Source organism: Delphinapterus leucas, chromosome 10, assembly GCF_059928025.1.
Source record: "Delphinapterus leucas isolate spDelLeu-1000000601 "Yukka" chromosome 10, BTC_Dleu_Yukka2, whole genome shotgun sequence".
Lineage (NCBI taxonomy): Eukaryota > Metazoa > Chordata > Mammalia > Artiodactyla > Monodontidae > Delphinapterus > Delphinapterus leucas.
The window spans coordinates 27,119,438-27,191,253 of record NC_143138.1 but is presented as its reverse complement, the minus strand read 5'-3'; the positions used below and the strand labels follow the sequence as shown (position 1 = coordinate 27,191,253).

Sequence of the window (71,816 nt, the reverse complement as noted above, 5' to 3'; positions counted from 1 at the left end):
AGGCCTGAATAAGGCCGGCAAGTTCCCTTCCTTGTTGACCCACAATGAGAACATGGTGGCCAAAGTTGATGAAGTGAAGTCCACAATCAAGTTCCATGTGAAGAAGGTGCTGTGTCTGGCAGTGGCTGTTGGCCACCTGAAGATGACACGTGATGAGCTTGTGTTCAACATCCACTTAGTTGTCAACTTCCTGGTGTCATTGCTCAAGACAAATTGGCAGAATGTCCGGGCTTTGTACATTAAGAGGACCATGGGCGAGCCCCAGTGCCCGTACTAAGGCACAGCTTAATAAACCATACTCCCACCATTAAAAACAAAAACCAAAAAAAATTATCTTGGTTTCAGGTGTACAATATAATGATTGAATAGTCGTATGTATTGTGAAATGAGCACCACAATAAACCTAGTTAACATCCATCACCATCTACAGTCAAGTGTTTTGAACATGTCTGTGAACTGAACTTAATTTTCCATGTAAACAAGGTTAACAATTTCCTTTCAGAGAGGTGAAAAGAACAGTATTGGAGACTAAACATGTGTTAAACAAAAACTAATCTGGTTTGGGCTTCCCTGGTGGCGCAGTGGTTGAGCGTCCGCCTGGATGCAGGGGACACGGGTTCGTGCCCCGGTCTGGGAAGATCCCACGTGCCGCGGAGCGGCTGGGCCCATGAGCCATGGCCGCTGAGCCTGCGCGTCCAGAGCCTGTGCTCCGCAACCGGAGAGGCCACAACAGTGAGACGCCTGCGTACCGCAAAAAAAAACCAAACTAATCTGGGCTTAGTTAAGGAGAAGCTTCGTTCAAAGGGGTCAGGAAGGGAAGGGGGCCTATTGCGGTAGGGAGAACACCCCAACTGGAAGATCTGTGGGATCTCAATGGTCCAGCAGGAAAGGATTTTTCTTTAATACAGGATGGGGAGTAAACAAGGCTAGAAGGAATCTGGTGTGGGGAAATAAGTGGAGTGGCAGGACAGTTAATCCAGGAATGTCTTTCCTTTGGGTCAGCTGATTCTCAGAAGGGTGGTTAGGGAAGGCTTGCACACTGGCTCAGAATGAGAGTAACTCAGAGTTCAAGGGCTTGGGGGAAGGAGACCAGCTTCACTCTAATTTGATCAAGTCAGGTATTTTGTTCAGATTAGTCAGTGGGTACAAACAGTTCAACCCATCATTTATGAGACAAGGAATGAGAATGTGGAGGGTGTGTGTCTGGCATTGCCAAAGGTCAGCAAGGGGACATCTGGCTCTTATCTAAGTCATATGGGGAAAAATGTTTCTTGGCAGTAAGGCATTTCCCTGCACATAGAAGAGTGGGAGGATTCCTTAACCATTGCTGTTTCCCAAGGACACAGGGCTCCCGCACAGTTTAACATTGTCACGTGAATGAGATCGTTCCCCAAATTGATGCACAAAATAAGCAAAAGACACTGAGACTAGCCTAGAGAACTCCAGTTCATGCTGTGTTAATTTTTAAAACTATGAATGTTCCTGTGATATCAAGGAATATAAATACTGATGACATTAGTATAAAAATGCCCACCTTACCTTCTTTAGAGATAAAATGGGAAAAAGCCACTCCTATTTAAATAGGTAAGAGTCATCTAGATTTAGCATACAATTGTTTATTTAAAAAAAAGAGGACAGAGACGGGGTAAAATCAATATGTGAAGTTGAATGTTGCTTTGGATTGATCAGTGGTTTTAAACAAAATGAATCTTCCAAGTGTGAGGTTTTTTCAAAAAAAAAAAATCCTATGCCTACCTAATTAAGCCATTGGTCCTGTCTTCTTTGGTATTTTAAAGTACTTTTATCCATGCAACCCCCCAAAATGGCTGTTTTGTATGTTTGACAAGTGTATCATTTCTCATTTTTTAAATTCATAATAATTATTGCATAAGAAATGAAATGTATGTTATATGAAAATATTGTAACATTAAATTTCAAATTAACTAGAGTTCTAGAATTAAATATTGTAACCTTAAATTTCAAATTAGCTAGAGTTCTAGAATTAAAAGTAATAATTAAAATGTTATTTATATGATTAAAAACCACTTAGAGGCACTGGCAGAGTAAAGTAGTCATCAAAAAGGATGCCCAATTTAATATCTTATTAAAAGTTCAGCCAGAAAATTCTCTGTGGCAATTCCTTAATAGCTACCACCTTGACAATTTTTAAAAATTGAAGTATAGTTGATTTACAGTGTTGTGTTAGTTTCTGCTGTCCAGCAAAGTGACTCAGTTATACATCTATACATTCTTTTCCTTTTCTTTTCCATATGGTTTATCCCAGGATATTGAATATAGTTCTCTGTGCTATGCAGTAGGACCTTGTTGTTTACTCATTCTATATATACCAGTTTGCATCTGCTAACCCCAAACTCTGAATACATCCCTCTCCTACCCCCCACCCCCTTGGCAACCACCAGTCCATTCTCTCTGACAATTTTACTAACTAATTTTTGGGGAGAAATTTATTTCTGGGTAGGTTTTTTTTTTGTTTGTTTTGTTTTTTTTGCGGTACGCGGGCCTCTCACTGTCGTGGCCTCTCCCGTTGCGGAGCACAGGCTCCGGACGCGCAGGCTCAGCGGCCATGGCTCACGGGCCCAGCCGCTCCCCGGCACGTGGGATCTTCCCGGACCGGAGCACGAACCCGTGTCCCCTGCATCGGCAGGCGGACTCTCAACCACTGCGCCACCAGGGAAGCCCCTATTTCTGGGTATGTTTTATCCTACCTTGTTCTTATCTTTTTATATAAACACATAAATGCCACATAAACAGAAAATGCTGCCTTGAAGTTTGCTAAAATGTGTAACAAACTTCCAGCAATAATAAAAGGGAGTATATAAAACCCCAAACCTCCCAGCCCCTCAGAACATGTCTGTAGGCAGGACTAAACTCTGCAGATCTAATGTACAGAGGCCAGCTAGTCACAAAAGCTCACCTGTACAGACCCACTAAGGATAGGTCTAGGTATACTGTTTCTAATCAAAGGAGCAGATGAACTTTAGTCTTATTTTGGCCATGTAGTAATATTGTGGCCCAGGTTTTAAGTTGACTAAAACAAAGACAAATCTGTCGGAAGACTGTTCTCCGTGAGTCTCCTGTGTTTCTCTCTTTTGCACTGACTACTCTGGTCTGAACTAGCTCTTGGAGGTTGTTTGTATTGTAAACATTCGTGGGAGATAAAATAGTGTCTCCTTCTGGGGCAGGGGATAATCATGCTTCTGTTTACTGCCCTTTATAAAAGATGTGTTCCAGGGGAACACATGTGATCTAGGGGAACAGTTCCATTTTCTTAACTCCTTGCACTTTGTCTTCCTAATCGAAACTTGGTACCGACAGTGATCACCGCAGTGGAAGAAGGGATGAGGGCGGTGGGGATATTTGTGGATGGTGGAGATGTGTACGTGCAGGTGACAGGGAATGAAAATATGATCAAACAGGCAGTGAGATCAAAAAACTGAGGGAACTTCCTGCATATCTTCACACACAGGAGTGGCATAAATACACAAGGTTTGGGATAAAATCATCTATAGAGGCGGGGCTCTGGAAGACGATCTCTGCCCCCAAAACTTTTTTTAAGTTATTTTGAAATGTTTCTTGAATAACTAGTAAACAAACAAGCAATTATAGGGCATGGGTTTATCTGACTACTAAATATTTTAGGAAATATAAGGCACAGCTTTACCTTACTGAATAAACTAGTAACCATAGGGGTTATATTTATTTTCCCTATAACTCATTTCACAAGGAAATACAAAATGGATGAAATATTATGCAAATATAGAAGATAATCCACAAAGATACAGGAAAAGTACAGGGTTATGTCATGATGAATGTTTTTGAGTCATGCACCAATTACCAATTCCCTGAAGAAGAAAAAAGTTACAATAAAAAATAATTTTTCATTCTTATAACAGGAATTAATGTAACCCTTACTGTTCCTCTAAATTTTTGCACCCAGAATTTTCACATTACTCTGTCTTCAGACGTATACTTCCTTTCCAAATATCAGCAATAGCTCCCAAGGCCTTGATAAGCAAGAGAGCGTATTCTACTGCCCTCTGCTGGAAGATGGAGTTATCACCCATCAACTGGAGAGGAAATGGCTGCTCTCTCCATAATCCCTTCAACTACTAGTTATCACCAGACAGCTAATGTATCATCTAATGTAGATGATGGATATGGATATAGATAGACAATAGATGAATAGATTGATGGACCTCTAGATATAGATAGATAGATAGATAGATACTAGATGAATGGTAGATAGATGATGGATAAGAGATGATAGATAGATAGAAATGATAGATAATTGATAGGTGTATAGATAGACTATTATTCAGAGACAAGACTGAGCATATTCTGCCACTATACTAGATCTATTTTCCGATCTAAGTCAAACTTCTATAAACCTGCAAAATAAATCTAGGATAACACTTTTTAAATGGTAAGCACTTGACAAGTAGGGAATGTGGAAGGAGATGCTCCTAACCAATGTACAGATAACTGATAAGCTGAAGATGCTCAGGAGAGGGGAAAGACCTAGGTTAGACACAGGAAAATTGTTGTCAAATCTCCATTTACTTATGTGAAGTCCATGAGAGCACTTAATACAACATTTAATAACTCGCCGCATTGCACTGTGCCTTAGATCACCCACCTTTAAAGTTTTTACTCCAACATTCTGAGCACACTGAGGGTGACAAATAAACTGTGTGTGCTTCTGTGTAAATTTTCTTAAAATATGGATGCTATATTTAATGTCATAGTATTATCGGAAGCATAGATTTAACTCAAAGTTTCCAGAAGGGTTATGTGAAATATAATGGCTTAAAAATTTGATAGGTCTTAGTTTGGGAACATACCGTATCCTCCCTTGACAGGTACTGCTGACACTCCCTTCTGAACGATGCCTCCATCCATGACTCACTGGGGTCGTGTTTGGGCTGGAACGCTGGCTCAAGGATGTTATCCCATCATCAGGCAGAGAACAGACATGGGTTTTAGACTCAAATAAACTTGGAATTTGATCTCGGCTCTAACAAAACATTGAATAACTGTTAGAGCAAACACTTGTGTAGTATGCACCGCGTTTAAGAGCCCCTTCACGTACTTAAGCCCCAGAGTTAGTAAGTCTTGCAGTCTCTTCCCTGAATTATATTATCCTCATTTATAAAATGAGAGTAAAGAGACACAGCTTGCTGGATTTGGGGCAGGATGAGGGAAAATGTATACAGAGTGTGGAGCACAGATCCTCGTATCTAGTAGGTGCTGAAAAAAAATGTTGCTGGTATTTTTGTCCCTTAACGACTTGGTCCTTATGGACTCCCTGACATTTATCCAGTTTCTAACAGCAGTAAATCACTCAATAAAAGCCACTGCAGAGTCTTTCTGCAGAATTCAGGGCTAGAAGAAAACCAAAAAATGACCTTTCCTAGACCCTCCATTTGGAGAGTGGAGACCCAAGAGCATGTGACCAGCTAGGAGAAACTGGAGCCCCTGTAGAGAATCGGAAGAGAGAGAGAAACACCCTTCTTTTTACATGTGCTATTGCTTCCCCAGCTCTTTCCCCCTTATTTATTCGTGACCAGCTTGGTTAGACACAGCCATAAGATGGTTTCCCTTTCTCCGACCTAGCTGAGATGATGTTCGCAACCAGAGCGGCTATGAAGGTGGGGTTTTCCTACTTCCAGCACTCGCATCTTAACTAATGGAGTAATACCATGACTTACCGAGACCTGGACCAGCCCACCCTATTTGAACTTGATATTTATTACAAGAATCTACATGTCCCAAATGCATAGAACAAGTGAAAATCAATCCATTCTCATGAGTCATTATTTAGAAGCAACGTGAGATCCGGGGACCACAGTAGAGATGTATTAGGTTGTCATTCTTGACTCACAGAGTCTCTTGGGCAATGAGGTGTCCTCCCTGTAGGTTCAATGGCTTTAGGAAAGAGGTGTTTTATTTCCTTTCAGCAGGCATGTCTTCAGCCCAGATTACTCCATTAATCATTCCATAATGTCCTCCCCTGTACAGAATGTTTACACTCCTTGGTTGCCTTAACCGGCTGAAGTGGTTCCTCCAAAGGATCAAAATGTTATCCTTCAAATCTTTCCTCATGTGTCTGCAGCTCCAACCTGCATAAGTATGTAACAGATGGGATGGTGCCATGACTACACCTTACTTGTGAGCCACGAAATTACGTGGTTCATTCATAAACCCTCTGGTGAAACAGGCTTTTATGACTCTAAGTTGGAAAATTTGAGGGGATTTCCACTTAACTTCATGTTAGTTTCCATGGTACTAATCAGTACATTCCAACTGCATGTGGTGTCTTTATTTCTTAAAAAATACTCTAAATTACTACCCCTGTAAATACAATACAAATTTATATGGCAGTAAAGTCACATTTAAGAATTCTTCACTTCTCAAAATATATTATCAGTTTCCTTTTTTATAAATGATCTTTTAGTGTCTTAAAAATATGCTTTGTTTTGTAAACACAAAAAATAGCAATTTTACTAACCCGGTTTTTGAAGTCTCATTTTATCAGCTAATTAAGAACGCGAGAGAAATAGGTGCTTCATATATATTTATGCATATTTTTCTTTGTTTTAAACATACCTTGTATTTTTGTTTGCTTCCTGCCATTAAATAGACTGAACTTCTTCCTACACCTTCCTGAATATATGGGAAAATAGCTTTTTTTTTTTTTGAAGTACAAATGTTATATTAGTTTCAGGTGTACAACATAGTGATTTGACATTTATATACACTATGAGATGGTTACCACCGTAAGTCTAGTTACCATAATTTAAAATTATTGCAATATTTCCTATCTTGTACATTATATCCCCATGACTTATTTTATAACTGGAAGTTTGTACCTCTTAATCCCCTTCACCTATTTCACCCTCCCCCCTCCATCTGCTGCTCTCTGGCAACCACCTGTTTTCTCTATGCATCTGTAAGTCTGTTTCTGTTTTGTTTATTTATTTAGTTATTTTAGATTAAAAAAAGTTATTTTAGATTAAAACGGAATCATAAAGTATTTTTCTTTTTCATCTGACTTTTTTCACAACACCCTCTAGGTCCATCCATGTTGTCACAAATGGCAAGATTTCATTCTTTTTATGGCTGAATAATATTCAATTGTGTATACATATATACATACTACATCTTCTTTATTCATTCGTCTGTTGATAAGCACTTAGGTTTCTTCCATAGCTTGGCTATTGTAAATAATGCTATAATGAACATGGGGGGGCATATGTGTTTTCAAATTAGTATTTTTATTTTCTTCATGTAAATACTCAGAAGTGGAATTGCTGGATCATATGATATTTCTATTTTTAATTTTTGGAGGAAACTGTTTTCCATAGTGGCTGCTCCAATTTGCATTCCCACCAGTAGTGCAGGAGGGTCCCCTTTCCTCAACATCCTCACCAACACTTATTTGTCCATATGGTCTTTTTAAATAAAGAGCAAATTATTATCTAGGCTCAAAAGCTCCCATCAGTTAATCAGTAAATGTTTACTGAGGACCTACTGTGTTCCAGACACTCTTCTAGGCACTGGGGATGTATCAACAAATAAAACAAACTGATGTCCCTGCCCTCATGGAGCTTGCATTCTTATTTGTGTTACCTAATGGAAGATCTAGGAAACAAGATTTGAGTTCGAATCTTTATTGTGCAATTTATTCTCCATCGATTTCACTTCTCTTAGCCTTATGGCTTTCCTTCCTATTAAATAATTGTTTTTTAAGATACCTTTCATCCACCTCATTTGAGTGTTTTGAAATTTAAAATAGCAAGGATACAGAAAGCCATGTACACGAAAGAATAGAGGAGGCATTTATGGGATACACTAGGGATAAGCTGTATTGTCTACCCTCAAGGAAGTGTTAATCTTGTGCAAGGAGATGGCTATGCCATGAGATATATAATGATTAATCACTAAACTGCGTGCTGCTGACTTTAACTGCAGTTGGAGAAATCAAGGAGCACTAACTACTGGGGGATGATTCAAGGAGAAGGTAAAACTTGGACTGGTTCCTAAATAATATTGAAATTGGGAAGAGAGTAACAAAAGTCACTAATGGGGATTGGAATGATGTAACAATTATGAAATGTACAGTTATGTAATGATGTACAATTATGAAAATTGCTTGACAAGGACTGAGAGAAACAATAAGCCCTATGAAGGGCGTGGAGAAACATTTTGGAGGCCTTAAAGTCCAGACAGAGAGTTTGATGCAATAGAGTGGAAGTCTCAAGCATGAAGGGGAGACACCAACAGTGCTGTCTTAGGAGGGTCTAAGCTAGATACTGAGTCTGCTGTAAGTTTCCCTCAAAAATAGGCATGTCCTGACATTGTCAGCCTCTCCCAGGGATCAGAAGCCTTCCTTTTCCAGACCTAGTGAACTTCTGAAGTCTTGGAAGAAGAGGAGAAATATATGTACCCCTTGTGCACCAGAAGAAACCTGTCATCACTATACCTCTAGGTCCTCCACCTGCAACTATTTGGGAAGATCCAAAGGTGACACAAAAGTCTTGACTCAGCCTCCCTCTGTAAACCTAAGGAAGCACAAATATTAACATTCTACCTCATTTGCTTTTTATATATCCATTTGAGAACAAACTGCAGGCATAATGCTGCTTCATCCTGGAATATTTCAGTGTGTGTTTCCTAAGTGTAAAGGTATTCTTTCCTTTTTTTTAAAATTAAGTTTTATTGGAGTATTGTTGATTTACAATGTTGTGTTAGTTTCTGCTGTACAGCAAAGCGAATCAGTTATACATATACATATATCTGCTCTTTTTTAGATTCTATTCCCATATAGGTCATTACAGAGTATTGAGAAGAGTTCCCTGTGCTATACAGTAGGTCCTTATTAGTTATCTATTTTATATACAGTAGGCGAAGGTATTCTCTTATATAGCCACAACACAACTTTCAAAGTCAGGAACTTTGTATTGATAGGATACTATTTATAATCTACAACCTTATTTAGATTTTGCTAATTATACCAATAAGGCCTTTTAAAGAAAAAGAGAATATCAAATTATGCACTGCATTCGGTTGTCCTATCTCTTTAATCTCCTTTAATATGGAACAGTTTCTCCATCTTTCTTTTATTATATGAGCAATTATTTTGTCATATATCTCTCAAATTGCATGTGCCCCGTGTTCCCTCCTCATAAGGGAAAAGGAGTAATTTTACAGTAGAGACACGTGGCAGACACCATTGGAGCCAAGCAATCAGCATTAATAGCACCAACCATGGCAGAGGCTGACATCATTTGCCTCCTGATAGGATGCAATGAGAACACATAATTTCTGTGCTATTCCTACCCAAAATTCATAACAGGAATCTAATATTGTTCTTTTATGTCTAGTAATATGCCCAAAACGTTCAAGCAAAATGTCTCTACTTGCATTCTACCCTTGTCTATCTGTCATAATTGCAGAATGAACCATGTGTCATTAGATCACAAGGACTGAGTTCTACCACCTTTTTTTTTTTGTGGTACGCGGGCCTCTCACAGCTGCGGCCTCTCCCGTTGCGGAGCACAGGCTCCGGACGCGCAGGCTCAGCGGCCATGGCTCACGGGCCCAGCCGCTCCGCGGCATGTGGGATCTTCCCGGACCGGGGCACGAACCTGTGTCCCCTGCATCGCCAGGCGGACTCTCAACCACTGCGCCACCAGGGAAGCCTCTACCACCTTATTTACTTCATGAGCAAGAAAAGGGTGAGTGCTACAAAGACAACTCCAAGTATATATTTTTTCACTTGTAATCACATCTGGGTTTCAAGGCTCCCATCATTTCCTCTACCCTTTGTATCTAACCAATTATGTTCTCACTATTTCTCTGTATGTAAATATGTACACCCATAATCTGGAAAGTTGAAGTGAAAATTTAGTTCCTATCCAATGTCCCAGAATTTTGGAAAAAAAAAAAAAGATTGCTTATTATGTTATTTTTTATCTGATTCCTTGAAGCTGGTGTAGACTTTTTCACTTGAATTAAAAGGCCCAAAATATTTTTAAAATATTTGTTAAAGTAAATTTTCTTTCTCTTTTCCCATGAATGGTCCAAGTATAATATTGCTATTATTTGCATAGAAATTGAAAGCTATATTTTTCCCATTGTCTAATAGCAAACTATGCCAAAGTTCAAATTTTCAGAGCCATATGAAGTTTCATTCCTTATGAAACCCAAGCTACATGCTAATGAAAAGAAATATTTTCTTTATCAGCATTTGCTATTTATCTTCCTTCACCATATTTCATTCATTTTATTTATTTCATTTCGTATCAGGGATTAATCTGAAATGTCTGATTTTAATTACAAATCCCCTTTATACAAAACTTTTTAAATATGATTTTTTTTTTTGGCCACGCCATGTGGCATGTGGGATCTTAATTCCCCAATCAGGAATCGAACCTGTGCTCCCTGCAGTGGAAGCGTGGAGTCTTAACCACTGGACTGCCTAAATATGATTTTTAATATAATTTATTCCTAACCTGAGATCTTGTGGATAGGGAATGTCAAAGGCTTATAACAACTTTCTTTTAAAGATTTCAAAAGTAATGATCCAGGGAATAGGCACATGAGAACTGCTGGGAAAAAAATCAAAGAGGTAAAAGCAAACATAAATCAGTAAGTAAAAGTAGAGCCAGATTTGCTTTCCAAAAGAACGGTCTACTCCCTAATGATACAAGTCACTGCATGGGCCCAGGGGTGTCCCTGAACCTTGCCATTCCTCCTGATTTCCTTACATAACAAAAAAGATAACCAGGCCTCTGTTGCATTAGTTCAACTAGAGGTAGCTCCCCCAAAAATATTATAGTAAATTAGGAGACTATAATTTTTAACCAAAACCATTCTTTTTAAACATATTTTTAATAAACCACATAATGAAATTTCACACCTAGGTTTTAGGATTTTGTTACAATGTCTCTAAAATAATTTTAAAGTAATTAAGTAGTGTTATTAAACCAAAGGTGGTATTATTGCTGCTTTTAAAAAATCAACTCATATATATAAGGTTTGAATGAGTTACACCACTGAACAAAAATATTTGACTACATCAGTAAGCCAATTATCCACCATCCTATGCACATTTCTGGTCAACCGGGAAAATAGATTTTTTGTTTTTCTATTTTCCTCCCACTGAGTGAGATTGTTAGCTGGATGAAGAAACAAACTACTGAATGCACTTTGGAGGCATGGACATCCATTTCTGCATCTAAGAGCGCAGTCCCCCTGCTGGAGCCCCACCCAGCTCTGGCTGCCTCTGGCTTACACACAAAGTCTTCATTCAGGTCCCAAATTCAGGAGTGTCGAGTTGAATTAGATTCATCTTGAATCATTTCCTTAGCTTTAGAGCTCCACCTTCAGATATAACCATGGAAAAAGATCAATCAAGGGCACGTTCCAGTATCATTCACAGGATTTCTCAGTTGCCATTGGGAGGGGGTGTCTTTATATTTTCACAATGCCTGGTACCCATTCCTCCTGCGCCTCTCTTTGTGTTTTTCCTTCTCCTCTGCTTCCCTTAAGTTGTTTTTTGTTCATGTTTGTTTGTTTGTTTTGTTTTGTTTTTTGCTTCCCTTAAGTTTTAGGTGCACATCTACATTCTCCTAGAAATTCTTTATGAATACAATCATGTTCTGACTAGTACTAGCTTTCCCTCCTACCTGTTTCCCTGGGTCAGGCATTTACATATATAAGAGGGTTTCAGTCTCGTATGCATTGCTTCTCTAATTAAATACATATTCCCAAAGGACAAAGGAATCCTACTTCTATTTCTTCTCATTTCCAGATCATCCAGTGGCTAGTGCAGTACATGGGATAACACCTATACACTTAGAGCTTTGCCTGACACAGAGAAATGCACAGTTCATTCATGTATTTGATTTTCATTGTTGAGCTCATTCTTCTGTGGTTAAGTTACACTGATACGGAAGTCAGACACATTTGAAAACTGCATTAAATGAAGAGAAACACTCAATTAGTATTTTCATCAGTTACTGTGAGTTATAAAAGCTCATGAACTACAGTCATGGCAAAACTGTAATCTGGTTCTATCAACTGCAGTACTTCATTATTCTTACATTTCTCTCCATAGAAGAAAGAGCAAATATTGTATCCATCATCACAAAGCTTTTAAGAGAGTGTGCCAACGTTAACGTGTGTGTTAGGGGACGTGCTTGTGTCTTTAGATGCTTTTAATCAGTAGACCCGCGGAATTAAAGAGAAAGATGCTTAAAAAGTCATTTGCACGTGAGAGTTAGTAATGAACTACAGAAGCAAATTAGGTGAAGGTGAAAAACTAAGAATTAGAAGGTGGAAGAACTGGGGTTTTGTCCCAGCCCAGCACTTGTGATCTCAGGCGAGGCATTTCATCTTCCTGAGCCCTTAACTTGCTCCTCTGTAAAATGAAGGGCCTGGCATAATGATTCCTTACAGCTCCAATACTGGCCTCCCAAAGTCCTCACACAGAACAGTTAGAACTAACTGTTCAACCCAGGGCTGCTTCCTTAGAGCTGGCTGGATTTAGTTGAATTGAAATTTACATGGAATAATACATATTTTCAATTTATATTAAAAATATAAACTGTATCACTCTAAAACTACACTATAGAATTTTTTTCTTTCAAATCCTGTAGGAAGAAAAAAAAAAAAGAGATTGACAGTACTAAGGCTTCTTTCTTTTATGTGCCCTAGACCTGTTTGAGGATTATGATTTAAAATCTCTTAGAAAATTACAAAGTTATTCCAAAATGTCCCATCTTAATGGTTGGACCAGCAAACCCTAGACTACTGTTTCTCAACCTCAGCACTTTTGACCTTTTGATGATTCTTTGCTGTGGAAGCTGTCCTATGCATTGTTTAATGTTTAGCAGCATTCCTGGTCTCTACTCACTGGATCCCAGTATCACCCCCTACATGCCAAATCGTGACGATTAAAAAATGTTTCCAGACATTTCCAAATGTCTTTGGGGCATTAAGTTCATCTCCACGTTGAGGACCACTTCCTAGACAGAAAGTCAACAGCCCACCAGTGGCTGTATCTGTTTACCTCCCTTTCTGTCCATTTTCTAACTTTCTTTTCCTATTCATCTTTGTTCCCTTTCCTCCATTTGATTTCTTTTTTTCTCTTCCTTTTATTCTTCTCTGTTTCTTTTTTCTGTCTCTACTGCATCTGATTTAACTTTTCCATTGTCCAAACCACTGGCACTAGGAGGTCAGAGAGAAGCTCACTCTGGGCCTTGATGAGCACCCATAGAATTGCTATAAGGCTAAGGGGACAGCGTTGAAGTCAAGGGTGGGCTCAAATCCTTTTTCTGCAACATTTACTCATTCTGTGACAATTTGGCAAAGTTGCTTAATCTCTTTGGGCCTGGTTTCCTCATCTGAAATGCCTTTTTCATAGACCTTGTGAAGATTAAATTAAGTGAGCTAAACTATTTAATGTCCTTAGCTTAGGGCATGAAACATGGGGAGGTCTCAATAGGCAGAAGCTGTTACTTAATAACATTATGTTACTAGAAATGAGGAAGCTATACCTCAGTCACAGTGAAGAGATTTTAAGAATATAAGAGCTCACAATAGAAATTAAAGCATTATCACTATATATATATACCGTATATAGTATATACGGTATATATGTATATACCGTATATAGTATATACTACAGTGTATATATACATATATGTTGATGCAAAAAAAACCCTTTCAGTTAAAAGTTGAATAAGTTCCAGTGATCTAATGTATGGTGTGGTGAAATTATAGTTGCATTATGATTGTATTATATTATTATATTATATTATATTATAGACTTGAAAGTTGCTCTGAGTAGAGCTTTAATGTTCCCACCATAACAACAACAAAATGATAATTACATTAAATGAAGGATGTAACTAACCTTATTGTGGTAAACGTTCCACAATATACATATATGTGTATCGAATTCACATTGTTTGCCTTAAAATTATACATTGTCATATGTCCATTGTATGTTGATAAAGCTGGAAAAAAATCAGTAAAGTTTTAACTTCGAAATAAAAAAAAATTAAAGCATTATTATTGTTAGTTGTCAAAACAGGTACAATCTAATTAGCCGAAGAAAATAAATGTAGAATAAAGGGCCAAGTTAATGATGGTCATCCTTTCAGTCTTTCTGCCGAGTTACATTAAAAAATTGCTAATTCCATCAAAGTGTCTGTAATGTGACCATTTCACAGGAACAACTGCATTTATTCTCGAATGTAAGTCAGTGGTACTAGAAAATATATTAATATAATAATCATTCCAAAAGTAATTGCTCCCTTCTTCTATTGAAGAAAAAAATGTTAGCTGGAAACAATAATTAAACTCGCTAAATAATGTTTGGAGAAAAATTTTGGAACACCCTGATTTCCAAAGACTTGAGCTGATATGCTGCTTCCCTTCAGGTTGAATGTGATTTGGAAGACCTCTTTTTGTAGCCAAAGTCATTTTTGTTGTCGTTGGAATCACTTGGGTAATAGGTCACTTTGCAGCCAACATTATAACATGCTTTAAAGTTGTATTCCTCATTTTCTAGTACTGTCGCCATACTAGAACTGAAATGAAAAGTATTTGCAAAAATAACATCAAGCCCACTGATTAAAAAAAAAGAGCCATTGTCCCAAGAAACCAAGTTAAGAATGATCTAAGGTCAGGCTTGCATTCAAGATTTGTGAAAATCAGAAAAGCTGGTAAAGCTGTTAAGTCCTGGAACAGATCCTTTTTAGCATCTCCAATAACTGACTAGTTGCTGCGTTACTGCCGGAGCCAGCTCTCTCCTTGATCTGTAATTCAACAGGCAGGCACAGTGAGTCCCAGAATCCTGATCTTGGATTCTGAGACCCAGGGAGGTCAAAAGACCAGATAGTAAGTACACTGGTGTCAAGGCCAGGAGTAGCCTCCTCTTTGGTTCACAGTCCAATGCTGTTTTCTTTCCTTGGGCCAAGGGTGATAAGAGGTGTGGCCCTGAAGGTAGGCTTCCACTAGTGAGTGTGTAAATCAAGATCTGGGGATGCTCAGGGTGAGACTTTATGAGACACAGTCACCAGTGGCAGAATAGGGAACAGTTTCTCCTATTAAGAAATGAAAACTCTGGGATCGTAGAGCCTGATAAAGAACAAATAGACCCTCCCCGCTACACATACACACACACATGCCTTTCATTTACTAATCACTAATCATGATTTCTATTTGAAATAAAACAAAACTCCTAGGCAAAAAAGGAAAATTTGTCTGAATTAGGGCATTTAAACTCTAGATAGAAAGTGATAAGTTACTTAAGGCTTTACATTAGAATATAAAATACCATTTAATGTAGTTTCATAGTCAAAATCACAAACTCTTCTCATCCTATAATATTTCACCTCCTTTGGTAAGACAGTAAAATCTTTCCAAGTAATTTCCTTCTCTGATTTGCCTTTATATCTCCGTAATGTGCTGCAAAAATAATAGGCCCTTGGTAAATATTTATTGAAATAATGGGCCCCATAAAAGCATCAGCTTCAGAAGTTGCAAGTATGACCCAATGCAAATTTCCATTTCAATTCCCTGGAAGCTTACAGAGAGTTTTCATGCCAAAAACTCCATATTTCATATATTGACCAAAATTCTGAAGGAAACTGGTGAGAGAGAGAGATGATTAAAAACTGACTGTCCATGCTTAGTTGGGTCTTAAAATATTTTTTCACTCTTTGTTTAGGTTGTGATGGTGGAGTTAATAAAAATATTTTACAATACAACAGGAAAAGAACACACTTCATAATTTCTTTAGAAACAATAGTGAAAGCAATTAAGGAAAGATTTAGAAAGAATGACTTTTCTATTATTGTGTGCTCATTAAATTGTCTAAAGATTTTGTTGTTGCTGTCATTGTTTAAAATCATTTATAGGGGCTTCCCTGGTGGCGCAGTGGTTGAGAGTCCGCCTGCTGATGCAGGGGAAACGGGTTCGTGCCCCGGTCCGGGAAGATCCCACATGCCACGGAGTGGCTGGGCCCGCATGCCGCAAAAAAAAAAAAAAATTATTTATATATACCTTTCTGTGAGTTAAATTGACACAGTATTACTATAGTATGGGGAGCAAAAAGATTTGATTACACAAAAGAATCCAGAAATAAACGTTACTGTTTATTGTTTAAAGCAACAAAGCTGTAATAACTTAAAGGGTTTTGAAACTGGCTCCAAACTGGTTTGGAGTGTGGTCATTGGATAAATCCTCTGCAAAGGGTTTATTGCTTTTCTGGATCAAACAAACGTCCCTCAAAAATGATGACAAATGAAAGCCTAAGTGCCCTTCATCCATAACCTAAATAAATAAATTTCCTTTTTTAATTCTATAAAGCTACCTACAGAAATCCAATTAAATATAGAAAAAAAACGATAATGACAGAAGCAAAACAATCAGAGACTGACAGACCAATAAGGCTATTGAGTATAATTACTGTGATGTTATTTCTACTAATAGAAATCAGATAACATGGGCAGTACATGGAAACATGGGCTCAGTAAATGTGTATAATTCCCCAGTCAGATAATACTTATACAGATGCAGAAATAATGGGATCTTCCACATATTCCTCTCAATGCCAGTCCTTTACAATTAGTAACCTGCTAAAATTGCAACAGAATGTCAAGCTAAGCTCATGGAGTAGAATCCCAATACCTTGGCCTCATTAAGGACCTCCCGCCCAGCGCTATACAGGCTGTGTTACACCACCCCTGACAGAGGTCGCCCAGGCTCTGCTTGTATTTTGCAGGGATGGTCAGTTCACAATCAAAGCTGCCCTTCCCAGCACTTTAAATTTTTACGAAGAAAATTTTCTCACATTGAGTTTAATCGGCCTCCTGGTAACATCTCTGTACTGATCTTTATCCTGTATCTTTACAGGAAAAGAGCGTTATTTCACCTAAAATGTTTTGAGCACATCTGGGCCAGCCACTTTGCTATATGCTGGCAATGTAAAATTAAATCGACAAATGCCAACTTCTCCCCCAGTCTATACCTTCTTCCCCAAAATCAGCCCCAAATATTATTAGACAGGGTTCACATCCCTAAGTTTTCTCTATTCTAGGATGACTATCCCAGTCTCCTCAACTCTTTCTCCCTTGACATGGTGTCCAGGATTTTCTTTAATCTGGTTGCTTTCTTTTAGGGTTATTTGTATTTATCAATGAGGTCTTAAGCAGGTCACCCCTGAAATTTACTAATGTAACCTGGGATTTCCCTCACTCTCTGGGTTTGTCAGTCTCAGTAAGTTGTTGGGTATGATGCTGATGCGATCATTGTGTTCCAGAAACCATAAGGACCTTCTGCAGGGGAAAACTGTACATATTTTCTTTTTTGCTGCTCTGCGCGGTTTGCAGGATCTTAGTTCCACCACCAGAAACTGAACTCGTGCCCTCGGCCGTGAAAGCACAGAGTCCTAACCACTGGACCGCCAGGGAATTCCCAAACTGTACATATGTTCACCTTTATCAGTCTCTGATCTTCCCCTTCAAACAATGTTTTTGCTACTTTTATCTTTGTTAAGTTATAGCTTTGGGGATTTGTTCCAGAGTATTAGCCTGTTAAAATGTTTTTGAATCCTCATCCTGTAATCCAAGGAACTAACTCTTCTCCCCAATGTTTAGCACCTGAAAAATAATGGACACATATTCTAATTCTTCTTCTGAGTCACCATTTTTCTTTAATATTAGAAAGAATAAGACTAAGAACGAGCCCCATAGCAAAGTATTGAAACAATTGCCTCAAATTGGTTTCCATTAATCAGTCAACCTCTTTGGGAGAGAATTATTCAAATAGCTGCCAATCTGTGGTTGTAACAGTAACTACAACATACTGAGTGCTTTCCTTATGCTGGAGGTCATAAGCATTTCTTATGTATTATCTCATTTAATCATCATGAACACGCCCATGCAATGATTATTGCTATGCACATGTTTCATATAATGAATGTGTCTCTTATATGGAAATATATTTCAAGTGTTTCTTTCTTTTTTTAATTTTAATTTTTTGGCTGCATGGCATGCAGGATCTTCGTTCCCAGACCAGGGATTGAACCCACACCCCTTGCAGTGGAAGCGCTGAGTCTTAACCACTGGACAACAAGGGAAGTCCCTCAAGTGTCTCATACAGGAAAATTATGGGTCAGGGAGGTTAAGTAATTTTTTAATATCCAAGAGAGTAAGGAGTGGATCTGCAATCACACATGTCTGTCCCACTCCAAAGCCCATGTCCTGAGTCAGAAGGCAGGCCGTCTCCACATACCATGGCATCACTCAGCTCAGACTGGGGAGCCAATGAGAAAGTTTTGAAATGTCTCCGTGAGCTCCAGATACATTATGGGCCTGATACTCAGTCTAGTAAATCTATAGCAAAGGACATGAGGATACATGGAATGACCTCTTCTTCCTGAAGCCACACTGGTGCCTCGGGATATCCCCCCTTTCCCTCCCAGACTGCATGACTAACCACTTTGACAACCTAAACTATCATTTTTCTGAGGAAACAATAGCATAATTCCCCACCTGTAACTTCTAGAGCCCCTCTTCTTCCCTCTTTCTCAAAAATGAAGTTTTTTTCCAGCCTCAGCTATTAGACATTGCTTCCCTTTTGCATGTGTTATCAAAGGTTACTGATCATAATTTCAAGATCAAAACTTCAAACTCTTGACTATATTAAGATGTCACTCATCTAGACTTGATGCTTCATCTCTTTCAAAGCGTTAGTTAGGTACTAACTATTAAAATGATAGCCTCTTCCCTCAAGCTGTATTCTTTTTTTTTTTTAACATCCTTATTGGAGTATAACTGCTTTACAATGGTGTGTTAGTTTCTGCTGTATAACAAAGTGAATCAGCTGTACATATACATATATCCCCATATCCCCTCCCTCTTGCATCTCCCTCCCACCCTTCCTATCCCACCCCTCTAGGTCAAAAAGCACCGAGCTGATCTCCCTGTGCTATGCAGCTGCTTCCCACTAGCTATCTATTTTACATTTGGTAGTGTATATATGTCCATGCCACTCTCTCACTTCCTCCCAGCTTACCCTTCCCCCACAGCCCATGTCCTCAAGTCCATTCACTACATCTGCGTCTTTATTCCTGTCCTGCCCCTAGGTTCATTAGAACCTTTTTTTTTTTTTTTAGATTCCATCTATGTGTGTTAGCATACGGTATTTGTTTTTCTCTTTCTGACTTACTTCACTCTGTATGAAGTAATGTCCATCCACCTCACCACGAATAACTCAGTTTCGTTTCTTTTTATGGCCGAGTTATATTCCATTGTATATATGTGCCACATCTTCTTTATCCATTCATGTGGCTATGGACACTTGGGTTGCTTCCATGTTCTGGTTATTGTAAATAGTGCTGCAATGAACATTTTGGTACATGACTCTTTTTGAATTATGGTTTTCTCAGGGTATATGCCCAGTAGTGGGATTGCTGGGTTGTATGGTAGTTCTATTTTTAGTTTTTTAATATATTCTCCATACTGTTCTCCATAATGGCTGTATCAATTTACATTCCCACCAACAGTGCAAGAGGGTTCCCTTTTCTCCACACCCTCTCCAGCATTTATTGTTTGTAGATTTTTTGATGATGGCCATTCTGACTGGTGTGAGAGGATATCTCATTGTAGTTTTGATTTGCATTTCTCTAATGATTAATGATGTTGAGCATTCTTTCATGTGTTTGTTGGCAGTCTGTATATCTTCTTCGGAGAAATGTTTATTTAGGTCTTCTGCCCATTTTTGGATTGGGTTGTTTGGTTTTTTGACATTGGGCTGCATGAGCTGCTCAAGCTGTATTCTTATCCTTCCTTTGTTTTCTTCTAAGATGATATTCCTAAAAATGTGTGTGTGTGTGTACGTGTGATTAGTATTTATCAAAAGGTCAGGGTCAGTTCTCTTAAACTCTACCCTAGAGGGTCCCAGAGAGCTGAGGTTTTGCTGCAACATGTTCAGACAGAAATACTTCCATTTTAAACTTTTCATTCATTACTATTTGCTGCTTTTAAATCTCATTAAGTCTATTTCTAAGAAAAAAAAGCTTATATATCATCCAGTAAATTCGCCTCATTTTATAGATGAGAAAACTGAGACATGGAAAGGTCAAAGGACTTGCCCAAGATAACATAGCTGGTAAGTGAAAGAATCTTCTTATGTTAAAGAAATAAAGAGAGTCATAGAATACATATCATTCTCTATTTTTCTCAAAATGCATGAATGTGAGTTTTAGGAAGTAGTTCCAAAGTAATGCTAATTTCTCCTAAATGTTCCTTGTGCTTAAGAGACATTTCAGCTCTGAGGTTATGCATCGTTATGTGTTTATTCAAGCTTTAAAGGTTAGATTTCTGCTCTACATCTTTCCATGTCTTTATTTGCAAATTTTTCCTCTCCGATGTGTATTGGTCTATTGGTTGCATTTTGAAACCAAATTGTTTAGTGTTCTCACCCTTTTAGATTGCCCCTTCTTAAATCAGTAATATGGAAAATATCCACAATGATGGAAATACCTGTCCTCCTGCATCGGTCACGCCAGGGAAAATGAGCACCTCTCACATTGTGTATGTGAAGTATCCATTGGTATTGGAAACAATTGTTCTCTGGCCGTTTGCACCATCTACTCCAAGCCCAGCCCCCGCCCCCCACCCCCATCTTCCATTCCTTAACCTCTTTATCTCCAGCAGATAGAAATTTGAAAACTGTCCCTTTGGCAACTTCACAGCCCCACAAGTAAACAGAAAAGCCTGAGGACTTCAGAACATCTAAAATATGCAATAAAATTACTTCTCCTCAAAGTTCAAGACCAAGTAGAAGTTTCCATAGTCACACTGCTTTTCATTCTCACAAGGGATTTCACTTTAAAAATTCACAATTATGCCCTTGATTAAATATTGTGGTTAAAGTAAGAAATGCTATTTCCTTTTCAATGTTTGCCTCAATCTGTAAGATCACGAAGAGTCGTTCTGGAGATCATTCTACCCCCGTTTAATTTTTTTAAAACCCCCTTATGCAAACATTAGTCCCTCTTATTTTGTTGTCTCATACCCAGATCGCTGACACCTATGTGGTAGCAAAGCCCTATAAATCTAAGGGCAGGGGTTCGAATTGTAGTTTCACACATTCAACAGTAATTTTTCCAAATTGATGTTAAAAATACACAATCAAGATTCCCCCAAAATATGATCATGAGAAAGCTTCCAGATAGAAACACGGTAGAAAACTAGAGTTAGACTACCGCAATGAAACGTGCTCCTGTCACAGCTTATTAATCGACTTGGTGGACGATCATGCTTCGTGAGGAGTAAGAGGTGGAGGTAGCATCTTGGTATGTCGCAAGTCAGTGCTCTCTCGTCTCTCTTCCTTTGCCTGTTTATGAATCCAGGACAAAAATAACTCTGGAAAAAAGTAATTGTCCAAAAATACTGTCTTCTTCATTTCGGAAGGAGGAAGGAAATAAGGAAGGGAGGGAGAGAGGGAGGAAGGAAAGAAGAAAGAAAGACAGTATCACAGCGCCGTGGGCAAACTGCTGAGCCAGTACATAGTCGGGAGATCTAGGCTGGGGTTCCCACAGGCACTTTCTAAACAGGAAATTATGCACGTCCCTAGCTGATGGAAGCCTTCACTTTCTTGACACGCAGCTCGTGTCTTGAGTTGATGAGGGGAAATTAAATTGTTTTACAAAGTGACAGTATGGAATAGATTCCTTTCATACTGTGTTGCTGTAACAAATTCTCACCTACATTCCCATCTTATAGCTCAGTACCCTGGCTATTAAATAGCTTACACGACCGCCCATAATGAGAGGGGTCGGGGTCCAGACTGTCACAATAATCCTAAGTCTTGGTGTTTACCATTTTATTATTTGTGTGTCTTAGGAAGACGGAAAAGGGAAATCCAGGCGGACCGTGTATTGTGTAAAAGAAAAGGCAGTCCATCAGGCAGCCGCAGAGGGAGAGAGCTCATGAAGCCTTAACTCACAGGTGCCAAGGTAAGGAATAGGGGGAGGAAGGAAGGAAGTCTGAGAACTTTAGACAATTCTTAATTAGATTTTTTTTAGAAGAAAGAAGAAGTGAGACAAGAAGTGAGACAAGAGAGTGCTAACAGCTGACCTTGATTTAATATAATGATATTTTTCGGTGAAATAAAAAAAAAAAAGTTAGAAACTTATTCGGAAAACCGCCAGCAGAGGGCTCCAAGCTAGGTGCATTCACCTCCATCAGTGGCTCCTACATTTATCGGAAAATTAGTCCCTCTATCCGAGGCTGAGAAAAGGGGGGTATTACTAACTCGCCTGTCTACTATTATAAATATAAGTGAAATAAATATAAGTGAGAGGGGAAAATACGAATATAACTACTTGGGATGTCTCCAGTACGCTTCTATTTAGGCAAGCCTGTGCCACCCGTGAAAAAACAAAAACAAAACAAAAAAATGGGCATAGGACAAGACGAAGTGGAAAATGAAATGATGATGAAAATACATATTTTGCTCGTTTATCTTCCCTTCAAAATCAGAGGGTTTTTTGCCTTTGCCTTTATTTTGTTTTGCATTTATTGAGTCCTTGCGGAAATCTTTCCTTACCTCACGTTGATTGGAAGGTTAAAGCGAAATGCAATAGAAAGTTAAGAGCGAGAGAAGCTGGCTCAAGTTAGGAAATTTTTCTTAGTAAAGAATGAGATTTTATTTGTACATTTTTTGAGGCACTTGAACTTTATAGATGCTTAAACACTTATTTCTAAAATTAGTAGATATGATAAAAATTGAGCTTTTAAAATGCTCTTAAGCAACAAAAGGTTTTCAAGAACTGGAAGAAATCGCTGGAGAAGAAAAAAAAAATCGAGCGGCCGTGCAGGATTTGCTTACACAAAATCCCGACAGAGGGCGCTGTTGCCCGTTCAATGACTTACGGAAGGTTCCCTAAGAAAAATTTCCCTTGCAATTTCTAGGATTTTTTGAATAAGGCCCACGTTGAAAAATTGACTCGGACTTTAATTGTACTTATGTATTTCTTTGAGTAGCTCTTTATATGTGTGTATATTTTAAAATTTATGCTTCATTCTTAATAAACCAGATTTCAGTTTTTCTGAAGAATTTACATAAATGTTAACCAAATATTTCCAGACGTTTCTAATTTTAAAAATATCTATTTCACCATAAAATAAAATTACATATGAAAATTTGAAATTATATCTATGTATATATGACTATATAAATAGTTACACTAAAAACATATTTTTAAGTAGTTTTTTTAATATAAAAGTATCCCTCTGAGGTTTTCTTTTAGTTTCAAGTTTTAGAGTTTATTTATTATAGACTAAGCAATGATATACCAAAAAGAGATGAAAAAGGTGTTAAAAGCATTCAGAGGAAAAAAAATTAAGATTTTTTCCAAGTGCTTTTTATTTGGGTTGGAATGATCTTTAGGTAAAAAAGATAAAGGAGTTATTGGTTTGAAAAGGAAAAGACAGTTATTCCTATTAATAAATTTCTGTCTAGAGAATCTGAGTTTCCAAGTCTATAATATTTATCTTGCAAAATATTGATCTGGGACTGATTTTAGTTCTGGAAAGGGAGGGTAAAAGCCGTTTCAAATCCCACCACACAACAAAATTAGGAAGAATGCCTCCCCATGTCCAGACTAGCTCTGGGAGCAAAGAAGGAAATCTTCGCTCAAGCTCCTAGTGGAAAATCTGTACAGATTTTGTATACTTTAAGCTGTTAATGTTTAACGCAGAGGAAAGGAGAAAGGAAGGAAAAAGGAAGGAAGGAAGGGAGTCAGGGAGGGAGGGAGGGAGGAAGGAAAACGGGATGGAGGAAAAAGGAAGGAGGGAAAGGGAGGGAAGGAAAGGCAAAACATAAAAATTAAACAGGAAATGAAGAAAGGGTTTATTTCTGAAGTTCCTTCTGAAGCACCTTCTTCGAGTTCCTTTCATTTGGCTTATCTTTGAAAAAATTAAATTAAAAATCTGCAGAATTTTTCATTCTGCACGATATGAAGCATCTCCCTGGTTTTTATCGAATCGATATCCACCGTGGTTGGCCGGAGCCCTCTCTTCTGAGCGCACAGCAGCGCTCAGCAGTCCTGAGATTTACAGACAATCGCCCTTTGCAGATTCACTCTTATCAGGTTTAATAACTTCCACCCCAAATTGCCCTGGTCCCTCCTCATTCCCTCCTGTCATTTATTTTCTGCCCCAGGGGCAGAGAGCCTTCACTGGACTTCCCTTCTGGCTGTGGGAATCCTTCCGCACCCTGGAAGGAAGTAGAAAAAAGGGGGGGTGGGTGGGAAAAGGGGCCAGTGAGGCGAGTATTCACTTTATTATGAAATTCGGAAACCCTGTGCCTTAAAGGGTGCCCATTTTCGAAGTTTGGTTAACTTTGTTCTTGTTGATGTTGATGTTTTCCTTTTCTTGGGGGGATAAAAAAGCTATACAAATCACCTTACCAAGAAAAAATACACTCAAAACAAACAAAAACCCACACACCCTATAGTATTTTTCAATATCTCCTTGAAAAGCATTCTGCTTAAACCTTCCAGAGGTTCAGGTGACCATTTCTTGACTCTCCATGATTAAAATCACTTAAAAGTTAGACAGCAGATGCAGATATAAAATGTCCCATGTCTCTGCAAAGAAGGCTTGAAATTAATATTGTGTTATTGTGCACGTATGTTGCTCCCTACATCTGAAAAAAGAAAGAAAAGAAAAAAACCTTCATAAAATGGAGACTTCAGCCAAGAAAAGAATGGCACATGAAATCCATTGAAAATACAGACAAACAACCCTTAAACGATAAGCAGTACAGACTGGCGTGCTTCATACAGTGTTTAAGGTTTCAAATTTGTTGGGCAGAATGACCGGAAAATATGAGAAATGGTCACTGTGGTGAGCCGGGTTTTTTGTTCTACAGTGACTAAGGTACAGTGAAAAAAAAGAAAAAGTTGTGTAGCCATCAAAACAGAGAGATCACCCTTAAGATCCCCAAATCCAGCTTTCAAAACCCTCCTGCTGAACAAACAAGAAGAGGAGCTTTTGTGTTGAAAAATCTCAGTAATGGTCCCCCTTTAAAAATCTACATAGAAAATGGGGGACTGTTGGCACCCTGGTTTCTCCTTATGAACTGTAAAGACTTTAGTCAGTGGCTACAATGATTCATCATTTTCAATATAGAGGTTTTTAAATGTCTATATTTATATTAATCACACTGACCGACTCTCTCTCCTTTAAATGCGTGTTTAGAGTCTGTAGGCTCTGTGTGACCCAGGGGTGCTTATATAACTAAATGTGGGTGTCTGGGTATAAATACGTGTTTATGATTTTTATAATATATATGTCTGTGGGTTGCATCTAACTCCTGTGTGTGTAATAATGTTTTTCTCTCAGCTGAGGCTTACTTCTCCAGCCTATTGTTTGAGACAACAGATATAAGTTGCGATGGGAGAGGAGCGTCGGATTTGGTGTGTATCCCCCATTTCCAATTATAGATGGATCATTACAGACAGCGGAGTCCTGAGAAGCCAGACATCTGCTCCTCACATGAATGCACTCACCTCCTAGAGACCCGGCTGCCATCATGCTCTGGAAGCTCGTGGAGAATGTCAAGTACGAAGATATCTATGAGGTGAGCCGACACCCCCGGTTGCATCTTAGAGCTTTGCAGATAGAGAATTTGAGCTTCTTGACACCCCCAACTCATCTATATTTTTAAGCTATTTGCTCGTAGGTTTCCGGTCGGTTTTCTCAGCTTTCTCCAACTTTTGGAAAAGCTGGCTTGGGGAAACTTCGCTATTCTGAAAAAGGACTTTAAGGTGGAAATCTGACTACTTTAACTTAGGGGATTTCTCTTTTTTTTGTTATTTTATTTTTCTTTCTTCGTCGCCCCCCCCCTTTAGGATCTGATGGGGAACAGTGGTGCTAGTGAATGTGGGCAGAGAAAATAGAGACTGATAAAGGCAGAGGCTCTCCACGTTTTGAGTGTGGGAGAGAATTAGGTTTTCAAGACTACTTCGTAACAGATTCGAGCTTTTAATTTTTATTTTCAATAACATTTTTGAAATCGAGAACCAACGGATCCCAGTACAGGACGAAAATATAGAAGGAGGGAGGTCGACGGATAGACGGACAGATGGATAGATGGATGCAGAGACAGCACAAGCCAAGGAGCCGTAGCAGACAATTTTTTAATTTTCTTTTTTTCTCGTGTTTTGCTTCTTTGAGAGTCGGGGCATCCAAACCACCCCATGTCTTCGCATTTTTAACGAAAATTTCTGCCCGGGTTGAGTGCGCACCGTTCTTTACCGCTGAGGCCAGGGAGACTCGGGTGGAGATGCTGCCCGAAGCCAGGCGGGAGTCTGCCTCCCCGCGGGCGGGGCGCCCCGGCCGTGCGCTCGGGTCTCGGGCGCCGACGGAGCGGTGGGGCGGCGGGGCTGCGCGTGGGCCGGGCTGCCGGGCGGAGAGGGGACGGCGGCCCAGGACCGCGGAACTTCGCTCCGAGCTCACCAGCCTGGGAGTCCCCGAATTAGGCGTGAGGGGAAGCGGGGAAGCGAAGATTCCGAGGAGACGTCGAGGGAGGGAAGCGGGAAAGAAAAACTTGTCGGAAGGCGAAGAGAAAGGGGCAGAGGAGTAAGGGACGGGGAAGGTAGAAGCTGGCGAGCGGGCAGTAGTCGGAGGTCGGAAGGAGGGGAAGGAGGAGAGGGGAGGGAGGACGAGAAGCCAAGTCTCGGGCGATCGGCGCGGGAAGCGCTCGGTCGGACGAGGCGGTCGCGATGGGACGCAAAGAGGATCCCCACCCCGTGGGGGACACGCCATCCCGCCGGCTCCGGGACGACTCCTGAAAGCCGGGCGGGGAGCCGCCTTGCGGACGCTAGAAACGGGCTCCTCCCGACGCCGCCGGCCCAGCCCCGCGACCCAGACTGCGGCTCCGCGGAGCCCGCGCGCGCCCCGCCGCTGCCCGGTTGCGTTTCGCAAGCAGCGCCCGGCGCCCGCGCCTGGAGCCTCCCAGCTCTGCCCAGCCCCGAATCCTGATTTTGGGGTGTGTGTGCGTGTGCGTGTGCGTGTGTGTGTGTTTGTGTGTGGGGAGAGAGAGAGAGAGAGAGAGAGAGACAGAGAGAGACAGAGAGACAGAGAGAGAGAGATGAGAGGGAGAGAGGAGATTCGTCTTTCTGCGGAATGATGATTGGGGCTTTCCTTTCCTCTTTGTGGTTGTGTATTGACTGTAACGAAGAGCCGCGCCTCCGCCTGGTGGGGTTTGTTTCTGTTCGGCCTCCTCTTCCTTCTTTAACAGGCGGGATAATGGTCTAGTCGAAGGAGCTCGAACTGTCCTAAAGAATGTGAGCGCCCGAAGTGGGCTTGGCACGGGCGGGGAAGGGGCCACGGTGTAAATAGCTCAGTGTATACAGAGAGGGACTTCACTGGGTTCCGAAAAGTAAGCAGGATAAAACTCGTTCTAAGAGTCTGGAAGGTAGACTGGCTAAATGGGAAAGGAGGGAGGGAGAGAAGAAAGCAGGGAGGGAGGGAGGGAGGGAGGAAGAGGGAGGGGTGGAGTGGAAGAGGGAAAGAGGGCAGAATAAAGGGGGAGGGAGAGAGAAGAGACACACACACACACACAGAGAGAGAGAGAGAGAGAGAGAGAGAGAAATACTGCAGGTATTCCTATCTGCCTAATTTTTCTGCTCAAAAAATATAGGAGAACCCGCAGCCCGGTGGAAGGAGCCTATTTAAGTCGGGAGAAAGGTTGAACTTTAACAGAAATGGCAGTTAGGCCAGTTGAACGGGTTCCTGAAACATCCAAAAAGGTTTTCTGTTGCCCCTGGCTTTGCCTGGAAAGGATAAGTTTAGTGTACTTGAAGATTGACTGCATATATTTTAAATTGAAGTAAAAAAAAATCACAGACTGCAGGAGCACTAAAGAGGGAAAGGCTGCACGAGGGATGGAAAGCCCCCATCTCGCCTCTATCCTTTAATAAATAAGCATAATCTCCAGTATGCGTGAAAGTCTGCAAACGTCACTGTAAACAACCGGGCCCACCGGTTTACTTTGCTCTCCCCACCAAAGGAGGAGGCAACGCCTTTTTATTTTGTTTTTTAATCTGCACGGGAAGCACCTAGGGCGATCCATTCTTCCCAGTAGGAAAGTCCCTCTCCAGGAACCAGGACACCTACGTTCTGCACAAGCCCCCAGCGATGCTCTCTCCCTCACCGCCTGGTCCAGGGGAGCAGGGGCTGCTTTACGCGCGTCCCCGGCTCAGTTAATTGAAGTTCTGCCTCTTTCCTGCTAAACTTTTTCCCCGGTCTGCCTTCGCCAGCCCCCTCGTCTGATTACATCTAGTAATTCTCCACTGAATGAACGTCATTTACAATAGTAGGGAGCTCTGCGCCCGCTGCTGCTTCACGCTCCATTTGTCCTCCATTCTCCCTTTAAAGTACTCGTGTAATATTAATAGTCATGAATATCAATTATTATGAGGAGGTGTAGGCAAGTGGAGGGAGGAAGGGGCGGCCGAGCAGTCTGAGCCCAGCTTCGGGCGGAAGAGGACTGCTTCTGGAGCCCCGAAGAACCGCAGAAGAAAAAAGCCAAAAAAACAGCAAGAGACCGATGAACAGCTCTGTGTGTGTGTGACAGGCGACGCCAATCTCGTTTGGTGGGGGGGTAAATTTTTTTTTTTTTGATGGCTTGTCCTGGAAACACCTCAAGCTCAGCTCCTGTGTCCAGCTCGTTTCTCTGCTGGACTCCTTGATTTTTTTTTTAAATCATTGTTTGATTTTGAGCAGTAACCAGGCTTTTTTTTCCAGATGTTAGTGCACACCTATTCGTCCATGGTGAGTCTGGATTCACGTTGTACCAGAATTGCATGCTCCCTCCTCTTACTGTCTCTCTGTCTCTGTCTCTTGTGCGTGCGTCTCACTCTCTCGTCTCTGTCTTCCTTCGAGCGCCTTTGGCTTGGTAATTTAGCACCATAATTGGACGAGGCTGCAGCTGCTTCTCTGCATTGTGTGTTCGTCTGAGCTCCATGAGTCAACTGGGGAGAGGGGGGAGGCCGAACAGAAAAACTTTTTATTTGCCATTGCAGTTTGGAAATTTAGGTGACTATTTCTCCAAAAAGAACCATGGGGACTATACCATGGCATTTCCACAGAGGAGAGGGAGAAACTCACACACACACACACACACACACACACACACACACACGCCTCTCCCCCCTCCCTTTTCACTGAGTTTAACACTCCACTTAGGACCAGCGCTAAGTTGTCTGGGCCTTTATTTGTTCTTCCCCCCCCCCCAACCCCAGGTCCTTCATCTTCACTCCCTGGAGTAGGACAGCAATAGATATATTTAGAAAAGCAACCTTAGAAAAACTCCTGTGAACCACAGTTCAACTTTAACAGGGACTCAGGATATGATTTTGAATAAGATCCATTTCAATCAAACACTACATAAATTATTTAATTCCTCTTGGGGAGGGAGGGGGGACTGGAAACTCAGATCAGGCAGATTCCTGGGTCTCCTGGAACGACCAAGTCGTGTGGGGAGCTCCTGGTCAGCCGGCTGGGTTAGGAAGAGTAACAGCAAAGCCAATAGTATGAAGTTTTATTTGTCATGCTTTGGGCCTCTGGAAGAGTTAGGAAAAAATAGTTTAAAACACCCAGAAAAGCAAATACCCTATGTCAGACTCCTGGATTTTTCATTAGGGAATTGAGAATCTCCCCCCATACACACTGTTACTTTACCCTCACCCCTTTTGCCGGTTTTGCACCCCAACAGAGGGCTTAGATGTTGGTTAAGTGGGTGATTCTCCCCCTTTTCCCCCAAAGCCTCGCATTTGGAATTGCTGAAATCATGTACCCTCTGAATCAGCTTGGGAGTCTAAGTTTCAGACTCTTGCGTCCCCTATCTCGGGAAGAAGATGCCGTAGGCGGGCTTCTCCATTTGTCGATTGTATTTTTTCCTCCCCTTCTCTCTCTCTCTCTTTCTCCTCTCCGCTCCCAGGACCGGCACGATGGCGTCCCGAGTCACAGCTCACGGCTCTCCCAGCTGGGCTCGGTGTCCCAAGGACCTTACTCCAGCGCTCCGCCGCTGTCCCACACGCCGTCGTCAGATTTCCAGCCACCCTACTTCCCGCCCCCCTACCAGCCGCTCCCCTACCACCAGAGCCAGGACCCCTACTCCCACGTCAACGACCCCTACTCCCTGAACCCCCTGCACCAGCCCCAGCAGCACCCCTGGGGGCAACGACAGCGGCAAGAAGTGGGTTCAGAAGCCGGCTCTCTCCTGCCCCAGCCTCGGGCCGCCCTGCCCCAGCTCTCGGGCCTCGACCCCCGGAGGGACTACCACTCGGTCCGCCGGCCGGACGTGCTCCTGCACTCAGCACACCACGGCCTGGACGCGGGCATGGGTGACAGCCTCTCGCTGCACGGTCTCGGCCACCCTGGGATGGAAGATGTCCAGGTAACGGCACACAAACAAACACACAGTAAACAAATAACAAATGCCCCGGGTGGGGGGACAGGCGGGGAGGGACAGCTGTGTCTCCTTTAGGGGAGGAAGTATTCATCTTTAGAACAGCACCAGCTGGACACCACGTACGTAACTGTGTGTATACGTGTATGGCTCTCTAGTGGCGATTTCTGGAGGTCTGATGATGAAAGCCAGAAGCACTAGAAATGAAAGAATGAAGAAGAAAAATATATGTGTGTTTGGCTAGTTTAGGATCATCAGAATCAAGGTTAGATGTTTTTGTCTTGCCTTAGCTATGCGACTCCTTCCTGTTCTCTTGCACTTCGTGCAAGCAAGCTGGGTGCCCTCCCCAACCCACCCGCTCTGCAGGCCCAGTAGTGGGCCTGGGCCCCCTGACATGGCAGGTGGAGTCCTGACTGCCTGAAGCTACAGCATGGAGGTGCAGGGACCTCTATAGAGGTTCTTGCTGGATTTGCGAAGACTTTGTTAAGCATGACAATGCACAGTGGAAGAAAAACGTGCTATTTTGTCCAAGCCAGGTCTTACTTTGAATGTCCCATAAGCTGTTGAACCCTTTTCCAAGATAACTGAGTTCCAGGGTCATTATCTGAGAAATGGAAGATTTGTGAGGAGAGACCCAGAAAGTCATAATTCTGTTTGGGAATTCATGAGGACACATATGATTTTGGAGATTCTTTTCCCCCTTTGGACCATTAAACGACTGTGGAGCAATGTTCTCCACATCCCTCTCCAGTCCTCCTTTCCACTAATACCCTCTCCCCAGTGTCACCACCCCAGTTGAAGAGGCATCATATGCTTGTTTCTTAAAAGGCTCCAAACACTCCCCCACCCACTCACTATCCCATCTGCAATCTACACAATGGAGCCTGATTTGGTGGAGAATACTTGGTTAAACTAAACAAAGAAACATCAAAGAAATGATTTATAAAAACTCTCTGGGTGATTCTGAGCAGGTCTCCTTTTCCTCCCTAATTTAAATGGTCTCCAGAAAAGATACATATGGTTGAAAGGTATTCAATGGATCCTTCGGTCTCATTGGCATGGTTGTATATATTATGCATCATTATGGACATACCTCTGAAGAAAAGGAAAACAATATGGGAAAGGGAAAGGGTGCATGAGTCCTTCCTCTTTACCTTGCTGAAGAAAATGTATTTTGAACAGTTAAAATGTGGGGACAGAATTAAATGCTGTCTGTGTGTAGTCTATGATGGCTTACTGCTTTAAAGGAAATTCAGTTATTTAATATTTCCAAAAATGACAGAATCACCTGAGTTGTGGCTGGATTTACCCATAGTCATAAGAATGGTAGTTTTGTTGATTTAGGCGAGCTTAACTGTCCCTGTCTGGAGATAATGCTCATTTCAGAATATCATATGAGAAAGGAAATATTTAATCATGGATTTTTTTTAATGCATTGGGGTAATATATGTCTGGGGGGAAAAGTTTTTAAATTAACCTTTCTGGGTACGGTTCAAAGTGCTAGATAATGAAAGTGGATCAACTCATCAGCATTGCTGTTGGCAATGCTGCACTGGCCGTGTCACCGCACTGGGCAGGCCTAGTGGTTTAGGTGACGGAACCCAAGGATTGCGCCCAAAGAGGGAACAGATTTCTTTGGTTTTAGTTTTTTGTTTTTTGAAAGAGAGAATTGTGAGAGGTTTGGAGTGTTTGGTCAAATGCAAGGGGCCAGAGAAAAACAGGGCCAGGTCGGTGTGCATTTGGGAGAGCACCCTTGTCCGAGTTGTGGCCGGAGCTTAGACCCGGGAGGTGAACAGAGCCCAGAGCAGAGACAGCGCAGGCCCAGGGCCCTCGCTGCTCCCCGCCCACCCCACCTCTCCCCGTTCCTCCCCAGATGCATCCCAGCAGGTCGCCTGGCGAGGTGGGGAGGCCCTCGGGACTTTCTCGGGTCGACCCTCACTGCAAGGGGTAGCGGGGGATACACTCTGCGCCCGTCCCAGGAGGGGAACTACAGGGGCTGGGGCGATCTCTGTCTCCGCCGTGATGACAGGCGTCCTGAGGCCGGGGTGTGGTTGACGTGACACGGGGCAGGTGACAAAGAAAGACAGGGGAAGAGATGGACCTAGGACCAGACCCTCGAATCTAGAGGCTCTGCCTCCTCCGTCCAGTCCCGGAGGATCCACTTCTGACTTAGGAATCTGGAACGCGGTGGGGGACGGCGGCTGAAGTTGCAGGAGCTGATGGCGGTTTCGGCGTTTCGCGTTTTCTGCAGCTACGGGATGCGTGGGCTGCGCCCCACCTGTCTGTAAAAGGGACCAGGGGTGCCTCAGCCTGGACCCCGGTCACTCGTTCCATCTCAAGGGCCTGTTGTGTGTGCTGGATCCTCCTCCCCAATCCAGCCGCGGATCAGGCAGATCCCAGGGCGCTGCCAGGCCGGGGGCCCTCACACCCAGCGGTGCTCACCTGGCCTAGGGCTGAGGGGAGATGTTGTGTGACCCAGACACACGCGCGGGGTCACCGCCCCGACCGTGAGAGAAGCAAGTGAGGAGAGCTAATTAACCAAATGCTTCTAATAATTTTTTAAATGAAACTATAAAACCCTGTCAATTTCTATTTCAATTTACTCACAGGGGCTATTAAGCCAGCAAATCGCTGCTTGGGTTCTGGGTATGCTACATTCTACCCATTGTGTATGTGTGTGTGTGTGTGTGAGCGCGCACGTGGGGAGGGGGGGCAGTGTTTAAAAGTCAGAAAAACAGCATCAGAGAGAAAGAGAGCGTGAGGTGACACCTAGTTTGAAGCTTGTTTAGTTGCTGTGAACGCCTCTTTCCTTCTTCCGATCTTTGCTCTCTAACCTCTCATCACCTTTACTACCTAAGAGTGTAAACATATAAGGATGTTAAGTCAAAGCCCTTACACACACACACACACACACACACACTCAAACACACCCTGATATCACTTTTAACTAAAGAAGTCTAGTAATTACGAGTCGGAGTCGTTTTTCTGAGCTTCCGCACGCAGTCCTAATTAAATCTTTACGATCCTCCCTGTGACGATTAAGCGCCAGCATGCTGCGTGAATATCCTGTACAAAAACCCAGCAGGCGTCCGTAATTAGATAGAAAATCAGACAAGAGCCTTCTCATTAACTACCACAACTACCCCACGTCGCTGATGGGGCGTGTATACATATTTACGTACCGACGTGAGGGTGAGGTGTGGGCGCTCACGGTCCGGGGCCTGTGAGATCGCGGGTCTGCCCACCCACAGACACAGGCGAATATTTCTGTTCTGCGTGGACACGTCGCCACTGTAGACACGTGAGCACAAAAGGCGTGAATCGTGTGTGTGCGCACCCGTGTGCATGGTGGGGTCTGCTGGGAGTTCCGAACAAGTTACATGAAGCATTTTTCTTTTTTTTTTTAAGCTTTGTACTATTTCTTAAGTTGGAGATGGCATGTTGCGACATGGAAAATGGTCCTTACGGAGAATAACAATTTCCCCCATCTTTCTGAGAACAGAAGAGTGGCTATGAAAAACGAAAAGAAACAAATAAACGTGACCCCTCCATGATTAGATCATCTTGTTTCTAATGTGCAGCTTGTTTGGGGTACACAGTCTCTTCCTTGTGATGAACACACGCCCTGTCTGGGGATGCAGCTTGAGTGGGTGGGAAGTGCTGTCTAAACACAACCCCCCTTACAAGCCCTTTGCTTTTTACTCCTCTGTAGAGTGGGTGACAGATTAGTCCAAACGTAGGATCAAGGAAAGCAGCTGTTCGTGGCAGAAAGGCCTAGCATTGATTTTTCTCTTGGGAGTAGGGGGAGGGAATCCACTGCCTTTGGGTGCCCTGGGATGCACGGCTAGAACCCTGTTCTGGTGCATCCTGACAGTAAGAATATCATTCTAACAGCTATGTCCCCTCTGAAATGCAGCCAACAACTAGGGTTGAAACTTTCCTTCTCTGGGATGAAAATGGCAAGGAAGGTGAATGTTCTTTGCCATTACCCAGGTGCTGACTGGGAGATCCTCCGTGTGTGTGTGTGTGTGTGTGTGTGTGTGTGTGTGTGTGTGTTGGTGTGTCTGTAGTCACTGCCTTTCTAACAGGTGTGCTTCTTGCTGGGTAGCAGAGGTGGCAGGGTTGGGAGGGGAGCAGATTGTGCAGGTCCCCCCAAGCGATTGTCCTGCAGCAGGAAGCTCACCCAGCACAGGGATGTGTGTGAACTGCAGTGGGTGTGCGGTCCTGACAGCCTGCAGACGTGTTGCTATGTGTTGCTGTTCACATTCCATTCCAAATTGCTCAGACTTTAATTAAAATCCTATAACGTAAACTATTATGTATTTGTAAAATGACTCTGGGGTTAAGATGCACTGGGATAGCATAGAAAACAGAAACTGCTCTGACTAATATTGGTGAAAATCTTTCAGTGCTGCCAGATTTTCACAACTCATAAGAGCAAATAATATAAAAGTTTATGTGTCTATGTAATATCTATGTTTAACGTAATAACTAAACCAATCCTGCATCCCAGATGTCTCTCACAGTTTCCTTTTTCCTCTTCTTCCATTGGAAGAATTTATAATTTGGGTGTATTTCATTTCTGTGTCCATTTGGAGGTAATAATGATAATAATAAAACCTCCCTTTGTGAATTAATATAAATGGAAATAACAGCAACTCCAGTTTGGAATGACATGATTTATAAGTGTGATTCTTTAATATCCAGTCGATTTGAATAGTGATGTTTTTATATTCACAGTCAGTTGAAGATGCCAATAACAGCAGCATGAATCTATTGGACCAGTCTGTCATAAAAAAAGGTATGGATTCTTCCCCCCGCAAAGTAAGAAAAGTTTCCTCTGCGTTCATGTCTTTATGATGAGTTTTCACTTTGAAGGATTTCATTATTTTATAAGACACAAATGTTTGTTCACAATCATAGCACAGCGACTATCTGGATGAAAATGCCTGTTGGGAAGAAGGAATGGGGGTGGGGGACCGCAGGGAGAAACCCGGATGAGAGAGACAGAGGAACAGAAACTATTGCCATTTTTCTCACAGTACCTTCGCTAGCAATTCTGGATACATTGTAAATAATTGAACTACCATCACGTATGGAACTGGCTGGGAGACACTGCTTTCAAAAATATGCTATAATTATTTCATTGATAACTGGAGTTTGTTGAGCTAAACCCTGTGCCATTAGGGGTAGCTCCTTCTCTCTTGGCCTTTGTATTTGATTTTTGGGGTGGTAATTTTGTTCCCAGTTCTCTGTGTTTTATGAGTTGTTTCTTCAGATTTTTTAAAATTGTGCCAAATGTGTTGCTAAATATGCTCTTCCTGAGAAGCTGAGCCGGGCTCTGCACATTTCTCAATCTTCCTACATATGCATTCACGATTTAGTGTGACTGTGGAATCACCCCATACTGTTAAAGGGCATGTGATATTAACAAATGTTTGCAGTCTCTTGTACAGCTGTAAGCAAAATAATTAACTAATTAAACTAATTAAATGTAATTACAATAACTCATTTCAGGCGTATTGCAGCTGCTTAATTTCCCCCCCTCTTCTCTGACAGTCACAGAGAGAATGCCTGGCGATCAGGACGGCTGCCTGCCGAAAGGCCCCAATGTCACTCACATGCCACAAATTTAGGAGTTTGAATGTGTAAACAGTGCAATCTTTAATTATCACAAGAACTGGTATTTGGAGCTACAATTTTAACTACTGTAACCCTTTCTTATCGATGCTGGAGAAGGCCTGTCCTTCTGTTTGGTGTCAAAAATCCCTAGCTGCAGTCACTTCTGATTCATTTGAGCCAGAGGACGTTCACAGAAACAATTAAAAGAGAAAAAGATGCTTCAGAAAGTAACGCAGAATCAAGCCGGTAGCATAGGAGGGTTGTGAAGGAAGGATTCCAAACAGGGTGGGGTGTTCTCAATTTTCTTCTCTCACAAAAGCAGAAAAAGTCGCTTTGAGAGGTGGGAGGTGGGAGGCGGAAGCTGTCCCTGAAATGATGCCATTTGGCTTTGGAACGTAATATCGCCAAGAAGACTACTAGGGTTTGGGGCAAAACTATTTTAAGTGTTGCTCCAAACATCTCTTCTGCTCTTCTTTAGATAGTATCGTTTGGGTTTTTAATGCCAGGGTTTGGGTTTGCTGGGACACTCAGGCTCGTGCTTTGATTTGCAACTGTGCTGACAGCTCACTTTCACCATTTCCTCCTGGGTCTTCTCTTCTGGTTAATTGCTGGTTGATGGGAGGTGGGTATGGGGAGGAGGAGAGGCGCTTCTTCATTGGCTTTCTTGGTTTCTTTTCTGTTTTAGTTTCCGTCCCTTTTCATGGAAAGCTAGAACCCCTTAGCTCGGGGTTCTGTATCCTAGAAACAGCATTGGGGCTGGCTGTAGGGCATGCCCAACTGATGACCAATCAGAAATGTTCTTAAGAGCCAGGCCAATAAAAATATTTGGAACTTAGCTTACCTAACAAAATGGAGCTGAAAATATTCTTAGATGTGGGATGCTTTGGTTTCAGGGCTTGTATATGTTTGTCAGTGAAATGTGAATACGTATGTATATGGGTATCTCCAGGAATAAGAAGAGGAGAATGCTGACTGTCACTGGTTCTGTTCTGGAAACTCAGAGTACTTTTTATGGCCTCCAGAATCTTTTTAAAAAATGTGCAGCTTAAAGTATCTAAGTGGCACCCCAGTCATTTTATTGATTTAGGGAGTGTGGTATGAATATAAAGTGTGAGGTCAATTCTATTATTTAATATTTCAGGTATTTGCTTTATTACATGATGAAAATATACTAATATATTTTTATCTTTAGAGAGCCATGGGCAAAAGAGGAATAAGTGGTTGATTTACTTTTCTAGATCACTGTGAATCACTTAAAATAAGGTTATGGGTTCATTAGCTCCTTCCCTGCCCTCTGGTCTCCCGTCTTTGCCCCTCCGCCACCTTTATGAGGGATGACTCCCAGAGATTAATTTCATAAAAGAGGAGGTGAGAACGTTTCCTGAACTAAATATTCTAAATTTCAACAACTGGCAAGGGACTAGGTTGCTTTATTTGTTTTCTAATGGGCTTTTAGAGAGATTTTAAAAATTCTACCTTATTAATAAAAAAGGCAGCAACTGGCCCAGGTTTAGGTGTCTCTGCTTCTGTGTGATGTATTGAAGGCGGAAGACTTAGACATAAAGGATATATGTCTCTGTGTGTGTGTGTCTCTCTCTCTAATTATGGAAGGTCTCCCTCCTAAAATTTAACCAGTCCAATTTTCACCCGTGTTGATATCACCCCATAGATTGTAGGTGAGCTCTCTTGTTATGTTTGCTATCTGGGCTTAGCTGACATTTCTGAAGTAATTTAGTTAAGAGGAAATGAGTTGTTCCCAGTAGAGAGAGCAAACGAGTGGAGTGAAGGTAGCCAGCGTGATAAATGGCTCTTTCATTTGAAGATCTCCAGAGCTCGTTTACAGCTAATTTTCTGTATTGGCCCCCTTTGAGCTATTAATGCAGTCGGCAGGGACGGGGCCCCTCTCCTCTTAGCTGCCCCATTAGAGCTCCCATTAAGCCAGCGAGTCTCAACTCCATGGCAGGAGTGGGGGGAGTAATGAAAGGTGCTTTTTAAACTCTCCTAATCTAAACCGGCAGAGGGTGGTTAATACGATTTGAAGGGGGCTGGTCCATGAGCAATCAATAAAGTAATAATGAGAAGGATTCGGTGCATTAACAGTCTAAAAATCCAACGAGACATTAAAAAATCATTCTTAACTCTCAGTTCCATTAAGATTAGGAATCTGGGCTGGGAGGGGACAGGGTGGTGCCCAGCTCACGTAAATGATCACTGCCACCATCCTACAGCCTAACCTAAAGGAGGCTCACCTAGGCTTTCAGAAAAAGTTTTTGGTGCAATTAGAGGCCAATATGCAATCGGCTTGACACCTTGGGTAGCAGAAAAGATGCTGGGATTTCTTGGAAAGGCCAGAGTGGCTGGAGTCCAAGGTCCAAATGTTGTGACTGTGGGGCATTTTCATTGGTCCTGGGGATATCTTGTTTGGTTAGTTTCAGTCCAACCTCCTGTTCTCTCCCACTTTTTTCCCCCGTTAGTCTGGCCCCTTCCCCACATAAACACTTTGATTGGTGTGGATTTTCTCTGGGTGGGGGGAGATATGGAAATTGCCAATTTCAATTACAAGGGGTTCTGTTGGGATTCCTCCTTCTGACCTAGGAGGTAAAAGCTCCCAGAATCTGTTGGAGCCTTTGAGAAGGGTATGAGTTTCCTCTGAAATGGAGAGGTTCACATTTCCAGAGCTGACTTGGATCCCAACTGGTATTTATTCAACTAGAGACTCTCAGCTACGTTTCCAGCCACCCAGGGAGTAATCAGAGTTCATAGAATTTCAAAGCTGGAAAGGTTAGACACTCTTCTCCAACTCCCATCCCCACCCCCCAGTGTGGAAACTGAGACAGAGAGAAGATAAATGATTTTCTCAAGGTCCCACACACCGAGTAAGTGATGGGACCTAACTCAGCCTCTTAGGCTTTGCCCCTAAAGGATGCCAACACTGGACGTTTTTTGTTTTTTTTTTTTTAAGTTCCAGCTTTCTCTGTGGGAATCCTTTTATTTTTCTTTCCAGGATTTCAGTGCTCACATTTATACCCATGCTTTTATATACATGTGGAATAACATTTAGCCAACAGGTAGATGAGAAACAATGCAAGTATGAGGAAAGTGGTGATCTGCTGGTAAGAAGTAATTATTTCAAGCAATGCTCTACCTCTTGTGGCTTCCTGGTGTAGTTTCCACATCTAAGTCCGGGTATATTACAGAGGGACTTATGCTTCAATCTATTAGATGGGTTCATTTCTTCCTTCTCTCCCACCAGCAGGTCAGACCCACAGAGGACCCGCCTCCAGTCAAACACAAAGATCTCAAAGCTGTGATTTCATACTTAAGTTTAAAGAGTAAAGATGAAGAGCTAACTTATTAACACTTGGGCTCTATAGAGTCCACTAATGAATAAGATTTTCTCCAGTTTTCCTTCCTCTCTCTTAAATAAAACTCCAGTCCTTGTAATGAAATATTGATCGTTTTTTAAACCTTTTTGTCTTTTCCTCCCATATAATGCAAGTTTAAAGAGAGGGGAGCAAATTTGGGAGGTGTTACGTCCAGAAGTTGGCCATGCTATCCAACTGAGAACTGAAGAAGAAAAAAAAACCTCTCAGTTTTAATGTATGCACAGAAAATTGTAAACATGTAAAAAACTGAAAGCTTCACGCTGAGTTTTGCTATGCTCCATTTCCTTACCATTTCCTGCTGTCGCTTTAAACCTATCTTAGTCATCTCTGGGTTCCGTGAGCAGGGCAGTGCACTCATAATTACTAACAAATCAACTGGGCCCTGTTGCTCCCTGGGTTTATTGATAAGCTGGAGGAAAGCAGAAGGGAAAAGACAAAGAGGATAAAATATGGGGTTAATCAGCTGAGGAAAGCATGTGTGACAGTGGTGGGGAAGGTAGATGCTAACAGTAGGATGGACTTAGAAAAGCGCAGGGACAAGAAATATGTAGAGTCTAGTTTAGGGGACCAGTGCAAAGGCCCAGGTGGGAGAGAGGTTTAGAACCTGAGGACGGGAGAGTAGAGGGTGCAAACAAGATTGATACTTAAATTAGAAAATAGAAATATAACCTGAAGCACCTCTGCTCTAATAGTCTTGGTCTTTGAGGGGAAAAAACAATGCCACCCTCCTCTTCCCCCTCTCCCTAGACAGCAGAGTGCTGAGGGGAGCTGACTGGGTGGGTGATGTTTAGGTGATAATGTATATGCAAAAACGTACAGCCCTTGGGAGGGAGCGATATACATTCCCCAAAGGAAATTGCTCTTGTCTGGTAAATCAGGCAATTAACAATAGTGAAATTAGAGGGCAGGTTATAGAATGTCTCTATAGACCTAGGTTTTCAAGAGATTTGGCACCTGGGACTGTGAAAAGCAGGTAGAATTCCAGTTCTCAGGAGATACTCAGTTTCCAGTCTGGGAAATAGGAACTGAACTTACTATTTTCAGCTTGGTGCTAAGGTGTAGGGCAATCCATTAAAATATTCTTTCTAAATAGTATTTACATTTTAAAATGTTGCTGAATATCAAAGATGAGATTTTTAAATACATTTTATTTCTGTAGTTCATACCATGTTAAAACTACAAAGGGCCGTCTATATTTTGGGGAAAAGTTTTTCCAGGGTTACCATGATTATATATTATTTGCTTATAGTGCTTGAATATGAATCCGAAATATAGAAATCAGGACTGCAGTGAAAAAAAAGACATATTAAAATAGATGTGGATATTGTGCAAGATAATTAAATGACAGAGTGTTCCCACCCCAATCACTGTTTTTTTAAGTAAGTCACTTAAATCCGTATTTTACTCAAATTTAATTAATACACTTCAAATTTGCATTGGTTCACTCTCAAATGAGAAGCACTTCACTGATGAGACTATGATCAGGAGAATCAGAAAGAAGAAAGCCCCCTCTAACTCCCCACCACCACCGTGACAGGGCAGAAGATTCACTCTGGTACCTAACATCATTCATCTGCCCTGAGACAGACTCTGTAGACAGATCCAGAAATCCCAAAATGTCTACTAAGAAGTAGAAAAAGGGAATGCTTCAGTCTTCCCATCCACTTTCCTCAGAAGGCCCTTTCTGCAGGTGTTTGTAGAGGGCCAAATGCAATTCATAGTGAATAAAAGATCTGGGACCTACCTGGCTTTTAGGAGTCTCTAAATAATCATGGAGGTCTGAGTGCTAGGATCTGTGGTAGAGAGAATAAGCTGTTTCAAGAACCCTCAGGGTGGTTAGTCTGTTCTAGACAAGGGAGGTTATATAACTTATTTGGTGTGTGGGGTTCTAGGCTCCAGATGGTAGAAAGAGCATATCTTTCTCTTACTAGAGTTATAGAATGAGACAGAGTCTTTATTAAAGAGGGGGAATGGAAGCATCCTTTTTCATGCCAGAAACATTGCATAAATCCCCTGGACTGGTGATCACCAAATAGTGCTTGAGGGGCTTCAGATCCCAATGGAAGTAGCTAAGGTGTAGGGTAAGCCAGGAGGGGATGTTGCCTGCCCAGTGGCTTCTAGAGCCTGCAGAAGAAAAATGGGCATCAGCAGTATAGAAGTCCAAGGGAAGGAGACTGTCAGGGAACTGGGAGGCTGACCTTTCACTGTTCCTCATTCCCAGCTCATTGCCAGCCTCTGGTTCTATCAAGCCCCGCCTCTTCCTGAGGTGCAGATGACACTGAAACACAATTAAACAGAAATACAGGCTGAAGAGACTGAATGCGCCTGGGTAGCAGTGGCAACCAGCTGTCAGCTCTTATTAACTTCCGCATAAAACATACCTTGAGTGCGGTTTGTTATCAATTACTTGCCGAAATGAAACAACTGGGGCAAGGCAAGACCGCTGCTCACATGAATTAGAGTGATTGGTTGATTGATCAGGGCACCTGTTGTAAATCATAACTGCTCCAAACAATCACCAGCCGGTGCTTTACATTAATTTGTAAACAAAATTCATGTCACCGCAGAATTGCTTTCACTGGAGAGGAGCATTTGGGTTCATTTCTAAACGAATCTCTTGTTAGGATGTTGGAAAGAATGGGATCCACTGTAGAGAAATGAGCAGCTCTTTGGGGCCCAACTCCCCTGTTTAATGGTGTTATTACTTGGCTGTTCTTGGGCAGGGTGACAGATGGTGCCCACCCTCCTGATCCTTGCCAGTGATGACCATAGATTTGTGTCCAATAGGAGAGGAGGGAAGGGTTCCCATAAAGACCACTGGTATTACTATTTTATATCATTGATAGGGGTGATCACCTTCAGGCTTCAGCACCAAATGTGATTATCAGGAGACAGATCAGGACACTAAGATTCAGAGAAGTTTAGTGAGATGTTTAAGGTCACACAGCCAGCACGTGATGGAATCGAATTTGCCAGGTTTCACAGCACAATCCAAACTCTGGGTTGCTTGTTTTTCTTGATTTGTGTAGTGAGCGGGACAGTGGCAAGCGACTCTCACATGTCCACACGCATGGGGTAAGTTTCCAGAGGAGTGATGGCTTTTGCATTTGTTTGTACACAGTGCTCTGAACGCACCGCAGAACCACGGGAACAAACACTTCCTCCTGCAGCTTTCCGCTTGGCTCCTGCCCTGTGGCCTCGCCCCTGCGCACTCAGCGACACATTCTATCGGCCGGTCACCAGGATCGAAACCCGGTCACCTTTATGGCATTTTTTTTTTTCTCCCTCTCTAGTTCCGGTTCCTCCCAAATCTGTGACTTCTCTGATGATGAATAAAGATGGCTTCCTGGGAGGCATGTCTGTCAACACCGGTGAGGTGTTTTGCTCGGTCCCCGGCCGTTTGTCTCTGCTCAGTTCAACTTCAAAATACAAAGTAACTGTGGGGGAAGTTCAGAGACGGCTGTCGCCCCCCGAATGCCTCAATGCGTCTCTCCTCGGCGGCGTCCTCAGAAGGTAACCCCCGTATCAACCACTTTTTATACTGCGCGGTTGCCTAGCAACCGGATCCCTAAGTGCGTGCAGCGGCCGCCAAGGGCTCCGCGCGCCCCCGCACGCTCCGCCTCGCCCTTCCGCTCACCTTGCGGGCCTGGGAACCTTCCACTTTCACTGCCCGGCACCTGGCGCCCCTCTTCCCATCCCCAGGACCCTTCGGGGCATTCTCTACCTTGAATGGGACCCACAACCTAAACTTTCCTAAAACAGGAGTTTCATGGAGCAACCCCTTTCGTACCTGCAATGTACTCTGATCTCTACTTTGTTTGAAAGTGCACTTGGTGGCCGACTAAGTTGATCCAGTCCCACTAATGCATTGTGCCCCGCAGTTTGTAAAGCTCTGTTCTAGACTTGTGTGACTTCCTTTCTTCAGTACCACCACCAGTAATAACAATGACACCACTTTAGAAGTATTGACAATTATTCCTTGGGGCCATTCATATGCTCCCCGATATTGGAGAAAGACAATCTTATAGACTCCTTGTGGAAACTGGGGAAGGAGGTGGCTTTTATCTTAAGATTCAACGCCTCCCCCAAAGTCCCTGCTAACGCCTGAACCCTTTGGTTAGTGTCCCTGATATGAAAGTGACATTGCATGAGATGAATTTTTCAAGTTAGCCTATCTTGGGGGTTGAAAGTCCCTTTCTTTCCTAAAAGTGGCTGGGTGAACAGTACAGCAAGAGAGGTCAGAGTAACTGTTTATTTCTTGTAGTTTTGCTCAGACCTTAGCACATAAAGGAGGGTTGTTGGGAAGCAGTAAGGGTGTGACCCACAGACTTTTCTCACTTTGAGTCCTTTTGCTCTGGTCTACTTTGTAGTTCAGTTTTCAACTGAGTCCTTTGAGCCCCACAATGTGGAAGTTTCCTTCAGTCACCCCTGGGCATTGATGGTGGGTGTATGAAACTTACTATGCGATTAAGTGAGATAATCAATATAAAGTGCTTATCACATAACTAAACTCTCTCTAATGCTAGTTTTAGTGTTATTATGATTACCATCGTCATTAGTGTCCTTCCCCCTTTAACCCAATTCCATTTTATAGCAACTCTTGACCTCTTCCTCTCAAAGCCCATCTGTTTCAGGCCAAGCCTTCTCCTTTCTGGACCACACAGTTCTTTCCCTTTTTTTGGCAAGGTTGTACTTGCCCGGTTTCTGCTCACCTCACTGGCTCCATGACAAGGAAAGAGCTGGGCTTGTGAATGTGCAACTTCTACCTTCTCTGGACCGACAACCTACACCCTAATTATTCCCATCTGGTATCTTTTTTTTTTCTCACCAGATAAAAAAAGTAAACGACTCAATTTTTTTTTATGCTCTGTATTGCAGAAATTAAGCAAACCTCAGCAAACTATCAGCAAATAACCAAAAGGAAGAAAAAAAAAAGTGCTAACCTCAAGTTAAAACCTCTTCAAGCTCCACTGGGCTTTAGATTGCTAAGTCTAAACTTTGTTTCAGGAACACTCTGAGGTTAATCAGAATGTTAATTCTTGCAATTTCAGAGCCAAATCGAAAAATGGGGGGAGATCTTTGCGAGAAAGGCTAGAAAAAATCGGTTTGAATTTACCCGCGGGCAGGCGCAAGGCAGCAAATGTCACGTTACTCACCTCCCTGGTGGAAGGTAAGCAAGACGTTTGGCCATTTCACGAAGTGGTGGAGCTTAACTGTCGGCTGAAGGCTGAAATTTTACATGTTTTATGATTAACTGGAAATCATGGCAATTGTTGTGCCCTTTTGAGTTGGATGTCAAGCGATTGCTTGAGAGAAGTTCAAAGGTCCTTTTACTTAGAGGGAGCGGCAATTGTCCAGAGGCCAAGGGACAATGCAAGGGTCCCTGAGCTCTGGAGAGTGCTCAGGTCTAGTCTCCAAGCCAGTGTAGGGGTCGTCTCTGCCGCCAGGTGCAGGACATGGTGCCTGAAACACCCTCTGTATGAACTCCTGCAACAGTAACTCTGTAAGAAGCAATGTATTCTATACCCCTTCTCCTTCCCAGATTTTACCTGTGAGTCGTTAGTAGTAGAAAACACAGTCGATTTATGAAACTATTATTGCATTCATGACCTCTAATGGTTATTTTAAAACTCGTGTCACTCTCAGGGCCCCTATCTCCTGCTGATTACCTGGGACTTATTGTTATTGAAATACAGCTTTATAAGATCAGTGACCTAGGAAAAATATGGGGTGGGGAGTGAGGAAACATGGAGGGGAGTCGTGTATGATCTTCAGCTGTGAATTTAAAGGCCCAAACTTATAACAAGCACACTCTAATTTGCTCATCATTTTGGGATTGCGGCTGATATTTATGGTATGTAATAAACAGGATCTTCTCCACAGTCTAGAACAAGAGGATCTGCGTTTGTATCTGTGGGATGTGGAAGGGATAGGAAATAGAGCCAGATGGACCTAATGGAGGAAGTTGTAGAATTTTCTCTAGAGTCTAACATGTAGGTCTTGGTTTCTTCTTCTATTTTTATGGATATGATATTATGACACTCCTGTGGGGAGTTAGTTTTTAGAGGAGGGGATCTTAGAATATTTAGGCAGCAACCATAAAGTCATCACATTTACAGGCAATGCACTTTGCTATCTTTAAGGCAAAGTTGCCTGGCCCAAACTTACCCCCAGGGACAGCGGTCACTAAATTTCTAGACCACATTTATTAGTGGTTGACTCTTAGCCTGGGGTTTTTACTTTTTGCCCTTTAAGGCATTGCTAATATCACAATCTTCATTTTGAAAAGCAGTCAAAGTAATTTCAGCCCAAGACGGATTTAGGTGGAAAAGGAAGGAAACTGGAAAACGCACTGAAATGCCAATATTCATTTGGCAGTTTTCAGTGTTATGAGTTGTTGTAAGCACTGTACCTGAAGTCTTTGGTTACTATGCTCATGATGATTAAAAGTAAGTCATGCTCCTTAAAATAACATAGCTATGGGATAATTCAACAGATCTCTTTTTCATGTCGGGATCTTCCCTTGAACCCCGAAGGCTGTGCTTTAAAGGGCAATAATGCTTTATTCGAAAGGGGCTTCCACGTAAGTTAAGGAATCTTTCAGCTGTCCAGGTTTTCTATAGCTGCTGTGTCACCTTTGTGCAGTAGAAAGTCCTTAAGTAAGAGAATGATGGCAGGAACCTCTGAAGAGGAGAAACCTGAAACCTAACTGGCAGGAAACTGACAAGGAGATTAAATATTTCATTGCTGGATAGAAACGGATCCATATACGATTTACATATTCTTTAATATATGTGGACATAGACACACAGGGATCTATATTTGTATATATTAGTTATTATAGGAATATACAAAAGATAGGAAGACTTTTAAATTTTATTTAAAGCAGGTGTAACAGATGCTTTAAAAAAGAAAGGGGGACTCTGGCTTGACTATCCAGCTCACTGTCTATCTAGGTGCAATTGTAAGGTAGTTCCTGAATGCCTGACCACCTTTCCCTTAAGACAAAGGCATGGGGTGTGGGAGACCTGAAGCTGTTCAGGGGATGTCTAGCTAGGACTTGGCTGGAAGGATGATCAGGGAGAGGCTGGAAAGAGTGGCAGGAACAAAGTTTGTTCCATCAACGTCAATTACGGTCTGAGAACCATGTTTAGTTTGGGCATCTGTCTCATCTTTGCTATTAACCCTTAACAGTTGGCCTCTTTTGTAAATAATAACAGAATTGACCAGGGAACGCCTCCTGCCCTTGGGATGGTCAGGGACTGGGTGCTGATTATTTCCTCTGCGGTTGTCTTTTCAGGAGAGGCTGTTCACTTAGCTCGGGATTTTGGGTACATTTGCGAAACGGAGTTTCCCGCCAAAGCTGTTTCTGAGTATTTGAACCGGCAGCACACGGACCCCAGTGACCTGCACTCCCGGAAGAATATGCTGCTGGCCACCAAGTGAGTGTCCTGGACTCGTGGTCCTCATCCCAGCCTCCCAACCTGCGGAGCCGCCTCGCTTGGGGGCAGGCGGTGGGAGCGGCAGCGCAGACTTCCTCGGTGGGGCAGGGAAGCAGCTCAGTGGTGGAAAGCCCGTGGATGGCTGGCTAGGGAACCCTCCCCCCTCCGCCCCCCTCCGCCCCCACCCCTCAGCGTTGATTATGGGCTTCGTATTTGTGTGTTTTCTCTATTTCCTAGTTTCTGAGAGGGATGGCTTTATTAATCCGAATCCAGGCTTTTTACAATTCACATCCCCAACCCTGGGGATGGCAGGCAGACCTTTTCCGGTTGGGTCCCTGTTCCAGTTCTTTCCTGCATCCCTGGATGCATATTTCTCCGTGGGGTCCACATCTCCCTGTCTTATCCACACAGCCACGCGTGCTCGCTCAGGGTGTCTATATGTCACCCACGTTCACCCATCTCTACCCGCAGCTCTAATTACTCTCTTTCCAACGTTGCTGTTTGGCATCTTCCACAGACGTAAAATTTACTACAACTCTAGAGGGGAAGATAGTAAATCTCTGGCTAAATTTAGGTCTAGAGCTCATTTGAACTTTTACAGTGGGTTTTCTATTTATTTGATTTACTCCTGTCTTTGGCTTCGATGTCATATTGCTGGTGTTTTATGGCCGGCTCAGGCCTGCAGTGGGCGGCGCTGCGTGCGCCCGCACGTTTCTCTCGCAGGCGCGGCCCAAACAGCGGCGCTCATTTATTTAGTGCTGGAGGACGCGGTTTGTTCCGTTGACAGCGTAATTTAAAGAAATATATGGAAGGCTGAAAAATCATTTGCTCAAATTTGTCCAGATGTTTTTGAGACGTGATTGGAATTTGATTGCCCCTTTCCGCAGGGTCAAAAAATATTAATGTCCCAGAACTTTAATTGCTTACAGACCCTGGTTTGGGCTTTGAAGATTTAAAATGTTTGACTCTAAGCATTTGTTCTCCTCAGTTCAGCATTTCCTTTTTGGCACTTTGGTAATGAGTACAAACTTCAGGAAAGCCTTTAGCCATCTCTTCCAACGATCAAAACCTGGCACCCACCGTCTTTTTAGAAGGCTTTCCTCTGATGTACCAACTAGCAATATAATAGATCTTTATCAGTAAATCGCCCTCTTACCCCTTGCCCTGGTGGCTAGTGGCAGGGGAACTGTTGGTGCTTTATAAAAGAGTAAAGGTACTTTGGGGAAAAAATAAAACTAAAGTGGCTAAATTAGATGACAGGATTCCACAAACAACTCTGTGGTTTCCCTAAGGAGTGCTTGTGGCTTCTCTTAAGGCCAGCACTTCTTAACCTGGGGGGAGTATCAGAATCAGCTGGGGAGCATTTTCAAGGTAATTATTTGTGGACCTAGCCCCAGGCTCCCTGAGTGGGAATCAGTGAGGGTGGAGGCCTGGATGTGTGTATTTGAACCCCACAGATGATCCTGAGGTATGTCTGACTTAAGAACTGCCCTATTTAGGTCAGAACTGTTACCCGTTTCTTCCTGGTTGGGAGGATGTATGTATGCATTTTGAACAGAGAAACGAGTAGTGAGAGGATTCCTGGTAGCGTCCTTTACCCATCAGCCTTAAAACCAAACACCTTTTCTGGCTGCTGCAGGCTGGGGAGGAGGTATTCCATTTCTCCTCCTGGGAGTAATCCCCTGGGAAAAGGTGCCCCAGGGTCACTGACGTGGGCCTCCAGGTATCTGCCCTATTCACCTGTTGGCCAGGCCAGGTGTCACCAAGTGTCAGACTATCCCAGGGAGGCCTGTGATTGGCGTTCTGTAGTTTTTCTTTTCTCACCACCCTGGAGACCAGGTGGAGGCAGGCTGGCAGAAGTCTGCCAGCCTGTGAAAGGCTATGACCTTTGGGATGCCATACTTCTGACCACAAGGTGAACCAAGCCACTGGACCTTCAGGGCTAAAATCCTTTTGTCCACCTCCTATATTAAAAATTTCTCAAATAAGTTTAGTCCATAGTTAGGCACGCAGGATTTCTAAGGCTGGGAGATTCCTCTAAATTGTCAGTGCCTTGAAATAAAAACCTTCAACAATAAAAATCTACCCTCCCTGGAGTCTTAACCATCTACCTTTAGGTTTTATTTAAACAATGTGGGAATCCTTTTATATGGACAACAATATTGTTGTACAAAGATCTTCGGTAGCCTGTGCTTTAAAAGGAAGGGAAAAAGGTGTGGTGGTGGTGGGAATACTTCCCTTCTCAAATGCTGCAGGTAAACAGCTTTTTGCTTTGAATGGAATCGGCATTCTCTCCTGGAATAAACAGTTGATTGCCCTGGGCCACGCAAGGCTCCAGCAATCTGCTTCTGTGCCAGGGACAGGCTTGTGGCCCAGGGCCCTAACTCCTTCCCAGCTTTTTGAGTCTGATCACCAAGAGGTTGGAGAGGCAGGGGAGAGGAGGGGGAGAGGGCTTTTAGAGGAACTGTCAGGTAAGAGCTAAAAGTTACTGAAGATTGCAAATCAAACGCTAAAGCCTAGCACATTTCCCAAAGCGGGGTTTATGCAGTCCTGGAATGAAGGGGGAAAGATGGGCGGGGGTGGGGTGGGGGAGAGGCCAGGCTTTGGGATGGAAGGGGTGCCTAAAATCCCCACCCCCGCTTTCCTTCCAGTCCCAGCTGCTCTAGAAGGGAGAACGCTGGGAAAGGAAACAGAGCGGAATCGCCCACATTAGCCTCGCTCTCCGGCTCTCCCGTGACTGGGCGCCCCTGGGCTCTTGTGAGCGTCTCCTTTAGAATGTCAATGACAACGACACTGAGGGTGGTTTTTTTTGTTGTTGTTGTTGTTTTGCTTTCTTATTGTTGTTGTTCCTCTCCCGCCCCTTTGCAGGCAACTTTGTAAAGAATTTACGGATCTGCTGGCTCAGGACCGGACGCCGATCGGAAACAGCCGGCCCAGCCCCATCCTGGAGCCGGGGATCCAGAGCTGCCTCACGCACTTCAGCCTCATCACGCACGGCTTCGGCGCCCCCGCCATTTGCGCCGCGCTCACGGCCCTGCAGAACTATCTCACCGAGGCGCTCAAAGGCATGGACAAGATGTTCTTGAACAACACCACCACTAACAGGCACACGTCTGGGGAAGGCCCAGGTAGTAAAACTGGCGACAAGGAGGAGAAACACAGGAAATGAAAAATTTAAAAAAAAAAAAAAAAAGGAAAAATGTTTTAAATACAAAAGGAAAACAGAAAAAAATTTAATTTTAGCTCTAAAAATATTGGATTGGCTTTGGAAGAATTATATTAGGTAGAATACACATACAATAAAAGTTAAAAAAAAAAACAAAGCTAAATAACTTAAAAAAAAAAAAACTTGAGGCGTACCACGGAGCAACAGTATCGGTTCTCAGTGTCTATTTCAAGATACACTTGAAGACAACCGTCCGGATTTTCCACTTCGGTTCTTTCGAGCTTAGTAATACTGATAATAAAAAGAAAACCATGAATTTTTTTCCCTTTGGAAAATAAACATAAGACTAAACGTGAGAAAACTCTAACTTATTGGAAGAAAATCGGAGAAACCGTGTCGGTGTCAGTGCTTTGAGAGCTGGTTGACTGAGACGCACGAACTTTTTAAATTTTTAATATATTTTTAGGAAACTCTCTGGCAGTCCCCGCCCTTCCATCTCACCTCGCCCCTCTCCCAGCCACCCTTTTTCTACGTTGCCCTGCCTCCCTCCGGCTGTCACGGGAATCTTCCGGGATGAAAAGGCGTGTGGTTAGCCCTCTGGTGCGCTGTTGTGGTCCCCTTGGTGACCCCGCCCCCGCCCCGCCCTGTGTCCTTAACTCAAGGGGACCCAACTCCGGGCCGTTTGCTTAATTAGGGAGGGCGAGGGCGGGTTGGGCGGGAGGCCCGCGGGGACGCAGGCGGTGGCTGCAGCTCTCCGGCCGGCTGGCCGAGGAGAGGCTCCCGCGGCCCGGCCGAGGAAAATCCGGACCAATAAGTTGATTCAGACTCCTCATCAGTTCTTTTCTGAAACGTTACTAGTTCCCAGCCTTGCCAGCATCTGCCTACAGAGCATCTTGCATTTGTTATCATATGTGTCATCTACCAATTTTAAGAACAATAGTAAAACCCAAACACAATATGAATACGTTGATTAGTATGTAATTCCTTCGGAGGGGTATGTACCATTTCATTCTCTTCTGTTTTCCAAAGCTTTGCCCGCATGGTTTATGAGCTTCTTCAAAGAGGACTTGGGCTTCCTACACAATCTATAAGGTACAGAGAAAAAAAAATTCCGATCCCTTTTTAATCACAGCCTGTGTGTCAGAATTCTGCAGGTGCACTTCTTTAAAGAAGCTCAAAGGGAATAATTTAGAAAGTGGCCAATAAGAGATTGAAGCAGCTTTGAGTCTAGTTGCTAACAGATACCTCAACACAGAATTCCGGGGAAGTGGGGAGCTGCTAAATGAATTTTAGGGGAGAGGAGTAAGTGTTCTTGGAGCCCAATATTTTAACATTATTCCCTTGCCTTTAAAGTGGATTCCATTTCCTTGGGCTCTTTGGTGATTGTGGGGAAAGCAGCAGCTTTGCTAGTGGTCGAGTGGTCGCGGGGAGGGGGGTGGTGCAAGCTCCTGTGTTTCAGCAACAATTGCTTTCTTACAAGATGCTTTGTGAATGAGGCGTTTTTTCCCCTCCCAGACGTGCACTTGTTTTGGGCAATAATGGTAAAATAATGCAAAGTGAAAGGAGATGTATTTCAGCTTTGAATGTTACTGTCTGGATACACTGGGACTATTCCCAGTGGATAAAGTTTCATACATTTAATATCTCTCACTTCTGGCAGCCCTGCTCCTTTCTTGGGCTTCACCTGAGCATTATCTTGAAATAAGATCTGAAACCCATTGTTCCCACCATCCCCAAAGCAGTGGGAAATCCCCAGGGGCGAAGGAGTGGATGACCTAGGTCTCTAAATAGAGTGTGCATGAACGCATCTCTTTAAACAAAGTAGGCATTAGGACCTTTGCAGCATCCCTTGAATATAAAGATCCAGAGGTTTGTTCTGCAGGATTTACAGTTAGGACCCACGGGGACTCTCAGGTCTGCTGCCCCATGGGCCTTGGCCTGGGGAGGAGGGAGGTTAGAGGGTCGGATTTAGGAACGTGCTGAGTTTTGCACTGACATTTTTATGGGGGGGCTGAGTTAGGGAGCTGGCTTCAGACCACCAGGAGGGCCCAAGCAATGGCTGATGTCAGACCCCCGCCCATCCACGTCAGCTTCTTTGGGGGCCTCTGGGTGTTCAGGGCTCAGCCATTGATGAGTTGACAGGAGTGCAAAGGCTGGGAACTAGACCTCAGGGAGCGTGTAGACACTCCATCTCTTCCCAGCTCAGAAGCCTGCGCCTTTGTCCGAGGGCCTGGCCGCTTGCATTAGACGTATTCTGATTGCCAAAGGCCGGGAGAAACCGCACTGAAAACCATCGTCTCCTTTCCTTGCAGGGCAACGCGCCCCACGCGTGTGACGTGCGAGAGACGCGATGGACGCGCCTTGCTCTTACTGTGCAGGTCCCGAGAGCGTGGGGGCCACTCGCGCCCAGTCGTGTTGAGGACATAGAATCAGCCGCTGGAGGGGCCGCGGGCCGCGCGGGCCCTTCCCGCTCTCGGTCTCACCCTAAGGGCTAAGGCGACCGAGAAAGCCCGGTGCTCCAGTAGGTAATGGGGCGGCGCCCCGCGGGCTGCAGGCGGGAGGGGTCTCAGCGCTGCCCGAGCCCCTTGCTGCCAGCGGCCGCCCCGGGCGCGTGCTTCCCGAGGGCGAGTGGCCTAGAAATGTCCAGGGGATCGGAAGCTTCCCCCGCCTTTGCCGGTACGAAATCTCTCCACCCTCAGGCTCCCAAAGGCGGGTGATGGGGTAGGAATTGTCTTACTGGGGTACGCAGGCTCCTTCGTCGCCCTTCGCCCTCCTCCGGGCGTTCCTTTGGCGCCCGGGCAGAGCAGAGCGCTTAGCATCTCTCCCCCGCACCCCGCCTCCACGCAACGTGGAGAGAACCCACTGCCCCCTCTCCCTCCCCCACTTCTCCTTTCCTGTACGACCCCCGCCCCCTTGCTTTCGTTAGCCAGGCCTGCTACGTTTATCTGATAATTGAGTTATTAAAAGATTTGGTTTCCTTGGGCCCATAAATCAATAAACAGTGGGATTAACTCAAGAGTTTGCCTTTTAAGTCAAGGGAAACGTTTAAAGCAAGCCCCTTTGAGTCTTGTTTCCAAACTAAACAGGTGAGTTGCAGCTCTCCCCCCACCCCACCCCTGCACTCTTAAGACTGTATCCAAGCCGCGTGCCCACTCCTAAGTGCCCGGTCCCAAACCAAAAGAGCTAAAGGTAGAAAGCAAGAGTCAGGACGTGGCAGCGCTGCCCTCGCACTTCCCACTTTGCAAGTTCCTTTGGAGGTTCTAAAGGTCTCCTGACCATTCTCTGTCCAGTCCTGCCTCCTCTTGCACGTATTGTGGCTCTCCTGGAAGCAAAGAGAGAAAAAAAGGGCTGTTCTGGGTGAGGATTCTCCCCTAGTTAGCTTGCTTTTTTTTTTTTACTTCTCTCTGGCACCATATCCTTAGCTTTCTCCACCCCTACATAAAGAACTGAAGAACCTTTCAAAGACCTGGCTGTTTTATTTTCTTTGGCCAAGGAAACCACTTTTTCTCAAGCAACTATTTTATATCCTATGAAAACTTCGGTCGAATGGAAAACCTGAAATACCCCAAACTTATCTACACACTGTTCCTCCGGTACAAAGCCTTACTTAAAAGGGCAACTCGTCCCTACTTAGAGTGTTTATAGGGAGTTTGTCCTCACATTTGATATCCTGTATGCGTAATACATTCTGTGGAAAGGAAATAACCTTAAACCATCTGATGTTGCCTCAAGAGCCCAAACGGTGTTTCCCCTCCTGTGCTGATGTATGTTAAATGATCAGGTTAAAAAAAAATAACAAAATTCGTTTTGTTTTCTTTTAAAAAGTAGAATGAACACTATTCTTCTTGAAATGCCAAAATCGACTCCTCTGTTGAGTTGGTCTCTAATTCACTAACATTGTTTTTGACAACAATCGAGAAATATCAATCTATTGACTCTTCACGAGAAGAGCTCTGGAGGGTATCCATGTTAAGTTTGTATATATTTATTTATGCTTAATTTAATGGGAATGTGTAAATATGGTGAGCAGGTAGTTTGGGATTATTTATCTGTGAATCTATACCTCTGTGAATGGGTGGTTAAAAAAAAAAAACAAACCGCTTGACCCTAGGTAGAATCCTATCTGAATTTCTCTGTTCTTTATAGACAAGCTGTTATGGTAATGGGTAGAAATTGGTTTATTGTCCAGTGTTGACCTGATTTACATAAATAAAAAGATGGTTGTGTTTTTGTTGTTTTCATCTTCAGTTTCTTGAGTATAGATGTTGTTTAATTCTACAGACAGAAACAAGTCATGGCCAAGAATTTTTTTTCTTTTTGTCCCCCCTCAATCATTGAAACACAGGCAGTGTTTTCCTTACAATAAATACAATAAATTTTGCCTCCCAGAAAAAATGGACACTTTTGTTTTCACTAGAAGGTGTTTTTGATTCATTAAAATTCCAAATTGACACTCTTCTCTCTATTTCTAGCTGGATTTGCAATAAAAGCCCACGTTAACTGCATCTCTTGGTTTATATTGCCCTTTAAAAAAATGAGGTTGTCAAATTACTTACTTCCCAGGTTATTAAGAGTCCGTGTCCCAGGAACGAAGGGCCTCTGGGTCCAAGTCAAAGATGATGCTCCCTTCATGTTGCTGGTGGGATGGCATTCTGCCATGATGTCTTTGACGGAGATGGTGCAGGACAGAAGCCCACAGGGCCAGGTATGGGCTCCTGCACCCCACACCTTGGGATCTGGGGGAATTAACTGGCTCATTTCAGGACTGAACCCAACCCTGACCTCACCAGCAGTGCAAGGCCTTCCATAAACAAATGAGGAAAAGCTCCCTTGACCAAAGGAGGAAAGAGGCTGTCTTAGGAGGTTTCCTACCTTAGGCTCAGAAGATGCCCAGGGAAGCCAGAGCTTTTCTCATTTGGGTTAATGGGCTGCAGCCCAGCCCTAATGGGCTGCAGTGATCAAACATCTTCTCAATCTGTATTTCATCCCAAGGCTTGGGTGTCTTCCCTGAGGCTAGGAAAGTAAATCCGTCCAAGCTGTTAAACGGTATGCACGAGTCACTGTTTCTCTTTGGACCTCAAAGTCTTTATCTGTAAAATGTGGGCCTCCTAAGGTCCTTTCCAACATTGTCTAGTTTAATTATAAAAAGCAGGAACAGCAACATGCATATATTTAAGGATAACTGGCAAAGTTAAATCTCGAAAACCCTGGATTAGGAGAGTGCTTAGCATATAGTTGGCACTCAGGTAATTAATAATATGCCTCCCATATCAATTTTCTGTTTTTCAGATGACTCATTCCCAGTTGGACTTCCCTATAGGGAAAGACAGAAAGGACAATGGAATCTGCTTTATGTGAGATTTTCCACTTCTTGGCTTCCCTATTAACTAAAAAGGGGGGGGTATCATGGCTAGAATTATAAATGAGTGAATCAAAAAGGGAAGGGAAGTAGAAGGAAGAAAAAAATACACAAGGGAAGTGTGATTAAGAGGGCGTGCAATCCATTTGTCTAGAAAGAAAATAGGTATATGCCTTTGTCTCTGGCTCAAATGTTTTACATTGAGTTTCCTTTTCATTTGCCTTTTGGAGAGTGAGGGGTTGGTTACCACTAGGATTATACAAAGGCGGTGATGAGTAATTTCCATATCCTATGGCAACTTTTCCTACTGAAGGGTTAACACCAGCTCTGGAGAAACAGACCTTCCATCTATTATTCCATAGGTAAATTCCAGACCACCTCCTCTTTCCACCACCATTTGACAAGGATCTGAGACAGTCACCCCAAACTCAAGGTCCTGAGGGGCCTGAATGTGGGGAAGGAACTTGAGGAGAGGGAAGGAAAGATAGGAAGCCAGAGAGAGCCTTGCCTAACAAAATGGCCCTGGGCTGCTAGTTACAGCTCCTCGCCGGCCCTTTTGTTACTGTCTTAACCAGGCTGCAGAAGGAGTAAGGAAATAACGGCAGCTGGAACTGCTAGGCCGTGGACCCTGACCACAGGCCCAGCGCGGGGACGCTGGGTGACCTTGGAGGAGGTGACCTGGAGGCAGCCAGCCCAGGTGCGCGGCTTCCAGTGGCCAAGAAGCCCACCTGCTCGCCCGCCCGCATTAGCGGCTTACGGGCCCTGATTAAAAATAATGCTAGGAGGAAGAAGAGCCGATTGTTTTTTTACGAGGCCACATTGTTTCTCTTCATTTGCAAAAACAGCCCCATGGGGTCCTTTCCCTGGGACCCCGGGCAGCCAGAGCTTAGAGCCACCAGAGATATACTGGCCCGATGGGACGTGTGTCTTCTTGGGGGCGCTCATGACTCCCGACGCAGGCTGCCTTCCGTGCGTGGACTTCGAAGGCGGTTGTCTGTCATGTCGAAGCCTCAGAAATTAAATGTGCAGCTCGCAAGTCCATTAATTTTAGCTTCCCATTAATCTATTTAAAAAGTGAACCAGCAATGGCTCTATAAATACAGTCCTATAAAGTTGAACTCCTTCCCATAAATCTTCTGAGTTGTTTATTTACATGTATTCCCTCGCCCTCTAACAAGCTTCGTTTCAACTTGGGGAAGACCCGAACCGCCCCGCCCCGCCACGGGGTGGGCTCACCCCTCCCCAGCTTCCCCGCAGGAATCGTGGGCGCCTTGGAAAGGAGGAACTACGCGGGGGCAGAACACGGAGGGCGAAAACTCAATTTTCCTTCTTGACTTTGTTTCCTTGTGTCTATCCCAAACTCATGCTCTCCGTTATTTCCCATCACAAGCTCCACACTGATTTATACCGTCATAAACAGCATTCTTACGACTATAACTTCTCTCATAGCTTGGGGTGAGCTCCTTTTTCACATCCCTGGCAGCCACTACTTTTAAATCAGGCCTCATAAATAATCCCAGCGCTTCCTGAGGGCGAGTTCAGTCAAACGTCTCCCCGGGTCCACTTTCTTGGCACGGGTCCCTCCCTCAGGTCACAGGTTGGAGCACTCCCACCGCCACGTTTCCAGGACGCAGCCGCGGACAGCAACGCGGAGACTAGGCACCAGCGCTGAGCCATTCACACCCCTGGCCCAGTCTGCGTGCGTACGTATCGCGCGTAAGCCGCCCCTGCCCGCGCGGACCGCACGCACGCGGCGCCCCTGCCCGCGACTAGGCACGCTCTCCGGGTGGCAGGGCCGAGTGTCAACGAGCGCGCACGCGCAGACGCCTACGCACGCGCACGCACGCACGCGCCGCGGCGCCCCGGGGCGTAACTCCGGGCCTAGCGACTACCCAGGGCGCGGTCGGCGCGTCAGGCTTTTCGCTCCGCGCCCTGGAGGTCAAGTTTGCAAACGGCTGCGGCGTGGGCAACCTTTTTCTTTTTTTTTCAAACTGTTTATGCTGAGATTGAGGGAGCCTTTTTGTCACACAAGTTCAACACGTTCTACGCTGCCGCTGGTCTCAAACTAGCAAGGTCAAGCGGCGATTTTTGGCCCATTTGTTCGGAACCTATTTGTTCTTTCCCACTCTGCTGCTTTTCGCTTTTTCCCTTCTCTCGGACGGGCTGCAGCCTTCTGGAGCTGACTCAGTCGAGAGGCGTCCAGACTCAAATAGGGGTCACACATGCTGCCGGGAGAGGCCTCTGCATAAAAATGCTCTTTAAAATTTTTAAAAAGCAGCATAATAGCCAATGGACTTAGCAAAGCGTGACCTGTCCAGGCCGCTCGGAGGGCAGGCCTGGCAGTCATCTGTGTCTGGACCACCACTCAACGTCCGGGACGTACCTGTTCGCTGACGTATTAGCAAACGTTTCAAGGATGTGGCTGTCAGCTGTCATTAGCCCACGCGTTTTACCGGGAGGAGGACACGTCCAGGGCGTGTTTGCGTAGAATATTCTGGGAAGGTCAGAATCTGACCTCTGGAACAGTCAAATGTTCCTTCTTGTACAGACATTTATCAAATGACTGGAGAAAAGCTGGCACGTGAGCACTGGGGTACAGAGGCGTGGAAGGGACGCTTGCAAGTCTTTGGGGAAACTCGGACCCAAATCGGACACAAGTCACCCCAATGAGTTATAGCGCTCCCTGCGTGAACCATCAGGTCCTGAACGCTAGAACCTGGCGTCCGGATGCGCAAGTAGAGGCCGGGCAGCTCGGAAACACCTGATGACCTGGAAGCGCCGGTGGCTGTTCAAGTGGGCAAAGTGAGTGCGACCATCATCTGAGTTTCTAAGGAAACAGGATATTAGATAGCTTCTACACAGCAGTGGATTTTACTGGGAAACGGTCCACCCTTGTAGGTTTGGGAAGGGGTGGGGAGGGGTTGTACATAATGGCTGGGAAAATGCCAATCAATGCAGAGAAAACAAGTGTAAAACCAAACCAAATCTTAGTGCTCCATTAACCAAAAACCCCCGCCGCTGCCGCCCCCCAAAAAAGGTGCTAGTGCTAACTTTGAGATCAAAGTATCAATCTTGGACCAGGTTGAATTTTGTGTATATCTTATCCTCATTGATAAATGATTCTACCAGAAACAAGGTATGTAGACCTTTTTGGGGGGTTGTAATTAGGGCTTTATCTCTCTCTCTCTCTCTCTCTCACACACACACACACACACACACACACACACACACACAATATGGGAATTCCCTAATAGCAGGACTACAAAAACATCCACAAAAAAACATTTACCAGTGTGAATTTTCTTTTCCAAGGGAGTCCTATGTGTTAAGGAACCCAGGAAAGGTTTTTTTGTTGTTTGTTTGCTTTTTAGGTTTTAGGGCTCTTGCATTCAAGAGAATTCTTTTGACCAGAGATTCCTAAAGATAGGAAACTACCAAGATTTGAGGCAGAAGTACAGTTGACTCGTTTTATGGGTTGTTTCACGCACTTTCCCTTTTGCTGTTTTTAAGAAGGGGTTAGGGTTAGGGTTAGGGAAGGGGTGGGTGCGGCACAGGCCTGAGCCCTACCAACGAAATGGGCCCACTGAATGATTTCATTTGCTTTTATGTGCAATATAAATATTCTTTTCTTCTTCAAAGATAAGGGCCATTCTAGACAATGGGGTCAAATAGTCCAAAGAAGGATCAAGCTGATCTGGGTCTCTGTGACCTTTACCCTTCCTTTAATTCTCAATAGTGAACATCTGTGTTTGGTGGCTAGTGCCTGAAAGTAATAAAGACAATTAGAGCATTTTATTTTTTCTTGGGGGAGGGGTTTGGATACTGGTGTGGAGAGGTAAAAACTTTATGATACTAGTCTGCAGGGTGAAACTAGGGGAGTAGCAGCCGCTAGGCCTTGTTGCTTTGTAGGCCCTTAGGAGTGGAGTGTGGTAATCGTGTACACTGAAGCTGTAGGTGATTCATATTGCTCCTTTCTCCATGAGGCTGTGGGCAGTTTTTTCTTACAGTCCTATCATTTGTCACCTCTGAACCAGAAGAAGATAATGTCCACCTCTCCCCGGCACTTTTCTGAGTTTACTTCCAGCTGTGAGGACAGTTAATGAAGTTCCTGAATACATCTTCACTTTCCTCCTACTTTTGTGAAAGCCCTTCTCTCTCTTGCACCTAAGAACAAACTAAAGCCAAACCAAACCCAAACAACTTGACAAAACACAAACACCCACCACATGTTAATTTATTGAGAAGTATTTCAGCTTCCACTGTGTAAAACTTCAAAGTCCACCCATCCTGAGGCCATTTGAAAGGGGCTCAAGTTCTGAAAGAATAAGATATTCCAGAGATAACCAATTAGAGAAATTTATTTCCAAAACAAATATCGAGTGAAATAACACGTTTTTCTCAGTATGTGGTGTCCCTGTGGCACTCTGCTGTGGGTTTTTGATGATTCAAAGCTTGTTTCTTGTAAAGGACACGTATCTGATCTTGAATGGGCAAACCTATTACTAATACATGCATAAACTTACATAACAATTTAAGACTTGCGTGAAGTTAAAGTTGAAAAGTGACAAACTACACACACATGCACATACACAGATATAGAATCTCAGTTGCAGTGAAACGTTTTTCCTAATGGAGGTTTTTGGAAAAGTCCTATTTTTAATATTCTAAAGTTCATACAAGGGGTATGTCTAAGAATCAGAGGATGAAGCCTTCAAATGAGGGTATTGTTTTCCTGTCAGCTAGACACTGGATGGCTTCTCTGCATGTCCTCACTCGAACGCGTACCCAGGAACATGCGTCTGCAGGGCAGTCGTTCTGCGTTTAGTCTCATATGTGCACAGGCACACACAGAAGACTGTTTTCATTCATCATTCCTCCTTGATGTTAAACATGTGTTGGGAATTTTACAACTCAGACTTCTCCAGATCATATTTGTGACTTTGTTATCACACATGCAGTTTAGAAACCTACAAGGTGATAACTAGGTTATTCTTCCTCTCTCTCTCTCTCATTTTTTTTTTTTTTTTGCTGTTAATAACTCTGTCCTTCTTCCTTTCCTCTCCCCCACTGGTTCCCCCCTCCCCAGCATTCTGTCAAGCAATAGGCTGTAAAATAGTTATCCAGACCAGCAGCCAGGCAAGTGCCTTTTGAGAGTAATTTCTGCCCCAAGCGTTTAGCCCAGGGCAAAGCAAGCGTGCTCTCTAACTGATCAACCTGGATATTTCATTATTCATTAATTTACTGTTTAACCAAATCCCACTCATTATCAGAGGCAACGCTTGGCAGAGCCCAGCGAACAGTAGCAGTTGGTGTCAGGCGTGGAGAATTGGCCCATTTGATCCTGGGCTGTTTTATTATTCAACACCACTGACTGGGAAAAAGGTCCATGAATAATAAAGAGCCAAAGCGTGTTTGAACTGAGAAGCATGACACAGCCTTACAAAACAGCAGTTAGAAAATTAAAGGCAAGGTGGCCCAGACTTTGCATTTTTTATCTTGGCTGTGGGCACAGACATTTATATCCCTACATTGTTTTCAATGATTTTTTTTTAAGTCCTGAAGACAGATTCATTTGTTTCAGTCAGTCTCACCCTTTCAGAACAGACCATTGAAGAACTCAGGAGCAAACTCACACGGTAAGAAACAAACATGCCTCCAGATGGGAGCTTGAAAACATAATTTCTAACCTCATAATCAGTTAGGTCCTTTGTGGCCCTTCTCAGCTTTGGGGAAGATGTGGGTGATTTTAGTTCTCCTTTGGACCTGCCGTCATTCATACCCTGGGTTGGTTTAATAAGATAATTCATGATGCTGATCAAATGCACGTTAAGTTCCCTTTCTGTCCAATTGGTTCCTTGACAAGTCTTTGGCTTTATAAGTACCTGGCCACAAAAATACATATAGCAAGGGTTTTAGAGATCCTATAGGTAATATCTAAAATCTTATTAATATGAGAGAAGGGCCTATGAAATATATAGATGTGAAGGGAAAGTTTACGTTCCCCCAGAAGCACCTTTTTTTTGTTTGTTTACGCAGGCAATGGAGGTCATAAATTCTTTCCAGCTCTGTTAGACCTGTAAATGCAGTTGTATTGAATACACCTGTTGGACCCACTGGTGGTGGGCCTGAAAGCATGACTGTCTTTAGAACTGACCCACCCTGTCATTCTACTCACGTATCCTTTTTATTCATTGCTTTATAGTCCCTGAATAAGTATGATGAGACAGAAAACAGTAATTTTAACAGTACCTTTTGTATGTTGCCTTCTACTGCCTTGCAGCCCCTTCCTTTTATTCACATACAGCCTACCTTACACAGAGAAATAAAGCACGTGAGCTGTAGCTCTTTCATTTAAATGAGCGTAGTTGTGTAGGAAGAAGTTTCTAGGGACCAATAAAGTCCATATGGGCTGCCTATACTCATAAAAGTTATATAGATGTAATCTTCCAGGATTCTTCAGAACTTGGTCAGGGTAGAACTGCCTTGGTGCTAATATACTTAGACAAAAAAAGGCCCTGTCCAAAGGTGGTGGTGGTGAGATCAAACCTCAAAGGATTTTTAATGTGGAAATCACTAAACAAATGTTGAAAGCACTAGGGGGAGGCTTGGCTTTTTCTTACCTCAGGATCGTCTCTTGCTTGCCTTGGATGCATTTGGAAACTATTGTCAATGTGTTGAATGTAAAGTAGGACAAAATGTTAACATGGAAAAGTTTCTTTTAACGACATCAGCCTGACCACTTCATTTTACAGATGCTTAGAGAATGGCTTGTCCAGTTTCATGCGTGCAGCTCCTGGCAGATTGCCATTAGAACTTTAGTTTCAAAGTGCTCTTTCCTCTACAAAAGATCTTAGGACTTTGGTTTTTATTCTAATTAAGTGTCAAATTGTTTTTCTAACATACCTTTCAGTAGTTTTGAAGAAGAGGCCTTAAAAAATTCTGATCCGATGGGACTGAAGTACAGTATTTTAAAGACAGATCCCTTACGACAGATACTCTCTTGGCATTACAATTTTTTGTATTAGTTACAAAAGGAAGGTGAAAATTGTTCCTCCAACTTAGTTGGGATTGGAGGGTCAGGTTCATAAGATAAAGTGAGTGTAAGTTAACAGAACTCAGTGTGAACATGATTGAAACTTGTGGCAGATAAAAATGATGCTTTGACTTCTCAGATCATGCCAGTCATGATTAAATCTGAAACCACACACCTTTAATATGATCACATGTGAAGAACTCCCAAAGTGAAGAAAAGTGGACACTATTAGCCAATTCATCCATTTGAGAATCACTAGGTCTCTGTTCTGCCTTTTATTCCAGTCTTGCTCCAGACTGAGGTATTGAATCTTACCCTCCAGGGAGGTGTGACTTTAGGACTCTGAAGCCTCACTGATGCCCCTTTCAGTCCTTGAGATTTATAACTTGGAAGAGTCTATAGAAGCAGTGTGGGAGAAGCAGGTCTTCATACTCCCTAGAGAAGAGACGCTGTGTTGGAAATTTGGAAGGGGAAGAAATCTTAGCATTTTTCTGGGCTTGATGGATCATAGGGACAAACAGACCCAACATAAATATCACCTCATCTGAGAAACACTTCTTTCCTAACTCCTTTACCTGCTGTTATAATTACTTGTTTTAACTTCTTGTCCCAAGGTTCTCAACCTTGGCTGCACATTAAAATCACCCAGAGAGAGTTTAAAAAAAATACTGATGTCCAAGCCCCATCCTCTGATTTATTTGATCTGAGACACTGGTATTGCTTCAAAAGATCCTCAGGTGATTCTAAGGTACAACTGAGATAACAAATCAATGCATTATGTTCTCAGAGCACTAACTTCATAACAGGACACTTCCCCATTGTCCTATTATGAAAGTCTCTCCCTGGCCACCTCATATGATAAACTCCAAGTGTAAAGGCCACGTCTTAGTCAACTTACATGAAACATGTAGTTTTTATTCATTCAGCAAACTCTTGCTGAGCAGTTACTAAATTGCAGAATTTGGGGACACATTAGTAACAAGACAGACATGGGCTTTTACCTGTGAAATGTACAGTCTTTAGTCCTGGAAGGCAAGTATGTTGACCCTGCCTTTGTGGATCTATCTAGGGTTATCTGATAGTTGGCCAAGAGGCATCTTAGTATGACAGGTAATTGTTGAGTGCCTTCTCTGTGCCAGCCACTGTGCTAGTTCCTGGCTAGGTTAGGGCAGATGCACAAGGCTGTAAGGGCTCTCGGTTTGGACATGGTTTTATCTGTGCTTTGCATTGACCCACCTTGTGTTTCCTAAACCCTGTACATTTGTGAAATTTTTGTTTAACCCTTACCTACACAACGTAGCTCAGATTTTTAAAATCTAAAAGTTTTCGACAGATTGCTAAAATTCCTGGTGGTTTCAACTCCTAATGATGCACTTTAGATGGTAAATAGAATGAGTATGTATTGATATTTATAGATTGTTTCCATTTCTTTTACTCTAGTTCCACCCCAAGCTAGGACACAGTATATTTTTCAGGTAATAATGAATTTGAAGTTTATATCTGCATATCTTAATATGGTATGCCTCATCAACATTTCCTTCTAAATCAAAGTATCCATTATATAGATAAAATAGTTGTAACATTTGCATTCCACTTCATGAAGTATTTTCATTGACTTAAGTAACATCATGTAATTTGGTCCTCGCAACAAGTTGGAGATGTAAAGTGGGTGCAAAAGCACCTCTCTTGATTTTATCGGATGAGAAACCTAGGCTCAGGTTGAGACTCAATGTCAACTTGCAGGTAGTCGGAGAGCAGATAAGGTCCATGCTCTTTCTGTCATTCCATACTGCCATACTTAACAGGAGGCTGTATCTACAGGAACCACAGAAATTCACAAATACTGTACTAAGTTTTGTTACAGAACTTGATATGCAAAAATGACAATGGTAGTGTTTTATTGTATAATAGCATGATACATATTTTAACACATACTAATTTATATCAACTGGACAAAAAGGTGTATACATTTGTGAGAAGTTGGAACTATAGAATATTTTAAAAGGATGCAGCTTTACCTCTTTCAAGTATACAGAAGAAGCATACTTGAAATAATTAAAGAATCCTTTCAGAAATTCTTAAGAGTACTCTGGTTAATAATAAGATTGCTTTGTAAGCATACTCTCAGTTATTTGTATGTAAATAAGTGCTCCTCAAGTGCTCAAGAATACTAAAGACAGTATATTCTCTTAAGCAGTTTATGTACTCTCCCTGTAATCTGTATTTACACTGGCCAATTGTTCAGCAAGTCTTTTCTCCATTGATATGGTAAAGAAAACTTCTGCTCAGCCAGACCTTTGTCAGGTCAGAAATTCTGATTTAAGTGAGTCTGAATTAATGAGGTTTTACTTTATTTGCAACTTAACAGGTTTTGAACCATATATATGCTTTTATATACACTTATAACTTTACTAATATATGCATTTTTATACATGTAAAAATATCCTGCAGAGCTACCGACTTGATTTACCAATGAACCTGAGACGTTTCAAATTATTTTATAGCTTTTTAGCATAGATTTGCCTTAGTCCATCTGTAGCAGTGGAGGAAAAATTCTGTTTCCTTGAGTCCTTTTATGAGGGTGCCAAAAGGTATAAAAATATGAAGCCATTTAATAGCCAGGCTCTTTGAAAATACCGAGCATACACAGTGTGCATGCTAAGTTTAATCACACTGATGGATTTACATGTAATGTCTCAATTCCAGACTCCCTCATTAGTGCAGTCAATCTTGAAGTTCTCCCCGGTGAGTGAAGGGTGAAGGTGACTTCGACACGCGTGAAAGAACGGCTGGATAGTGCCAACACCCAGAAAAAGACAGTGGGAAAAAAGCTCTGCCATATGAGGCTATAATCCTAGCTGTGGTCAGTGTGTTGAAAGCTTTATATTTCCTGACCGCATGATCTTTCTAGAAAATGAACAGGGAGAAGGGATATTCCCAGGATTAGCCAGCTGGTTATTTCTATATGCTTATTAAAATTTCTGGAAGAAATGGTGGGACCTTTAAACCCTTTTAAAATATATCCGCTTGAGAAATCCTAAATTTCCCTCTCACCTGAATTTAGTGCAAGAGGGCTGGATAAAATATTTTCAAACTTAACTTTTGACAGTTGCAGCAAAGAAATGGGAATACAGAAAATGGTGGTAAAAACAGCGGTAGTAGCAGAAGCAAGGAGAGAATCCAGATGTCACCGTCATAGGAAATCTTTTTCTGTTCTAAGGACCCGCAGGTCAGGCTTTATTAATTTTGGACAAGACACAGTTTCATTCCATCCCATGCAGGGTGCAGGGACAATCTTGTCTTTTGGAGGCTGCATTTGGAAACTACTGTCTCTTTGTATTCAATATCCACATGCTATTCCCCTAGCTTGCTGAGTGAATCCCTGCACAATAGTGGCATTAAGGAAACCACAGCACAGGCAATGCATTTGACTCTTTGTTTTGGGAAGGAAAAGCAACTTAACGATTAATGTTCATCAGTAGACACTGGTCATCAGGTATCCTTTAGAAGTAGCATTAGAATCAGGTCCACTAGTGAGACGTCCTCAGAGTATTTAGTCAGACCTGCCAGGCCCGGGGATATTCTGTTTCATGGTGTTCCTCCTCTTTTTTATTTTAGAGAGAGATTTAATAAGTGAAGCCAAGATGTGCACTCTTTCTCTCTTTTAATCTCCCTCTTTCTCTTTTCCGCTCTTGCACTTTCTCTCTTCGTTTCTCACAGATAGATAGATAGACAAATAGATGTAAAAGATAGATGTAGAAAATGATCTTCATCCTTTCCTTCTTCCTCTTCTCCTTTGAATAGATCACTGAGCCCACCAAATCTTCATTTTTAGGTGTAGGACTCCCAGGATATACCTAGGGGAAATCTAATGTACTTTTCTGTCTTGGAGTTTTATCATTCCAGTTGAGAGACTATGTCTCTTTCTTCTAATTGGTATCTTCAGAACCAGTGCATAAGCACACGTATCAGACGGGTGCCTTGAGCAAATTCAAAGGATAATCTTTTGTCTAAAAGAGTAATGAAAGCGGTAATTGTTTTTTTTTGAAAGCGGTAATTTATATTTGTTCAGCTTTATTACAGTTGGTAGTGTGCCTTCACTTATTTTGTTTCATGTAACCCCCACCACAAGTTGTCTGGAATATTATGAACTACACAGAGTTGGCTGAGCAAAGGGAAGTCAGGGAAAGTTAATAGGCTTTGTCCCGTGACAAGCAATGAAGAGACTTTCAGCTTATTCTCTGGAAGCCTTCTAATTGGCAGTGGACATCCAGTCACACCAGAATCTTCCAAACTACAACAGAAAACCACACTTATCAATCCGACTATGATAATTTAGGTAAATAATGAAAGAATGAATTAGATGGATGTGTGTGTTTAGATGATGAGCGTGTGTTTCCAATCATCTAGCACCTAAGGAGAGGTATATGTCCAGGTCAAGGGCAGTGGGACAGGAGAAAGAGAGGGCACTGAATTTTGAGAAATATCTATCTGTGCTTTCTGGCGTCTAGCCATCAGTACTTAGGGCACAGGAAGACAAAAAGTAGCTTATATGATTATCCACAGAAGGAAGGAATGGAGGGAATATAAGGACAGAAAGGAAAGCAAGATAGAAAGACAGAACTAAGAAATAAAGAATGAATTAAGGAATGGGCAAGTGAGATCATAGTAATACCACCATTCTTTATCACAGAAAACCTGATATTTAGGACCCTAAAATATTATGTTTAGAGTCGGCCAGACATTTAATAAGACTTTGAGACAAAAAAAGCCTTCCTCCCCTCTAAGGTCTCTTCTACGTGATTTTTGATGCCAGAAATTTCCCTGACACGAGGCAAAGTTTTTCAATTCTCTACTACCAATTTAAAAAATTTAAGTACAACTATACAGGTAAAAGAGTATGCGGCACGGATGACTTTCAATCAAAGTATAAATGACGATTTCAGCTTATTTCCTGTTTGGATATAGGGGAAGTATTTATAACTAAATATTTTTTGTGCCTTTGACAATGTGATGGAGTTGCTGTTGAACTGAAAACGAGTGGAGGAAGTCAGCGGGGCCTCTTAACATATCAGTGGAGAAACCTGGCCTCCACTGCCTTAATCAGGGCCGGGCGCCTCCTGTTGTGATACCGTGAGAAGAAGAAAATGTCACTTACATTGTCACGATGGACTTTGATATCTTGCAAAAAATGCATAATCTGAATTTGATCACAGGGAAACATTAGACAAACCCAAATCTGAGGATAATACACATGACAAGTGGTCTGTTTCAAAAGTGGTCTGTTTTAAACTACCCTGGTTCAAGTCTGGCCACTTGCTTTTTCTGTTATCACCTGGTATCACGTTGATCCATGGCCCATGCTGATGCATTCCATCTTACAGTGGCCCATGTAGGCTTGGTCACTTATTTGTGTCAGGACTGATATATGAATTATGGAGAATTCTTAGTCCCTCTACTACAAAGTTTAGCATTTGAAGTGCCAACTCCTTATCTACTGATTTTCATGGCTTTAGTTATTTGCTTCACATTTCCTACTATATGGATTCATGTTAATGCTGGACATATGATTAGCCTCTCATTTGGTGCTTGTTTAGTTATTCTGTAGCTGCCTGGAAATAAATGCCTTTTCTTTGCCGTGGTAATGGAAAGGTTTTGAAGATTCTCTCAGATTTAAGGGTGGGAAATAGAACAAACTTCAAGCTGAGCACTAGTTAAAAAAAAGTCTCCCCCACTACTCAGAAGTCATTTACTTTATTGTTACTTCCTGTGTTTTGCTCTCAAGGACCCCCCCCCATGACATCAGCAGCCCTTGGTTAAAAGCTGTTCACTGGCTGCCTCGACAGGCTTTTACTGTTTAACTGTTTCATGCCCAGTTGAATATGTCATATACCCATGCTTCCAAGTGTTCTCAGTGAGTTTTACCATGACACATGTTCCAGGTCCAAATCATAATCTTTAAAGACATGTCTGTTTTTTTAAAACTAGCAGGTTTAGAGTTGAGCTATAGGAAATAAAGGGTGGCACATGCACAGAATCCGTGGGGCTTTCCTGAAAACTTTTACTGTCAAATTTCGATCATAACTCAGGGCACATCTGGATAGTACAATGACAGTGGGAATTTTGGGGTTGGAAAGGGGGAATGTGGGATGTTTCTGCCTCTGTATAAACATTCTGAACCCTGCCTTGCTCCCAGAGAACTAAAGGCTGTACAGCTATCCAAGCCTCTGCCTGAGTGATTTCTGCTGTATCTGAGTTCTTTCTGTGCCAGCATCAGTCAGAACACAGCCGTTAGCAGGAACTCTCACGAATGTGGGGAGCAGCAACACAGTAGGAGTGATTCTCCCTTCAGCAGCAGTGGGTCCTTGGGGTCTCTGTAAACATAGCCTCCTATCAGGCTGGCTTACAGATTGTCATAGTGTTTACAGATTGTCCTGAAAATGAGATGTCATGTGAGGGGTTCCCGGGGTGCAGCTCTTGAAATGAATTCCATATGAAAAATTAAAGTGATGTGGGATCTTAGTACAAGTCAAAAACCTATGCAGAATTGTAGATGAAAGGAGTTAGTACTGTAAATTATGTTATCATGGACGGGGAACATTTATATCAATCATTAGGGCTGGAGGATGAATTTATATACGGGTAATTGATGAGTCACATTAAAAAAAGGCTAATGTAGATAATAGGTGACTAGAAAATAATACCCCTGATGTTTGGGCCTGAAGCTGTCCTCTGAGTCAGAGTAGCTAACAGTCAGGAAATTATTTTTAACTGTGTGTGTAAGAAAATGCTGAGTACCTTTTCCTTTAGACATCCCTGAACATCCTAAGTCATTACAGGTGCTAAAGCCATGTAAGGATTTTAAAGCACTACTTACAGATTCCAGAAGAGAAGGCCTGTGTGGTCTGTTTTACTGCAAGCACAGTAAAAATTAGTGGGCTCTATTTATTCATTACTAATCTGGTGGCAGAGATGTATCTTAATTCCTCATGTGCTTTAAGTGCTGCTGCTATTATTTGTTGAGAAATTTTCCCTTTTTCCCCCCTATTAAATCTTCGTTCCAGGAGTTGTGTTTATTTGGCATTAAGTTAAAAGGAGAGGATGTTGTTAAAAGAAGGGACCACTTTACTGTTCCTATTAACACAGTATCTTGGTACCTACTGCTGCTAAAACCCAATTGATTCAATCTCTGAAGTCTGTCATCAAAGGGTAATTTGGAAACTATTGGAGTTCACAGATATAATTTTTTTAATCTAAAAATACGTCATGATCAAATGGTTGAAATTGTGTGCAACGTTATTTCCCTTCTCTAGGTTTTGGTAATAGCCATATCGTATTTTAATTTTATTATTTTTCCATGATATCCACAAAATATGTTAGCTTCTGTCCTAGAGGTACAAATGTATTTAAAAAAAGAAAGGAAAACTTCTTTTGATAAAGAGTTCCGTCTATGTTGACATGGACAAGTAAGAGCATTTAAAATTGGAGCAGATGATGGGAAACATCTGAATATTAGCCACAAGATTGAAGTGGTTAATAAGGATGTATCTGGCCATGTTTTAAAACTGAAGTGCAGAGCATAAACAGAAATTTAATGAAACGCAAAGAAATACTAAATAGTGCATTCTTTTCCTTAAGAGTGATGATTTAATTCCTGAGATTTCCCTTTTTCCCCAAAGAACTCAAGTGACTAATAAGGTGAAGTTCTTTGAAGTATCTTAAATTTCATATTGTATTATGCATAACTGAGTGAACATTCCCTCTTATGGACTGAATGTTTGTGTACCCCCACTTCCCAAATTCATATATTGGAACTCTATCCCCACCCCCAGTGATATTATTAGGAGGTGAAGTCTTTGGCAGGTATCAGGATTAGATGAGATCATGAGGGTGGACCCCTTATGAATGGGATTAGTGCCTTTATAAGTGTGATGAGAGAGAGCTTGCTTCCGCCCTTTGCTGTCTACTATGTGAGGATATAAGAAGTCGGCAGCCTGCAACCCAGAAGAGAGTCTCACCAGAACCTGACCATGCTGGCAGCTGACCTTGGACTTCCAGCCTCCAGAACTAAATTTCTGTTGTTTATAAAGCCATACAGCCCATGATATTTTTGTTGTAGCTGGCTGAGCTAAGACACTCCCTGAGAAAACCCCCTTAGCTTTTAAACCTGGGGCCCAAATCAGTGTTTCTTTGTAATATGGGTAAATTTGTACCTCGGACATTGTATCTCACCAGCTCCTACCTAGCTCCCTGGCACATGTAAGAGGCTCAGAAAGACCACCCCTGGTTATTGGCTTATTTTAATCTCAACCCAAGTTTCAGATGTCCTAGGAGTACCAGAGTTCAAAGCTGGTACTTTTTTGAGGGTACCTGAGAGAGTCAGGTGAACACTGTGGTTTGTTTGTTTCCCCCTCTTGTCTCAGGCATTCTGGAAGTAGAGAGTTATGGCCACTCAGTGTGCCCTGGGCAACTCCAGATAGAGGACCATTTTACAACTACCTAGGGTAAAAGGCACTAAAAGCACCCTGAATCAGATGAGTGGAAAACCATCCCAATAACATATTTTGGATAAAAATGAAAAAGAGGAAATGGGACCAACATTTATATTTCAGTGACGTTACAGTTGTTTCAGTGGACATCTGAAAGAACAATGATATGTGATTACTAGGTATAATTAAGCTTTTGAGAAAAACAAAACAAATTGCTATGTTATCTCTCTAAGCTATGAAAATAGTTAAGTAGCACATTAGAGATTATTTTTATCAGTGTGAGAAGAACACTAGATCAGTGGTCAAGATACTTACTTGGGCATCAGTGCTGGCTCTGTCACTAAGTAGCCACATGGCCTTGTAAAGCTCTGCTAACTTCGTCAGGCCTCAGTTTCTTCACCTGTAAAATGAGAGAGCTGAGGTAGACCAGTTGGACTGTGGACCCTGCCTCCCCATGCCTTACAAAGGCATTTTAAGAAATAATAATCATTTGACCTTCTTTATTTTATTTAACGTTTTACTTCTTCTGTTGGGGTATGTACCCAGGTGACAGCTGGGGGCTCTGTTCTGTCAACTCATTAATGAAAATATTACTGGGTTTGTTCAGAACATCTACAGATATGCTAATTGGCAGTGGCTCCATTCTTCTCAGGGAGCGATTCCAAGTGAAATATTTGGAATTGGTTTGAAATACTTCTTCCTTATTCCTGCCTGGGGGATTTATGTAAAGAATAAAAAATTTACCCTAAGTCAGAAGATTCTCTGGTCTGATCCACCTCTTCGAGGACTTT

The 71,816-nt window shown here is 42.7% G+C and overlaps 1 protein-coding gene and 1 pseudogene across 5 annotated transcripts; both read left to right on the top strand.

The window, feature by feature from the left end:
• LOC111178633 (large ribosomal subunit protein uL1 pseudogene) overlaps positions 1 to 292 on the top strand; it is a 708-nt pseudogene extending 416 nt beyond the window's left edge.
• A 24,922-nt stretch (positions 293 to 25,214) lies between these two features.
• On the top strand, positions 25,215 to 55,392 carry TFAP2B (transcription factor AP-2 beta). Of its 5 annotated transcripts, XM_089918629.1 has the most exons (10): positions 25,215 to 25,692; positions 28,863 to 28,889; positions 30,058 to 30,516; positions 35,269 to 35,329; positions 42,830 to 43,049; positions 44,588 to 44,706; positions 46,837 to 46,978; positions 49,847 to 50,106; positions 51,174 to 51,236; positions 52,457 to 55,392. In XM_089918629.1, exons 1-9 carry the CDS (start codon positions 25,612 to 25,614, stop codon positions 51,233 to 51,235), a joined length of 1,431 nt encoding a protein of 476 aa, XP_089774755.1. In that variant the 5' UTR covers positions 25,215 to 25,611; the 3' UTR covers position 51,236; positions 52,457 to 55,392. The 5 variants fall into 5 exon arrangements, 4 of the variants coding, with proteins under 4 accessions (XP_089774755.1, XP_022437174.1, XP_089774756.1 ...); XR_016394596.1 differs by having other exon boundaries at positions 25,218 to 25,692; positions 49,847 to 51,236; positions 52,457 to 55,391; XM_022581466.2 differs by lacking the exon at positions 28,863 to 28,889 and having other exon boundaries at positions 25,218 to 25,692; positions 51,174 to 55,392.
• Positions 55,393 to 71,816: the final 16,424 nt, after the last annotated feature.

What these genes read in the sequence shown, in the direction of transcription:
- TFAP2B (XM_089918629.1), top strand. Translation starts at nt 25,612, where the DNA reads ATGCACTCACCTCCTAGAGACCCGGCTGCCATCATGCTCTGGAAGCTC. An exon ending in CTCGGCGGCGTCCTCAGAAG is followed by an intron (nt 43,050 to 44,587) that starts GTAACCCCCGTA and finishes TTGCAATTTCAG; the next exon opens with AGCCAAATCGAAAAATGGGG. An exon ending in ACTCACCTCCCTGGTGGAAG is followed by an intron (nt 44,707 to 46,836) that starts GTAAGCAAGACG and finishes TTGTCTTTTCAG; the next exon opens with GAGAGGCTGTTCACTTAGCT.